This window comes from Coregonus clupeaformis, unplaced genomic scaffold (assembly GCF_020615455.1).
Source record: "Coregonus clupeaformis isolate EN_2021a unplaced genomic scaffold, ASM2061545v1 scaf0001, whole genome shotgun sequence".
Lineage (NCBI taxonomy): Eukaryota > Metazoa > Chordata > Actinopteri > Salmoniformes > Salmonidae > Coregonus > Coregonus clupeaformis.
This window is the reverse complement of record NW_025533456.1, coordinates 1628567-1700655: the sequence shown is the minus strand read 5'-3', so window position 1 is coordinate 1700655 and position 72089 is coordinate 1628567. Positions and strand designations below refer to the sequence as shown.

The 72089-nt window shown below is 42.5% G+C and overlaps 2 protein-coding genes and 1 long non-coding RNA gene across 4 annotated transcripts; all 3 read left to right on the top strand.

The window, feature by feature from the left end:
• Positions 1-208: 208 nt before the first annotated feature.
• Positions 209-20202, top strand: LOC123482970 (T-lymphocyte surface antigen Ly-9-like). Of its 2 annotated transcripts, XM_045212223.1 has the most exons (8): positions 209-359; positions 493-626; positions 17169-17459; positions 17630-17899; positions 19151-19246; positions 19504-19562; positions 19720-19764; positions 19922-20202. In XM_045212223.1, the coding sequence occupies exons 1-8, from the start codon at positions 274-276 to the stop codon at positions 19994-19996; spliced, it is 1056 nt and encodes a 351-aa protein (XP_045068158.1). In that variant the 5' UTR covers positions 209-273; the 3' UTR covers positions 19997-20202. The 2 variants fall into 2 exon arrangements, with proteins under 2 accessions (XP_045068158.1, XP_045068160.1); XM_045212225.1 differs by lacking the exon at positions 19504-19562.
• A 25153-nt stretch (positions 20203-45355) lies between these two features.
• On the top strand, positions 45356-59635 carry LOC123482974. The gene is made up of 3 exons (XR_006658026.1): positions 45356-45509; positions 45644-45777; positions 59429-59635. It is a non-coding gene; the product is annotated as an uncharacterized LOC123482974 (long non-coding RNA).
• A 20-nt stretch (positions 59636-59655) lies between these two features.
• On the top strand, positions 59656-62377 carry LOC123482973 (SLAM family member 8-like). The gene is made up of 6 exons (XM_045212229.1): positions 59656-59717; positions 59887-60156; positions 61408-61503; positions 61760-61818; positions 61976-62020; positions 62178-62377. The coding sequence occupies exons 2-6, from the start codon at positions 59901-59903 to the stop codon at positions 62250-62252; spliced, it is 531 nt and encodes a 176-aa protein (XP_045068164.1). The 5' UTR covers positions 59656-59717; positions 59887-59900; the 3' UTR covers positions 62253-62377.
• The last annotated feature ends 9712 nt before the right edge of the window (positions 62378-72089 follow it).

The following is a 72089-nucleotide window of genomic DNA, read 5'->3' as shown; positions in this document are numbered from 1 at the left end:
CACAAATCTTGCTGCTGTGATGGCGAACTGTGGTATTTCACCCAATGGATTTGGAATTCTTTGTGGGTCTGTGTAAGGGAAATATGTGTCTCTAATATGGTCATACATTTTGCAGAAGGTTAGGAAGTGCAGCTCATTTTGTGGGCAGAGTGCACATGAGAGCCAGGTCTGCCTGCGGCGGTGTCACTCTCTCGCTCGTCTGCTCATAAAGTTCAAAAGCTAGCGGTATCTGTAAAATACCATGACCATTAACAACCAGCAGCTAGGAAACACATGCTCCAAAACTACCACCATCAGACAGTGACAGACCCTGAACACACCCACTCCTCATCATCTAACTCTCAAGACGAGCAAAGGAGGTATTTTCAGAGAGCAACTATAGACTGACTTCTTTTTCAACTAACATATAGGGAGTCTTTTATAGAACAGCAGCCATCAAATGAAGTCTCTGCTCTCTCTCTCTCTCATGGGTTTTGGTGAGTCAACTTCTAGCTACCAGTCAGAGATAGATGAGGGGGACGTACAGCCAGAGGAAACAGACACACAACACCTAACAGAGATGTCTGGTGGTCCCCTCTCCTGCTTCTCCAAACAGGGAATACTCCTACTCTCTATCCTCCACTATGGTTAGTATTGTATGGATTATTTACTTTCTCCTGCTCATGTTTTGTACAGCATGTATTACATGTGCTTGCTTGCAGTTAGCTTTCTTTAACTTACTAGTTGGTTTTTGAATGGTGTGTGTTGAATGTGGAGTGCCTTGTCAGTAATTAGTTGGAGACCTCGAAACATTTACTTTTTTTACTGTGTGATAACACCTCTGCCTATATTCAGATAAACATGTATGGTGTTTTTTAATTAAACACATTCTGTCTGTGCTAGTGTGGTTGGGTCAATACATTTTTATTTGATTTGAAAAGCTATTTCTCACATGCACCGAATAGAAATGGTGTAGACCTTACCATGAAATGCTTACTTAATCAACAATGCAGAGTTTAAAAAAAGTAAGAAAGAAAATATTTGCTAAATAAACAGAAGGAAAAATAGTAACAAAATAACAATAACGAGGCTTTATTCAAGGGTACCGAGTCAATGTGCGGGGGTACGGGTTAGTTGAGGTAATGTAGGTAATATGTACATGTAGGTAGGGGTAAAGTGACTATGCATAGATAATAAACAGAGAGTAGCAGCAGCATATGTGAGGAGTGTGAGGGAATGTGAATGTATGTACAGTGTGTGTGTGTGTGTGTGTTAGTGTAGTATGTATGGGTGTGTGGTTAGAGTCCAGTGAGTGTACATCGAGCCTGTACAAGAGTCAGTGAAAAAAATAAGAATAAAATAAGGGGATCAATGCAAATAGTCTGGGTAGCCATTTGATTAACTGTTCAGCAGTCTTATGACTTGGGGATAGAAGCTGTTAAGGAGCCTTTTGGCCCTAGACTTGGCGCTCCAGTACCACTTGCCGTGCGGTATCAGAGAGAAAAGTCTATGACTTGGGTGGTTGGAGTCTTTGGCAATTTTTAGGGCCTTCCTCTGACACTGCCTGTTATAGAGGTCCTGGATGGCAGGAAGCTTGGCCCCAGTAATGTACTGGGCCGTACGCACTACCCTCTGTAGCACCTTGCGGTCGGAGGCCGAGCAGTTGCCATACCAAGAGGTGATGCAACCAGTCAGGATACTTTCAATGGTGCAGCTGTAAAACGTTGAGGATCTGAGGACCCATGCCAAATCTTTTCAGTCTCGTGAGGGGAATAGGCGTTATCGTGCCCTCTTCATGACTGTCTTGGTGTGTTTGGACCATCATAGTTTCTTAGAGATGTGGACGCCAAGGAACTTGAAGCACTCTACCCTCTCCACTGCAGCTCCGTTGATATGGATGGGGGGGCGTGCTTGGCCCTCCTTTTCCTGTAGTCCACGATCAGCTCCTTTGTATTGTTCACATTGAGGGAGAGGTTGTTGTCCTGGCACCACACTGCCAGGTTGCACCTCCATCACTTGGTCGCGTCATGCCATTGTTATGAGCGTTCTCAAGCCACCCTCTACTGGAGGTGCAATAGTGGTGCCGTAAAATAGTGATAAGCCCAGTCAATCTGGACGGAGGCTAACGACTGTTTAGTCTAAATTACACTAGTCCCTGGAAATACGATTACTTTGTTAAAGTAGTCAAATATTTAGTAGCAAACAACTTTGCCAGCATTATTATGTCCTCAAATTGACTTTAGACAAATTGCAAATTTGTCATTAGCTAAAATATGTTGTCCTCCCCTCAATCTTAGCTAAATAGCTAACGTTATGCTGCATCCAAAGTCAATCTGGCGACATCAAAATGACGACAAATTATTGGCCTCCTTTTGAATGGCATTGTATTTCCAAGCCACTGCAATGCACTTTTGATGAACTCTTCCATCAGCGCTTATTGACGATGCATTGAGTAGAACGCTCGTTCGGGCATTAGTCCAAAATTAATGGTTTAAAACAATATTGTGACGAAACATGCAACCCATGAACAGGCGCTCTCATCGTTTTGCAGTGCTTCTGGAAAGCAGGATATCTTACAATCATGTGCATGTCAGTCATTCAATTTAAGGCCATACTGGATTGACAATAAAAAATAATTTGATAGCCAGTATTAAGCAGGGGTAAACCCATTTGATACAAAAGTTATACAAAAGTCACAAATTACTGATGGTAATAACTTGGAAATAGTAATTACCAACACATTTTGTGGCGGTAATGACAGTGTTGTTAATGACAATTTTTTTTACATGATTTAACTGCCAGGTTTACTTGGTTAATATGATCAGCTATCATTTCATGAATTCCAACCACAACGTAATGAGATGTATTACATTTAAATGGAGGACAATCTAGATGAGTTACAGTAAAGACGCTGTTGAGTAATGTGTACAGTTATTACTATAAAATTATTAAAACGAAACGACATATCGTGACAACACAGAATAAAATTATGATCTTAATTTCACAAATTCAGTGACTTTTCTTGAAGGTGGAGTTTTAATATCATACAAAAATAAACGCAACATGCAACAATTTCAAAGGTAGGGGCGTGAAAACCAGTCAATATCTGGTGTCAACACCATTTGCATCATGCAGCACGACACATCTTCACATAGAGTTGATCAGGCTGTTGATTGTGGCCTGTGGAATGTTGTCCCACTCCTCTTCAATGGCTGTGTGTAGTTGCTGGATATTGGCGGGAACTGGAACACGCTGTCGTAAACGTCGATCTAAAGCATCCCAAACATGCTCAATGGGTGACATGTCTGGTGAGTATGCAGGACATTGAAGAACTGGGACATTTTCAGCTTCCAGGAATTGTGTACAGATCCTTGCGACATGGGACCGTGCATTATCATGCTGAAACAAATCAAATCAAATCAAATTGTATTTGTCACACACACGTGTTTAGCAGATGTTATAGCGGGTATAGCGAAATGCTTGTGCTTCTAGCTCCGACAGTGCAGTAATATCTAACAATTTCACAACATATACCCAATACACACAAAACTAGTAAGGAATGGGATTTAAGAATATATACATAAATGGAAAAGCAATGACAGAGCGGCATGGCCTAAGATACAGTAGAATATTATAGAATAGAATGCAGTATATACATATGAGATGAGTAGTGCAAGATATGTAAACATTATTAAAGTGACTAGTGTTCCATTTCTTAAAGTGGCCAGTGATTTCAATAGGCAGCAGCAGCCTCTAATGTGCTAGTGATGGCTATTTAACAGTCTGATGGCCTTGAGATAGAAGCTGTTTTTCAGTCTCTCGGTCCTAGCTTTGATGCACCTGTACTGACCTCGCCTTCTGGATGATAGCGGGGTGAACAGGCAGTGGCTCGGGTGGTTGATGTCCTTGATGATCTTTTTGGCCTTCCTGTGACATCAGGTGCTGTATGTGTCTTGGAGGGCGGGTAGTTTGCCCCCGGTAATGGGTTCGGCAGACCGCACCACCCTGTGGAGAGCCCTGCGGTTGTGGGCGGTGCAGTTGCCGTACAAGGCGGTGATACAGCCCGACAGGATGCTCTCAATTGTGCATCTGTAAAAGTTTGTGAGGGTTTTAGGTGCTAAGCCGAATTTCTTCAGCCTCCTGAGGTTGAAGAGGATCTGTTGCGCCTTCTTCACCACACTGTCTGCGTGGGTGGACCATTTCAGTTTGTCGGTGATATGTACGCCAAGGAACTTGAAGCTTTCCACCTTCTCCACTGCGGTCCCGTCGATGTGGATAGGGGGGTGCACCCTCTGCTGTTTCCTGAAGTCCACGATCATCTCCTTTATTTTGTTGATGTTGAGTGAGAGGTTATTTTCCTGGCACCACACACCCAGAGCCCTCACCTCCTCCCTGTAGGCGGTCTCGTCATTGTTGGTAATCAAGCCTACTACTGTTGTGTCATCTGCAAACTTGAGGATTGAGTTGGAGGCGTGCCTGGCCATGCAGTCATGGGTGAACAGGGAGTACAGGAGGGAGCTGAGCACGCACCCTTGTGGGGCCCCAGTGTTGAGGATCAGCGAAGTGGAGATGTTGTTTCCTACCTTCACCACCTGGGGGCGGCCCGTCAGGACGTCCAGGACCCAGTTGCACAGGGCGGGGTTCAGACCAAGGGCCTCAAGCTTAATGATAAGCTTGGAGGGTACTATGGTATTGAATGCTGAGCTATAGTCAATGAACAGCATTCTTACATAGGTATTCCTCTTGTCCAGATGGGATAGGGCAGTGTGCAGTGTGATGGCGATTGCATCGTCTGTGGATCTATTGGGGCGGTAAGCAAATTGAAGAGGGTCTAGGGTGACAGGTAAGGTAGAGGTGATATGATCCTTGACTAGTCTCTCAAAGCACTTCATAATGACAGAGGTGAGTGCTACACGGCGATAGTCATTTAGTTCAGTTACCTTTGCTTTCTTGGGTACAGGAACAATGGTGTCCATCTTGAAGCATGTGGGAACAGCAGACTGGGAAAGGCAGAGATTGAATATGTCCATTAACACACCAGCCAGCTGGTCTGCGCATCCTCTGAGGATGCGGCTAGGGATGCCGTCTGGGCCGGCAGCCTTGCGGGGGTTAACATGCTTAAATGTCTTAATCACGTCGGCCATTGAGAAGGAGAGGCCACAGTCCTTGGTAGTGGGCCTCGTCAGTGGCACTGTGTTATCCTCAAAGCGGGCAAAGAAGGTGTTTAGCTTGTCTGGAAGCGAGACGTCGGTGTCGGCGACGTGGCTGGTTTTCCTTTTGTAGTCCGTGATTGTCTGGAGACCCTGCCACATACGTCTCGTGTCTGAGCCGTTGAATTGCGACTCCACTTTGTCGCTATACTGATGTTTTGCCAGTTTAATTGCCTTGCGGAGTGAGTAGCTACACTGTTTGTATTCTGCCATATTCCCAGTCACCTTGCCATGGTTGAATGTGGTGGTTCGCGCTTTCAGATTTGCGCGAATGCTGCCATCTATCCACGGTTTCTGGTTAGGGTAGGTTTTAATAGTCACAGTGGGCACAACGTCACCTATACACTTCCTGATAAACTCAGTCACCGTTTCAGTGTATACGTCTAAATTATTTTCGGAAGCTTGTTCAGCTTGTTCAGTGTAAATTGAAAAGCTGAAAAAATACAAAAAAATGAATGGTTATTTTAGTGTCTATATAATGGACAATTCCGCCATTTTTCAACCTCATATTCATTATCTCCAGCACTATACCAGTGTCTAAAAAAGTGAAAAAGGTGCGTTTCTATGATCTGTGGTTAAAAACATAAGAAGAAAAGTCCTAAAAAAATGATTCTGTGGATAGGATTGAAAGTAAGCATAACAGTGATTTTCAAAACCTGCAACGACTTTCTATTTTCTTGCTCCCCACGTCACTGCGAAGTGTTTTAACGGTTTTAATTTTATGAGGTCATCGAAGAGAAATTTAACTTGATATGTTTTTCTACAAAACGTACAAATGTGGCCGTTTCTACATATGTAGACACTGGTATTGTGCTGGAGATCATGAAAATTAGGAACATTTTCTAAAGAAATCTACCTGAGACACAAAAAAGCCTTTAGTTGCAAATGTACATGAGTCTCTATCAACCTGGACATGATTCAGTTCCATTTACATGTTATTATAAATGTGGGCCTGAAAAAGTTCATTCTTTCTTGCCATGGAAATACAGCGAATCAGATACAAAGCAACTTCACACTTAGAACTTTAAACACTTATTCTCAGCACAGAACTCAGTCAACAGGAAGTGGTTTTCAGTTTGTCAGTCACACACATAGATATTTATAGAGGACTCTAGTTCCCAAAAGCCAGTTTTAGCATGAGAAGAGCCATTGAGGAATTTCACCATTAAGTAGTCAACTGGGTGGGACTTCCTATGAGTTAAGGAAAGATCACATAACTACATCAGGTCATCAGGAGGGATCAGCCAATTAATTATACACATAAGCAAACATTCCATAACTGATTTATACCTGTTCAAACACTCCAGGTGGCACAATACACCCTTTCAGGTTATTTACCAACTAATAGAAGTAGTAGAAGACTACTTCAAAATGGAGATGGACTTAATGGCGCTGCCCGTGCGCTCACAGACGCCATAGTGGGACGGATACAACGTTGAGATCTCTATACATCTCTATGCTCACACCTTAAATTGGAGCTACACCCCCTCACCCTAACCATTTCCTACAATGGATGAAGATGTAACATGTCTTTCAAAATCGAAAGAAAGTCAGCGCTACTCTCTGATCAGATTTCTCCATTCAAATCTTACCTTAATATAAGAATTATTTCACATTACTGACGATGGATCAGCTCCTAGACAGATATTACCACCCTACGGCTGCAAATATTGAGGCGGCTAAGGCTTATTTTAATGCTTACCCAATGAAAATCCACTAGGCCTAAATCACTGATTTGGCACATCCTTGCGCCCATGTTAGCAGGGCCTTGCACAAAGCATATTCTGTCTGCACCGCGCCATCACTTTGGAGGGCAGCCTGCCTGCAGAGTGCTCGTTGCCAGTCGGGTAGCCCTGTTCTTCCTCACAAATAGCATAATAAATTTGACAGAATATATTACATCCTCATCCCATAATATTGAAGGCAGTGCGATATTACAGCTGCCTATCTTTAGACATGTAGCCAGTAGCCAGTCAAATAGGCCTATCTGAAATATGAACATGATCAATCAAATCTGGCAAAGATGAGACAGTAGTCACTGGTGTGGAGAGGAGTAGGCAGGAGGCAGTCACAGGTTTAGAACTACTGAATTTATTTAAGCACCATAGATCAAAGCGAGACGAAACCCAAACGCTGTTGTGCTCAAAATATATCTTCATAAACAAAAAGGCACAGGGCAAACATAAAGTGCAAAATATTAAGTACTCAGGAAATAGTAGGCGCGATTCCTCTCAGGAAAACAAGTAACATATACAATGACCGACAAAAACAGAGGGAGTATGTATACAGTGATAGAGTGGGGATTGGAACCAGGTGTGTGTAATGATGACGAGACAAGTCCGGGGTTGATGAGTGAGGGGCGTTTGCCAGCAGCAGGTTCCGCAGCAGCTAGATGGTCGGCGACGCTGAACGCATGAGCTGGACAGGAGGGGGAGCCAAAGCGAAGACTGGTGTGACAAATGCACCAGGCCTAAATCGCTGATTTGGCACATTTGCAAACCTCCCCCCAAAAAAACAATTCCTGAGTCACAGACTCATTGAGAAAGTATTACAAGAAGAGGGGAATGCAGCGACATCTGATGAGTAAAGTATTTTGCAAAACTATTTTCAACTTGAATAAATGCTGCACTTATTAACAATGACCAACACAATTCCAGTCAAAATAGAAGATTGTAAGAAATACTGTAGCCTACCATTATTATATCGAACCCCTCAACATTTGTTTCCACTATCATGTATCCCAGTGGTTTTGAAACTTTTTTGACCCAAGGACCCCAAACATTTATGGTACAAAACTTGCAACCCTGCGTACGCACATGCACACATGCAAACACGCGCGCACAATCGCTGCGCAAATGTAGTCTGTCATTAAAGTTATAAATGGTGATGCATTTTTTCTAAAGCCAGTAGACTACAGAAAAAAACTGCGTTTTACACTTGCATTTGGAGCTGAAAGTCATTCATGTTAGCAGCCAATATCAACTAGGGATACAGGCTATCATGTCCAGTGGCAATTTTAGCAGGTCAATCTTGGTGGGAAAAAGTCCAAATATTTTTTGGGGATGCATGCCAGCAAAGCCACTACACAACACAACGCTAAACAATACTTTAATTGGACTATAACGTTGACAAACGGTACCCACAAACTGTTATGGCCTACATAAAGCTGTCCCAACAGCAGAGTCCCAACAGCAGTCCCAACACCTTACCACTGCTACACCTGGCTATCAGCAGAGCCTTGTCTGGCAGCGAAACAGCTCATTCAGCCTCATTTACTGCCTTTAAAAAAAAAATAGCTGATATGGCTGACTTGCTTAAACAAATGTGGTTTCTACTGACAATTGAGACGTACAAAATATGGCATAAGGGTGTCAAGGGCTGATGTAAGTGTGGTGTGGAAGTCAGGCGCAGGACACCGAAGCTTAGTCCAACAAAGTTTACTAGTTAACCACTAGGCAAAAATATAACAAACGGCCTCAAAAACACACAGAGGCGAGCGATTACGCAAACTGTGCGTAAACTCCAAAACAACAAACAGAGCAAACACGCAGCACTAACTGACATGCGAAAACAACACATAACCTAACCAATACAAAACAGGCAACTTATAGAACACATAATCAGACACAAACGGACACAGGTGCAATAGACAGACAAAAGCAATCAAACATAGAAACATTCAACGGTGGCAGCTAGTACTCCGGGGACGACGAACGCCGAAGCCTGCCCGAACAAGGAGGAGGAGCAGCCTCGGCAGAATCCGTGACAAAGGGGACAACAAGCCAATAAGAGGCAATCCATAATTTTGATTAAGACATTAATGAGCGAGCTAGGACTGATGTAGTCAATATAACTATTTGTTCAGCACTTTAGAAATGTACAGCGACAGAATTCAGAACATGGGCCGTTCTTACAGTATTCTCCCTGTACACCAAGTCAGAACCATAGGATAAATAAAGGGGACATATAAGCAGACAATGAAAGCTCTTACAATATTCGATGATGACATTTATCTAAAACAGGCTATGGGCTACATGTGCACCACCAAGTCATAGTAGTAGGCTAAATTATGAGGGGAAAGAGACCAAATTATTAGGGTGAGGCACATTTTCGAGCTCTCTCCGTAGATTTTGCGGTGATGTAGTGTCCCCATGAGTGACACTGAGCCAATCACGGCGCAACTAGAGAACATTACCAACCCCTACGCTCTCTCCTTTCCATTGGCTGCCCAACCACCACAGAAAGCACTGAGCTAGGCTGAAACACCTGCATTTTGGAGCTGCTTTACTCAAGACAGCAAAAAAGACACCATGTTTGTATATGGATTTATTAACTCAAATATTTTTTTTTCAAAATACAGTTTGCAAACTGATATGTGATACCTATTAATACCACTGATCATGTCACTTCTCTGGCGTCCAGAGAAAGCAAAATCATACGGGGCCTACTTGTAGCTTAGGTTGCAGGATCAGATGGAAAGCATATTCTGTCTGCACCACGCCATCACTTTGGAGGGCAGCCTGCCTGCAGAGTGCTCGTTGCCAGTCGGGTAAACCTGTTCATCCTCACAAATAGCATAATACATTTGACAGAATATGTTACATCCTCATCCCATAATATTGAAGGCAGTGCGATGTTACATGGCCAGTTGCCAGTCAAATAGGCCTATCTGAAATATGAACATGATCAATCAAATCTAGCAAAGATGAGACAGTAGTAGATTTCTAAACAGTATTTTATATGAATGATAAACGTAGGTCTACTCTGTTTTTTGTAGGCAAACTGGAATAAATTAAGCAAGTTATTTCTGGTCACTAATCTGGATATGCGAGTCCGCCGCTGCTGATGACTGGTCATTGGTCAACAATCAAGACCCACTTTTTGGTTTTGAAGCATAGATGAGATTTGCGGGCAGTTGGTTCAGAAAAACAACAAATAGGTCTAATGTATACCATGGCAAATGGGCATGTGCTCTGCATGAAATATATTCAGACAAATTACAGACAGTAGACGACAAGGAGCAAAATAGAACTAAATTGTTTGAACATGAAATGTAGGTATTTCAATATGATTGAAATAGGCCTATAGCCTACGGTTTATATTTTAATGCAGTCATCTTGGTTTTCATTTGAAGCATGTTTTTATAATGGCTTGTTTGTATCAATTGCAAAGACATTGACAACTTTGTATTTGAAGTCAACTTTGTTTAGAAGTTATCCGCGGTCACAGAGAGACGGATAAAACATGAGATTCTATGTTTAGCGGAGATCTTCTGTGTATAAAGTGACGTCGGGTGTCGAAACAGCATCTAACGACGCACTTAACTGTTCTACAAGTGGTCTGAGGTAGGCGTTAGATTATGAGCGTTTTCAAGTGCAACGTTAATAACGATGGGTTCGGGAAACAGGGCGGAGATGCTCCTACGAAGATTCGAACAATGAATTTAGCCTTAAGATGCTTTTGGGAAACTGGACCCTGGTTACTTAATTACCAGTAGGTCTATATCCAGACATTTGTGGGCACAGAAACAACTAAAATCATTCCAATCGCTATTAGAAGGCAAATGCAGTTTAGCGGAATAACGTTCACTGACTTTAGGACCATGCAGGGGAAGGCTGTTTGTATGGCTGGCTGTCTTTATTGAGAGCAGAGCGCCATATATAATGACGAGATGCTCATGTTGCCCTAACAATGGGAGTCGTCCCAAAGGCGGGAAGGCAGGCGACAAGTTTAGGTCCAAAAGCAGGCAGCTAATTATTGTATGGCATTATACAACGGGTGGGTCTAATCCTGAAAGCTGATTGGTTAAAACCGCATTCCAGCCGGTGTCTATTCCACAAGTTACCACCGGCTAAATCTAAATCTATGACGTTAAAATGCCAATTTACTCTGTTCCATTTGACTGCGCAATCCACTGTCTCATCAGTCCAGCCAGGCACTTTATAAACTTGATCTCCATTATAAAAAGCATCTAGACATTATCTCACATTTCTTTCAGACTAACATTTAGCGGAGATTTGTATAAACCTTGCTGTCTGTCTCCAACATTTGCAACATTGTTTCAATATTCAAATTTTATCTCCAGCTGTCAGGATGAGACAGACAGGCAGCCTTTCTCAGCCAGTCGAAATCATGAATCAGCTGGCATCTTTTTTATGGATAAATACAAAGAAATGTCAATTGAAAAAAGGTAAAACTAAACGAAGTGCAGCTAGTTTGCAGTCTTTCCAGCTTCAGTTTGAAGTGATTGTGTTAGCTGTGTTGTTGGCTAGCTCCTCTGAACAACAGTGTCCTGACGAGTGAGCACATTTTCTATGCCAGGCGAATTCGCGCCTCATTAGCTCATTGTTGTGGATGTATCCAAATAAATGTCACTAGAAAACAGTTTAACAAATGAAAATGCAGCTACTTTGCTGTTATTCTGGCTGCACTTTCTGACATGACTGTAAGTTAGCCGTAGTTGGCTAGCTAGCAAGCAAGGGATAAGAACGTTGCCAGACAGTATGGCAATGGAACATTTAGAACGAACGACTGGTTCAAGTCCATAGATAAAGAACAAAAAGACTGAACGACTGGGTCGCGTCTCTAGCAACCGAACCGATAGAACGAACAATCAGCTGGCTTGGGTAGCAACCCTAGATTTGTGTCGGGACTACATTTTGTGGAAGGATGAAATAGTATGAATAAATTTTTGCATCGGATGCATCTCAATCCACCTCATCCGCCTATGTCACACTTCCACATCTGTGGTGAAAGGTGACAGAGCTAGAGCAGTGTTTGTCAGACCATGAGACATCCCGAAAATCGGTCTTCTCACAAAATCGTCTGAAGAGTTTGAACATCTTTTGCCTACAAAGATGAGACTCTCACGAACACAATGGTGTTTTGCTCCACAAGCATCTTCCGTCGGGAACAGTTTGGGCTACATACTAATATGACCCATCTGTGGAAAGGTGAGACTCTCACAAACATGTACAGTACATGTTGGTTGTTTTAATCTAGACCGCCCACAGGCCTCACAAGACTCGTCAGTAGGTTCCCGGTACCAGTTGAAAAAATTAATGGAAGTATACAGTATATGGAGACTGTTTAGTGCCAAAAATATAAATGTTTCCTGATCTTTCTTATATCTAAGGGCTTAGACTCTTATAACAATAGAGCTGATGGAACAAATCACATTGTTTAGCTTAAAATGTTGATAAACTATTATTTCTTAATATTTTAGCCGCAGCAAAGGACTACGCACGAATGTTCCAAAATGCAATTTGCGGGAAAACACTGTTTTAAAATGTGCACTGCACATGCAAGCGGTTTCATGGACAGAGATGGAAATATCCCTTAGAAAGAGGATTTAAAAAAAACAATAGAACAGGAGAATGCATATGACTATGTCTTTATAAAAATAATTGCCCCTCCGTTTCTATGGTGGGTTTTTGCCTATAGGCTACTTTGAAGCAAGGTAAGACATGCCTCATAATATGATGTAAAACATCCAGAATCTAAACAATTCAGGAACAGGAAAAATATAGTGATACTAATGATAGGCCTAACCATCTTCTGGTAGATTGAAAGGCTTTCCCAAAAAAACGTCTCTATTAAACGTTAACTAGCTAAAAAGTAGCCTATGCCTACCTGTCAGAATGATATCATGATTATTTGCGTCAATCCGTAACTCCATCTCATGTGTTACAGAAACACCGGTAATCAAACAGTAGTGCTAGGTGCCTGCACACTTGAATTAAAGGGTCATCTACATTTCTTCGATTTTTCCCAGACCTCGAAAGTGGTCTCCTGATGTGGTTTAAGCATTGTTATGGACTTAGAAAATACAATTTTGTTGTTTTTCAGTTTAAAAAAAAAGTGTGACTTTGAGAACGAAACCCTGAAAAAAATGTGGGTTAATCTGAAACCTGTGAATTTCTGACTTAGCTTTTCTGTTTCAATAGTAGGCCTACTATTAGCCTACTGCACAGTACAGCTTGGGTTGGCCTGACTGTGAAAGACCAATATGGGATTTATCATTTTAGGAATATCTCTATTTCACATATAATTTTTCACATAATGGCGCCTTTCCTTTGCCGGGCGTGTGGTTTGGAAAAATGTTGGAAAAATTAGAGTATACCCACTTCTCCAGGCACCACTACACCACTGATAGTTACCACAGACAGAAGGCAAAACCCAGACACATCACATGGGCTATGAAGCTGAAGCATCCGTTTAGAACATTTTCTCACCACCAAATATAGTAGTGAGAGGAAGTCCAGTCACAGGTAGTGGGAGAGGATGGAACTAGGTTCAACTAGGCCGACATTCTGCTAATTTTCTCATAGATGAAACATCTGATCTCAATAAATGTTTTCTGTTCCCAAAACTAGAATCAGTTACAAACACAATGCACTAAGTTTTATAGGCTTGACACAAAGTTTATTTTTAAATGGCGTTGTTTAGAAGGATTGCAAGGTCAAATTGAGTTTGTGCAGTGCACAATTACACATGTCAATATCTATGAGTTCATCCGACTCTGGGTAAGTACAAGCGCTGTCTTCATTGCCAAAATCACATAATGTGGTCGTTATCAGCTGTGTACAAGCAACTGTCTCCTGAGCGTCAAGCAGCAGCCAAACGGAGCAGTTGCTATGGCTACTCACAAGCAGAGCGGCTGTATCGCATTAGTGGAAACCAAGACTGTTCTATCAAGGTAACAAACCCGTTTTGACTAGCAGAAGTGACTTTTCGACGTATTACGCAGGTTAGGAGAATTAACGTGGCAGGTTAGGATAATTAGGACAGGACAAGACGGGACTGGAATGAATATTCACTCCTGTGTCAACCTCTACTGTGCACACATGCACTTCACAATGGAGGCGTTCCCTAATGGAAATATGCAAATACATGCTCCTTGCTTGTTCTGCCACTATGCTTCATTTGCAAACGGCACAGATGAACCATCTTGGGTTAGTTATAAATATCTTTGTCATTACAGTTATTGGTTAGCTATCAAATTTGAGCCTTATTGGCAAAACAAGACATGATATAAAGAACAAGATAAAACTAGCTGAAATGAGCAACCTACGATTCACCACATGGCAGCTTCATGTCATTGTTGCTAGCTATCTGGCCATCCAGAATCACAACAACACACAGACTTTCTGCCATGTTGATCGGGTGTGTTCATAAATTCACTCTGGCTATCTACAGAGCGCAGAATAACTGATTAATTTACGAACGCTCAACACCCGTTGAATATGGCCGGTGTCAGTAAACGTTAGCAAAAAAGCGTAATGAAATTGTTGCCAGCAGAACAGTTACAGTCACCAATTCTCTGGATAACATGAAAACAGCCTAATCAGCTCTGCTATGGCGAGTAAAATGGTCAGAGTGAGGTATTCTCTCATTTGTGTCTGGAAGTAGCTAGCAAGCTAGCCAATGTTAGCCAGTTAGCTTGGGTGCTTGACTACCGTTGTGTGGTCAGAACGCGTGCGAACTAACAGACAATCTGACAACAATCTGAATTTTACGAATGCCCAGAGCGCACTCTGAACGCAAACTGGCACTCCAGATTGAATTTACGAACACACCCGAAGTGTGTGCATCATTTTCAACTAACCCGTCTATAGGCAGTGCTTTTACACAATGTAGAAACCTAATATTCCACAAATAACTTTGTTATTTCCAATGACAGGTTTTTGTATCAACATTTTAGCTTTTTATAATAAACAAATGTCTTTACAGGGTTAAATATTATTTATTGTGGGCAGTGTCCGCAATAAGGTCACACAGGGAATCACTTGTGGATTTGAAAGCTCTAATGCTCCACCTCAGCTCCACCTCCGATACAGTGAAAGCAACCACTACGTGGCGTCGGCTAGTGCGGTCCGGATTGAATCTAGACCCTAATGTTTAGTAAACTGAGGAGGCGAGGAAGTGTTGAGGATCATATTGAAGTGTTGTGGGGAAAACTGCTACAGTCACTTAGATGTTTTTTAGTCACTCTTTGACAGAGATCAGGGAACAATGCCAGACTGCATCTCTTACACTTTTAAAATGAACATTCTGTGGTTTCTACTCATCCTCACAGGCAATGTTCCCTCTAAGCTGCAATGTTCCCTCTAAACTGCAATGTCCCTCTAAGCTGCAATGTTCCCTCTAAGCTGCAATGTTCCATCTATGCTGAAATGTTCCCTCTAAACTGCAATGTTCCCTCTAAACTGCAATGTTCCCTCTAAACTGCAATGTTCCCTCTAAACTGCAATGTCCCTCTAAGCTGCAATGTTCCCTCTAAGCTGCAATGTTCCCTCTAAACTGCAATGTCCCTCTAATCTGCAATGTTCCCTCTAAACTGCAATGTTCCCTCTAAACTGCAATGTCCCTCTAAACTGCAATGTTCCCTCTAAACTGCAATGTTCCCTCTAAACTGCAATGTCCCTCTAAACTGCAATGTTCCCTCTAAACTGCAATGTTCCCTCTAAACTGCAATGTCCCTCTAAACTGCAATGTATCCTCTAAGCTGCAATGTTCCCTCTAAGCTGCAATGTTCCCTCTAAGCTGCAATGTTCCCTCTAAACTGCAATGTTCCCTCTAAACTGCAATGTTCCCTCTAAACTGCAATGTTCCCTCTAAACTGCAATGTTCCCTCTAAACTGCAATGTATCCTCTAAGCGGTGTGCGTATGCGGCCGCGCTACTGCCACACAGAGCACAGAATAAATATCAGCCCATGGAGAGAAGCACGAGATTGAACTTCACTCAACTTTCTAGAGTTTCCCCCATGTTGAGTTAACACTATCAACATTTCCCTTTACTGTGGCAATTGTGATCGAATCAACGCAATATCAGCGGCAGGGACTGGGAGACTAGGCAGGATCGATGGAAAGATGAACGGAGCAAAGTACAGAGAGATCCTTGATGAAAACCTGCTCCAGAGTGCTCAGGACCTCAGACTGGGGCAAAGGTTCACTTTCCAACAGGACAATGACCCTAAGCACACAGCCAAGACAACGCAGGAGTGGCTTCGGGACAAGTCTCTGAATGTCCTTGAGTGACCCAGCCAGAGCCCGGACTTGAACCCAATTGAACATCTCTGGAGAGACCTGAAAATAGCTGTGCAGCAACGCTCCCCATCCAACCTGACAGAGCTTGAGAGGATCTGCAGAGAAGAATGGGAGAAACTCCCCAAATACAGGTGTGCCAAGCTTGTAGCATCATACACAAGACGTCTCAAGGCTGTAATCGCTGCCAAAGGTGCTTCAACAAAGTACTGAGTAAAGGGTCTGAATACTTACGTAAATGTCATATTTCAGTTTTTTTTTTTTTATATAAACTTGCAAACATTTCTAAAAACCTGTTTTTGCTTTGTCATTATTGGGTATTGTGTGTAGATTGATGAGGGGGGAAAAAACAATTTAATCCATTTTAGAATAAGTCTGTAATGTAACAAAATGTGGAAAATGTCAAGGGGTCTGAATACTTTCCGAATGCACTATATTTCCATGTTAAAATGTTATGGGATACATTTTCTCCATTGTTTGTGATGGTAGGCCACTCTGGTAGGCCTACATTATGATCAAATAGCTACAGTAGCCTACTTGACCACTGTTTAAACTGTAACTTAAAGTGGGTACAGCCTCATTGTTTATAGTACCCGTGCGCTGGAAGTTACACAGTATTTTCACAATGTTCAATTTTGCGCTCAGCAGACCTGAAATCTGCTCAGTTCTGAATGTTCTTTTAGGGAACATTGTCCACAGTATATATATTTTAAAAAGTCAGATAGTTGGAAAGGCTTCAAGTGGTCTTCAAGGGCCAGATTTAATAAATGGTGCACCCAAAAGGAATTCATTATTGAGGACAGAATAAATAAGTAAAAAAGCAGTCAGGAGAAATAATACATTGGAACACAGTTTCATGTCTTAGCCTGGTTTGTTTTTGGTGTTTTATCCCTCACTGAAAAAACAGGTGCAAATTATTCCTCTCTCTTTAGGGATCTGGGCTGAAGTCACAAAGGAGAAGTATGGATTGAAGGGGGGTTCGGTGTGCCTGCCTGTAGAAGAACCACCGGAGGAGCTTGCAAGCCAAAGTTGGAAGGTCAATAGTACCATAATAGTTGCTGACAAAATGGTCTCTCCTAAATACATGGAGAAAGTGGAATATAATCCAGTGAACCACTCTCTGTGCATTAAGAATCTGAGTGAAAAAGACAGGGGAACTTACATTGCAACCTATGAGAGAAATTGGGAAGAGTCAACTACTACATACATACTAACAGTACAGGGTGAGTTTGGTCCACAATAGACAGCTATCAGATTTTTCTCATTGTTTGATTTAATTGTCTGTGACTGTAGTGTTATTGACAACATCTTACTTTTTACATTTTATATTTTATCATCTGCTAGACCGTGGAGAATGATTATAACTCTCTCTTTCTCTCTCCTGGTTGGTCAGCGCCTATATCCAAGATGGTTATCCAGACGGACATCAAGCTATTGGCCAACCAGTCCTGTTCAGTGTGGCTGCTGTGCAACGTGTCAGTCTGCTCCAACCTCTCCTACACCTGGGAGAGAGGGAATGAGACGTACAGGGACGACCAGCAGATACACTTCTCTCTGTCACCAGCAGACGGAGACATCAGTGTAACCTGCACTGCCTCCAACCTAGTCAGTGAGAAATCTGCCTCCACAACAGTGAAGTGTAGTAATGACACAACCACCCCAGGTAAGTAGATATCATAATAATCCACTCCATACACTTCAGTGTGCTGATATGCTTATGTTGTCAAATATCATATATAATGTAATATTCTCTTAACATTCTGTTAGACATGTTTTAGAGCTTCATTTACAGTCACCTCCAAAAGTATTGGCACCCTTGATCAAGATGAGCAAAAAAGACTGCAAAATAAATACTTCAAATACTGAGCTATAGTGTATGCTCAAAAGAGGGGGACATTATATTCTTTTATTCTAACATAATAGCTCAGAGAAAGAGATTTTGTTCAACAATTAATGATTTAGTTTCTCAAAAAGATACTTTAGGTGTCAAAATTATTGGCACCCCTTTTTCCAATACTCCAGCACCCTCCCTTGCGAGGATGTTATATTGCCTTCCCTCACCACCTGGGTTTGGCCCGTCAGGAAGTCCATGATCCAGTTGCAGAGGGAGGTGTTAAGTCCCAGGGTCCCAAGTTTGGTGACGATTTTGGAGGGGACTATGGTGTTGAACGCTGAGCTGTAGTCAATGAACAGCATTCTCACATAGGTATTAGTTTTATCTAGGTGGGTGAGGGAAGTGTGGAGTGCAATTGAGATTGCATCATCTATAGATCTGTTGGGGCGGTATGCAAATTCGAGTGGGTCTAGGATGTCTGGGATGATGGAGTTGATGTGTGCCATAACCAGCCTTTCAAAGTACTTCATGATTAAAACCTGGTTGCCTCTGCCAGGAAATTTAACACGAAATCAACATTTTGCAATGGCCATCTCAGTCTCTGAACCCCATTGAAAACCTGTGGTTTGAATTGAAGAGGGCAGTCCATAGGCACAGACGAAGGATATCAAGGATCTGGAAATATTCTGTATGGAGGAATGGTCTAAGATCCCTCCCAATGTGTTCTCCAATCTCATAAAACATTTTAGAAAAAGGCTCAGTGTCGTCATCCTCACAAGGGGAGGGTGCTGGAGTATTGAAAACAGGGGTGTCAATCATTTTGAAACCTATCTTTTTGAGAAGAAAATGATTACTTGATTAACAACATCTCTTTCTCTGAGCAAATGTGTTAGTATAAAATAATATAATTTTCCCAATATTTGCAGCATACAATATAGCTCAGTATGTGAGCTATTCATTTTATAGTATTTTTTGCTCATCTTTACCAAGAGTGTAAATCATTTTGGCAGGGACTGTAGTTATACTGTATGATCTAATAGCATAACATTGACATGGGTGATATTATTGACTATCTTACAGGGCGGGTGTGGTATAGCATCTGCATCGGAGTGTCAGTGGTGCTGATCCTCAATGTAGCTGTGGCAGTGTATTACTGCAGGGGCCGCCGTAACACGGGTATGTACAGCATAGGGGCCCTCAACTATATAAAGTCACATTTCAGGTGGCTCTGCAAGTATTCTTAGGATGATTATGATGTTGCATAAGCATAATTAAATACTTATTTTTTTTACGTTGGCCTTGGAATATTATGGAAATTTGAAAAACTGAGAGGAGCCTCATCAGTGTTTCATTTATTAATTACTGGTTATGTTTGTGGATGTCCTGTTTAGTATCTATCTGATTGGTTGATATTTTGTTCTTGTCAAACACAGCATATCAAATTGACAACACAATATATTCGGATGTTATGGGCAACACAACAATTAAAGATGTAAGTATGCATTGCCGTTATTATGTATCTGAATGTGTGTAAACCCATGTATGTGTAGCCTACTGTAATTTCTGATTGCTGTGTATTTTTATGTTTTTGTGCAATGTTCATCCATTGTGTTTATGGGTTTAAGTATCTATTTCTGTTTTTATTCCAGACAAGAGGGACTGTGGATGACCTGGCTGACCCAAGACTGAACAAGGTGAGAGCGAGACATGAATGGTCATACCTGATGTCTTTGAACAAAAAATTTAATAAAACAGTCTATGAGTGAATGGCAGACCATGTAGTCTACTTTGGAAATTGTCTACCTTTCATGATGCTGAAACAGTTTCTTCTTGGTTGTCTGTCACATTTAGCCTCAGACTCTGTATGACACGATCAAAATTGGACGCCCAATAGCGCCCTCTTCTGCCTACCAGGAAGTACTGTGAGCTGAGCAGGTTATGGTCATAGGATTGGCCATATATTTCTGCATCATCTGCACCCTAGGCTACATTCTGTAGATAGATGTTACTGTTCAGTTTTATCAAGACCTGCACATTTCTGAAATGTTTGTGCATATTTTTTTTCTGATTGCATTTTTTACATTTTTAGTCATTTAGCAGACGCTCTTATCCAGAGCGATTTACAGTTCATGCATACATACTTTTTTTTTTTTTTTCATACCCCCTGTGGGAAACGAACCCACAACCCTGGCGTTGCAAACGCCATGCTCTATCAACTGAGCTACATCCCTGCCGGCCATTCACTCCCCTACCCTGGACGACGCTGGGCCAATTGCGCGCCGCCCCATGGGTCTCCCGGTCGCGGCCGGCTACGACAAAGCCTGGAATCGAACCAGGATCTCTAGTGGCACAGCTAGCACTGCGATGCAGTGCCTTAGACCACTGCGCCACTCGGGAGACAATATATATGATTGCAATCTTATCCCTTTGTTGTTCCTCATTACAACACATTTAAAATTGATACAATTTAGATTTTGTCACTAATCTACACCATAATGTAAAAGTGGAATTGAGTTTAGACATTTTCTCAAATTAATAAAAAATGAAAGCTGAAATGTCTTGAGTCAATAATATTCAACCCCTTTATTATGTCTAGCCTTAAGTTCCGGAGAATAAAAAAAGTGCTTAACAAATCACATAAGTTGCATGGACTCATGCTGTGTTCAATAATAGTGGTTAACCATTTTTTTTATGACTACCCCATCTCTGTACCCCACACATACAATTATCAGTAAGGTCCCTCAATCAAGTAGTGAATTTCAAGCCCAGATTATACCACAAACACCAGGGAGGTTTTTCAATGGCTCACAAAGAAGGGCACTGATTGGTAGATGAGTAAAACAAAAAAATTAAAATAAGATGCTGAATATCCCTTTGAGGATGGTAAAGTTATTAATTAGGCTTTGGATGGTGCAAAGATACAGGTGTCCTTCATAACTCAGTTGCCAGAGAGCAAGGAAACTGCTCAGGGATTTCACCATGAGGCCGATGGTGATTTTAAAATGGTTACAGAGTTTAATGGTTGTGATATGAGAGAACTGAGGATGAATCAACAACTTTGTAGTTTCTCCACAATACTAACTGCATCCAGTTTGCGACAAGGAACTTAAGTAATACTGCAAAAAAATGTAGCAAATACATTTTTGTCCTGAATACAAAGCGTTATGTTTGGGGAAAATCCAACACAACACTTCACTGAGTACCACTCTTCATATTTTCAAGCATGGTGGTGGCTGCATCATGTTATGGATATGCTTGTCATCGGCAAGGAGTTTTTTTCGGATAAAAATAAACGGAATACAGCTAAGCACAGGCAAAAGCCTAAAAGAAAACCTGGTTCAGTCTGCTTTCCAACAGACACTGGGAGACAACTTCACCTTTCAGCAGGCCAAATCTACACTGGAGTTGCTTACCAAGACAACATTGAATGTTCCTGAGTGGCCAAGTTACAGTTTTGACTTAAATCGTCTTGAAAGCCTATGGCAAGAACTGAAAATGGCTGTCTAGCAATGATCAACAACCAACTTGACAGAGCTTGAAGAATCTTAAAAAGAATAATGGGCAAATATTATACAATTCAGGTGTGCAAAGATCTTAGAGTCTTACCCAAAAAGACTCACAGCTGTAATCACTGCCAAAGGTGTTTCTAACATGTATTTGTTTTTAATTACGGATACAATTCAATATTAGAAACAACTGCAGCTATCACAAACAGTGTTGTCGATTAGTCTTAAAAACAGGAAAGGACACTAACTCCCCTAACTTTAATATTGTGACGAATACTGAGTATACGAAGAGGCAGGACGCAGACGCAGGAATTAACAAGGTAAAGATTTACTTAATAATGAGAAAGAGAATAACAAAGAGAGCGTAAACGACACGATGCTAACAATCACACACAACAATGAACTAACAGTCCAGGGCTATATAGGGGTGGTGATGAGATGATGAAATCAGATATTTCCCCTGTGAACCAGGGATTGTCTCTACCGCTAACCCGGTATTTTTGAAAGGGGCGTGTTTATCAAAGATAGTAGAAAACATTGAATGATAATAGGAGAATGCCTCTTCAATGTCTGGAATAAGCGCAATCCTATTCCAGTTGCATGCATAAAGTTCATGCAGGAATGACTGCTCACAGAATTGCGTAAAATGTCATTTGACTATGAACCGAGGGGGCACTTTGGGGATTTTGCACAATGATCACTTAAATCATTAGGGAAAATACCAATGGCCGAGTATTTATGCGGATTGTTAGTTAGAATAACATCAAGAAGTGTTGACTTAGAGATGTATTTTGGATTGAGTCTTGTGACTGCATTTATAATTTGAGTAAAATGTAGTGTATTGCACAGTCCTCTTACGGCCTCGGAGTTTGGAGATAACCAGTCCCAGTTTAAATCGCCCATAAGGACCATTTAATTTTTGTTTTGGTTTAGATAAAGACTTTAGTTCAGTAACCACATATCTGTCTTTAATATAGATGGCTAAACCTCCCCCCTTACTTCGTCAGTCACATTGATAAACATTATAACAATCCAAGCCTATAGACTGATTTAGAACAGATTTCTTAAGCCAGGTCTCGGCCAAAACTAAGACATCTGGGTCAACAGTGTGAACCCAGACTTTTATCATGTCTGTTTGTGGCATCAGACTCTTCACATTAATATGCATCCGTCCCAACCCTGATGTAGTTTTAAAATAATTTGGAGTGGGAAGTTCATCCATAGCCCGAGTGGTGCAGCGGTCTAAGGCACTGCATCTCAGTGCTTGAGGCGTCGCTACAGACCCCCTGGTTCGATTCCAGGCTGTATCATAGGGCGGCGCACAATTGGCCCAGCGTCGTCCAGGTTTGGCCGGTGTAGGCCGTCATTGTAAATAAGAATTTGTTCTTAACTGACTTGCCTAGTAAAATAATAAAAAAATAGCCAATGGGCCTGGGTTTGGCTGAATGTTTCCTGACAGCAGAAGAAGAATAAAACACCTTAATTTGTTTCTTCCTAAAATCTCTCTGCACTTAGATTTTTTAAAATAATCCAAACTACAGTCATCTGATACAACAGTTTTTAGCCAGACCAAACCCTGTAGATGAGAAAGTTTTATGAACATGTCACAGTAGGAGTCAAATGGTAACACAATCAGATCCCTCTGAAAGATAAAAGCTGCTATACAATCAGTCAAAGTAGGGTTTAGCGGTATCTCTGGGGTAAGGAGATGAGATTGATTTTGATAACTGAGACTCTGCAATGAGCCATAACCCATGTAGGCAGCAATTAAAACCTGTGTTCCCATTTAATTAGCTAGTAAATAAATAATTAAACCAATTTTGTAGTACTGAATCATAAGTAAGGCTCAGGTTCTGGCAGATGCAAGGTTATGACTGTTCAGAATGATGATATGATACGAGGTTATGATTAATAAGTTGACTGTTTATAGATGTGATAGGTAAAGACCTTTTAGAGTTTAATTCGGGAGATGGTCACGCTTTAAAGAACCGCTCTATGGTGCCCCAGATCCTAATGAGTTAATTGTTACATGATTAATTGAATCGTGTAACAATTAAACATAGTTAGTTAATTAGATAATAACAGACTTCAGATTAATGTTAAAGTCACGTCACGACATATCGCATTCCACAACTGTCCCAGACAATGTTTTGAATATTTATTTCTCGCACAGAATAGAATAGGCTAGTGCTTTTGCTGTTCGTTAAGCCTGCTCATCTTGTTGGCTGACGAAAAGTAAATGTGGACAGTTCTTCCAATATCTTCAATATGCGCCTCGGAATTGGATAAGGACGGGCGCAGTTGCTTCCCGATGTGTCTGTCTTCACTTGTAGTCTGTGAGAAAGACCCGATCACAAGACGGAGAGCCATGTGAGTGAGAGGTGCTTCTTATCACGCAGCGGGGAGAAGGGAATTATAATTATTATATTCAGCCCAAGGGCACAACGGCCACTGGTCGCAAAAGGCATAGATTTTTTCAGGGGGCATTACGGCCACACAAATTGGATACCGCCGGGAAATTTGACGCATTATCAAGTGCTTGTCAAATTGTGAATGAGAGACTGATGAAGTGTGTACAGACTGTGCAAAAATAAAAAGCAAAGCAGAGCTCATGCCTTTCAGTTGCATTTTGCAACCTTAGAATGTATTAAAAATCTAAACATACAGCCCAACATTTGTATCACAACTAAAGTTACATAAATAACTCTAAATTAAGCATATAGGAGAACCTGTTTCTTTGTTAACCGCTCAACACAGAATAGCTGCATGTGCGCACTCCCTCAAATAATTTGGAGGAAAAATGTCCTTTCTATTTTATTCAGCTTTATTCAATTGAATTCTTCATACTATAAAATAATGGCACGTAATTCTATGCAAACCTTGTCTGCTAAATGAACTAGTGTACCCCACAACCATATGGCATGGCCAGATCGACATAATATAGTTTGTACCTGTAAAAACTATTGGTCGCTAAATCCGGATAGATTATTGACCATGTAAAAAGATGTTAGTCACTAAATCCGTCTAGAAGGACCACGTAAAAACAGTTGGCTGGTATGCCCTCACCCATCTGAGCAGTCGGCTGTGAATGCCCTCACCCGCTATATACTTATTACTGATTGGTTTGGTTCTGTCCTCTATAGTGCTTTCCGGTAAGAACATGTTGTTGAGGCCCATCACTGTACTCTTGATAGTCACTACCACACACACACACACAGACACATCTGTTTCCATTTATATGGTTTACATGGCTTTGGTAATCCAAATGACTTGGAATCTTATTGTTGTGGTTCTATAAGACAAAGATATGCACACATGTAAACTGTATTAGTTATGGGTTATAACTATGCAATATACAGTACCTTTCATAAGTTTGGACACACCTACTCTTTCAAATGTTTTTCTTTATTTTTACTATTTTCTACATTGTAGAATAATAGGAAAGACATCAAAACTATGAAATAACACATATGGAATCATGTAGTTACCAAAAAACTGTTAAGCAAATCAAAATATATTTTAGATTTTAGATTCTTCAAAGTAGCCACCCTTTGCCTTGATGACAGCTTTGCACACTCTTGGCATTCTCTCAACTAGCTTCACCTGAAATGCTTTTCCAACAGTCTTGAAGGAGTTCCCACTTATGCTGAGCACTTGTTGGCTACTTTTCACTCTGCAGTCCAACTCGTCCCAAACCATCTCAATTGGGTTGAGGTCGGGTGATTGTGGAGGCCAGGTCATCCGATGCAGCACTCCATCACACTCCTTCTTATTCAAATAGCCCTTGCACAGCCTTGAGGTGTGTTGGGGCATTGTCCTGTAAAAACAAATTATAGTCCCACTAAGCGCAAACCAGATGGGATGGCGAATCGCTGCAGAATGCTGTGGTAGCCATGCTGGTTAAGTGTGCCTTGAATTCTAAATAACTCACAGACAGTGTCACCAGCAAAGCACCCCCACACCTCCTCCTCCATGCTTCACAGTGGAAACTACACATGCGGTGATCATCCGTTCACAAAGCCATTGCGGTTAGAAACAAAAATCTCAAATTTGGACTCGTCAGACCAAAGGACAGATGTTCATTGCTGGCGTTTCTTGGCCCAAGCAAGTCTCTTCTTATTATTGGTGTCCTTTAGTAGTGGTTTCTTTGCAGCAATTCGACCATGAAGGCCTGATTCACGCAGTCTCCTCTGAACTGTGGATGTTGAGCTGTGTCTGTTACTTGAACTTCGTGAAGCATTTATTTGGGCTGCAATCTGAGGTGCAGTTAACTCTAATGAACTTTTTCTCTGCAGCAGAGGTAACTCTGGGTCTTCTTTTCCTGTGGCGGTCCTCATGAGAGCCAGTTTCATCATAGCGCTTGATGGTTTTTGCCAATGCACTTGAAGAAACTTTAAAAGTTCTTGAATTTTTCCGTATTGACTGACCTTCATGTCTTAAAGTAATTGACTGTCGTTTCTCTTTGCTTATTTGAGCTGTTCTTGCCATAATATGGACTTGTTTTTTTACCAAATAGGGCTATCTTCTGTATACCACCCCTACCTTGTAATAACTCAACTGATTGTCTCAAACGCATTAAGAAGGAAAGAAATTCCACAAATTAACTTTTAACAAGGCACACTTGTTAATTGAAATGCGTTCAGGTGACTACCTCATGAAGCTGGTTGAGAGAATGCCTAGAGTATGCAAAGCTGTCATCAAGGCAAAGGGTGGCTACTTTGAAGAATCTACTACATGATTCCATATGTGTTATTTCATAGTTTTGATGTCTTCACTATTATTCTACAATGTAGAAAATAGTAAAAATAAAGAAAAACACTGGTACTGTACATATATGTATCTTAATAAATGGCAAATGGTATTACACTTACAACATGTCTATAGAGGGCTATAAACACAGCATCAATATAAACATTCACCTCTTGGAGAGAAAGATAAACGAATTACTTGGATTAACAAAGGGTTGTGTTGGAAAATGTGATCATGTGAAGAGACTTGAAAATGTTTAATCTTGTCTTAGTGTCATAAATAATCCTTGGTTCCTGTCTGTGCTTGGTAAAGATATGATGGGGGGGGGGGCATGACCCGGTGCCAGGAGACGATGCCAGACACATGCCGGAACCAACCCTATGAACTATGCCTATGTCACGTGTCTGTAACCAGTACAGTGTATTCGGAAAGTATTCAGACCCCTTTTACTTTTTCCACATTTTGTTACATTACAGCCTTATTCTAAAATGGATTAAAGACTCTTCTTAGAGGCTGGCCGCCCGGCCAGACTGAGCAATCGGGGGAGAAGGGCTTTGGTCAGGGAGGTGACCAAGATCCCGATGGTCACTTTGACAGTGCTCCAGATTTCCTCTATGGAGATGGGAGAACCTTCCAGAAGGACAACCATCTCTGCAGCATTTCACCAATCAGGCCTTTATGGTAGAGTGGCCAGACGGAAGCCATTCCTCAGTAAAAGGCACATGACAGCCCGCTTTGAGTTTGCCAAAATGCACCTAAAGGACTCACAGACCATGAGAAACTAGATTCTCTGGTCTGATGAAGCCAAGATTGAACTCTTTGGCCTGAATGCCAAACGTCACATCTGGAGGAAACCTTGCACCATCCCTACGGTGAAGCATGGTGGAGGCAGCATCATGCTGTGGGAATGTCTTTCAGCGGCAGGGACTGAGAGACTAGTCAGGACCGAGGGAAAGATGAACGGAGCAAAGTACAGAGAGATTCATGATGAAAACCTGCTCCAGAGCGCTCAGGACCTCAGACTGGGGCAAAGGTTCACCTTCCAACAGGACAATGACCGTAAGCACACAGCCAAGACATGCAGGAGTTGCTTCGAGACAAGTCTCTGAATGTCCTTGAGAGGCCCAGCAAGAGCCCGGACTTGAACCCGATCGAACATCTCTGCAGAGACCTGAAAATAGCTGTGCAGTGATGCTCCCCATCCAACCTGACAGAGCTTGAGAGGATATGCAGAGAAGAATCTGTGAAACTCCCCAAATACAGGTGTGACAAGCTTGTAGCATCATCCCAAGAAGACTTGAGGCTGTAATCGCTGCCAAAGGTGCTTCAACAAAGTACTGAGGAAAGGGTCTGAATACTTATTTAAATGTGATATTTCCGTTTTTTTTATTTGATAAATTTGCACCAAAAAAACAAATGTTTTTGCTTTGTCATTATGGGTTATTGTGTGTAGATTGATGGGGGGGAAAAAAACAATTTAATCCATTTTAGAATAAGGCTGTAACTTAACAAAATGTGGAAAAAGTCAAGGGGTCTGAATACTCTCCTCTTCAGGACTGCCCCGAAGAGGAGAGTTCACTTCAGACTGGTACTTTTGCATCTAAGTTTGACTTTGACCTCTCCAGCACGCTGATAATAAACAATGATTCATTTAAGATTGACTTTGAGTGTCCCTGTGTAGAATTTCCACGACAGGGTCAAGATTTATGGCACCCTCACTCTTTCTGCCTTGTGTGTGAATCTGCTAGGCTGAGAGCTTATGAGATCTGCCCTGGCGCCACAAGGTATTATATTACTCTGCGCATGAGCAAGCTCCAATACAGTGAGGGAAAAAGTATTTGATCCCCTGCTGATTTTGTACGTTTGCCCACTGACAAAGAAATGATCAGTCTATAATTTTAATGGTAGGTTTATTTGAACAGTGAGAGACAGAATAACAACAAAAAAATCCAGAAAAACGCATGTCAAAAATGTTATAAATTGATTTGCATTTTAATGAGGGAAATAAGTATTTGACCCCATCTCAATCAGAAAGATTTCTGGCTCCCAGGTGTCTTTTATACAGGTAACGAGCTGAGATTATGAGCACACTCTTAAAGGGAGTGCTCCTAATCTCAGCTTGTTACCTGTATAAAAGACACCTGTCCACAGAAGCAATCAATCAATCAGATTCCAAACTCTCCACCATGACCAAGACCAAAGAGCTCTCCAAGGATGTCAGGGACAAGATTGTAAACCTACACAAGGCTGGAATGGGCTACAAGACCATCGCCAAGCAGCTTGGTGAGAAGGTGACAACAGTTGGTGCGATTATTCGCAAATGGAAGAAACACTAAATAACTGTCAATCTCCCTCAGCCTGGGGCTCCATGCAAGATCTCACCTCGTGGAGTTGCAATGATCATGAGAGCGGTGAGGAATCAGCCCCGAACTACACTGGAGGATCTTGTCAATGATCTCAAGGCAGCTGGGACCATAGTCACCAAGAAAACAATTGGTAACTGTCACAAAAGCCGGGCTAGAACTCCGGTCTCAGATGTGTAGAGCTGGGGGTACTACCCCTTAGCCACAGAGGAGATGTTGTAGGACCCAAATGAAACACCCAAGGCAATACTCCAGGCAAGTAGATTTAATGTTCCAAAACAGGAGGCAAAACAAAACAACTCCACGAGGGAGAGAAAACAAACTAAAGATAACTTCGAACAACTTACTAGGACTGACACGGTGGGACAAAGCAGGAGACACATAGTCAGGACGCAATAACCAAGTGAGAAACAAGGGGAAAACACACAGCTAAAATACTAAAGGGAAAACAAGGCACAGGTGACCTGGATCAAACTAATGAGGACACATGAGGAAGAACAAAGGCAGAGGGGAACACAGCTGACCTCTAGAGGCCAGGAGACAAACAGGAGAAGCAGGAAGCTGACAGGACCCCCTCCTCTAGGAACGACTCCTGACGTTCCTTCCAGAACACCCTGGCCTCAGGGTGCGAAAATCTCGGACCAACCCTGGATCCAGGATGTCCCTGGCTGGAACCCAGGAGCGCTCCTCTGGCCCGTAGCCCTCCCAGTCCACCAGATACTGCAGAGAGTTCTGGACCCTCCGGGAGTCCAGTATCCGGCGGACTGTGTAGGCTGGCTGGCCGTCAATAATCCTGGGAGGTGGCGGGGGTCTGCGTGGGGGGGCAAAGGGAGAAGACAAGACAGGTTTAATAAGTGAGACATGGAAAGTGGGGTTAATACGAAGGGGAGCGAGGGAGAACCAAACGATAAGACACAGGGTTAACCTTTCTAGCAATGCGGAAAGGGCCGATGTATCTCTGGGAAAGCTTCTTGGATTCGACCCGGAGGGGCAGGTTCTTAGTGGCCAACCAAACTCTCTGACCAGCTCGGAAACTAGGGGCCGTCCGGCGGTGGCGATTAGCCTGACTTTGGTATCTCTGGGAGGTCCGAAGGAGGGCACGCCTGGCCTTCTTCCAGGTCCGCCTACAGCGTTGGACAAAGCGCTGGGCCGAGGGAACACCAACCTGCGCCTCCTCCTCTGGAAATAATGGAGGGTTGTAACCGAACTGGCATTCGAATGGGGACAATCCGGTGGCTGAGGACTGGAGGGTGTTGTGGGCATATTCAGCCCAAATGATATGGGTGGCCCAAGACGTGGGATTACTGGCCGCCATACACCGCAGGGTGGTCTCCAGATCCTGATTAACCCGTTCCGTTTGGCCATTAGACTCTGGATGGAACCCCGACGATAGGCTGGCTGTGGCCCCAACAAGCCTGCAGAAGGCCCCCCAAAACCGGGACGAGAATTGGGGACCTCGGTCAGAGACCACGTCCAGGGGAATACCAAATATCCGGAAGACATGGTTCATGAGGAGCTCAGCAGTCTCCTTAGCCGAGGGCAGCTTGGGCAGGGGGATAAACCGGGCAGCCTTAGAGAACCGGTCTACCACCACTAGGATGACGGTGTTGCCCTGGGATAGAGGAAGTCCCGTAACAAAGTCCAGAGAAAGTTGTGACCATGGCCTTCGAGGAACAGGTAAGGGATGGAGCAGTCCCTGGGGTCGCTGGCGTGTCGACTTTCCCTGGTTGCACACAGGGCAGGCCTCAACATAGCCCTGCACGTCCTTCTTGATGGACGGCCACCAAAACCGCCGTCGGAGGAACTCCAGTGTGCGAGCACTGCCTGGATGGCATGTCAAGGGCGACTCATGACCCCACTGCAGGGACGCGGGCCCGAACAGAGAGAGGCACGTACAGGCGACCGGCAGGACCACCGCCTGGATCGGGCTCCTGGACAAGAGCTTCTCGTACCCCTCTTTCTAGTTCCCACTGAAGAGGTGCGACGATCCTAGACCTCGGAATAATCGATGCCAAGGGCTTCTCTTGTACCTCGGGAGAGTAGACTCGAGACAGAGCATCCGGCTTGACGTTCTTGGTGCCAGGTCGGTAAGTCAGGAGGAACTGGAATCGATTAAAGAAAAGAGACCATCGTGCTTGCCGAGGGTTCATCCGCTTAGCCTGTTGGAGATATTCCAGGTTCTTGTGGTCTGTGAGAACCTGGAAAGGGTGCTGAGCCCCCTCAAGCCAATGGCGCCACTCCTCCAAGGCCAGTTTTACCGCAAGCAACTCTAGATCCCCCACGTGGTAGTTGCGCTCGGCCTCAGACAGGCGGCGAGACATGAAGGCCCAAGGGTGTAATCTCCCATCCGCACCCCTCGGTGACAGGACGGCTCCTACCCCCACTTCTGAGGCGTCCACCTCCACCACGAAAGGTCTTTCTGGGTCAGGGGTCACCAGAATCGGAGCAGAAGTGAAGCGGCGCTTGAGATCCTCGAAGGCCCCTGCTGCTTCCGGACCCCAGTGAATCTTGGTCCCTCCTCCCTTGGTAAGCGTCGTCAAGGGGGCTACCACCGAGCTGAAATTCTTGATGAACTTCCGATAGAAGTTAGAAAAGCCAATGAACCGTTGAACCTCCTTGACCGTGGCAGGTGTGGGCCAATCGTGGACCGCCTTGACCTTCTTGGGATCCATCTCTAGGTGCCCGGGAGTGACAATAAACCCGAGAAACTGAGTCTGAGAAACATGAAATTCACACTTCTCAGGCTTAACGTAGAGGTGATTGTCAAGGAGCCTCTGGAGAACCCGGCTAACATGCCCCTCATGCTCCTTCAGTGACCTCGAGAAGATGAGGATATCGTCCAGGTACACGAAGACGAACAGATTAAGCATATCCCGGAGAACATCATTAATCAGGGCTTGGAATACTGCGGGGGCATTGGTGAGCCCGAACGGCATCACCCGATATTCATAGTGTCCCGTGGGCGTGTTGAACGCCGTCTTCCATTCGTCTCCTGGCCGGATCCGCACGAGATGGTAAGCATTGCGGAGATCCAGCTTAGTAAAAATGGAAGCCCCTTGAAGCAGCTCAAAAGCAGTGGCCATGAGAGGAAGGGGGTATCGATTCGAACCGTGATCTTGTTGAGTCCCCGGTAATCAATACAAGGCCTAAGACCCCCGTCTTTCTTTTCAACAAAAAAGAGCCCGCCCCAGCCGGGGAAGTAGAGGCATAGATGAGGCCGGCTGCCAAGGACTCCTTAATGTAGGTGTCCATAGCTGCGTGCTCGGGGGAGGACAAGGAAAAGATCCGACCTCTAGGAGGGCAGCACCCAGGAGTAGATCAATGGCACAGTCATACGTGCGATGAGGCGGTAAGGCAGTAGCCCGGGCCTTGCTGAACACTGCCTTGAACCGATGGTAAACACTGGGGACTCGGGAGACGTCAACAGACTCTTGAAACTGGGTACTAGGGGCTGAGGGACTCTGAAGCATGCAGGTGAGTTGGCAAGTGGGACCCCAGCTTAGAATGGTGCCAGTAGGCCAGTCGATCTGGGGATTATGTCTGCATAGCCAAGGGTGACCCAGGATAATAGGATACTCGGGAGAGTCAATGAGATAGAAGGTCTCCTCCTGCTGGTGTTGAGAGATGGTAAGTCGCAGGGACTGAGTCGCCTCAGTAACCTTTCCTGGTTCCAGAGGTCTGCCATCTAAGGCTGTAACTGCCTGGGGTTGAGGAAGTAGTTGGGTAGGGATCTTAAGTTCCTTAGCCAAGGTTACATCCATAAAATCACCTGCGGCACCGGAATCGATCATAGCCTGGACCCGATGCTGGTGGCCCTCCCAGGACAGAGTGGCTGGAATAGCTAGGACCGCGTTAGTAGGAGGAGCTCTAATTTTCCCCATCACAACCCTCCTGTAGCTGGGCGGGGACAGGCGTTTCCCGGAAGCTCGGGGCAAGTGGAGCGGAAGTGGCCGGCAACCCCGCAGTAGAGGCACCGACGCTCCCTCATGCGACGTTCCCTTTCGTTGGGAGAAAGCCTGGAACGGCCTAACTGCATGCTCTCCGGGGAATCCTGGGGCAGTTCAGGCGCCGGGGCAGCTCTGAATGACGGAGTCCAAACAGGAAAAACAGAGCTGCTCAGAGGAACTTGGGACTGAGACACCTGACGGCGAGCCGTTCTCCGCTCTCTTAGACGATTGTCCAGGCGGATGGCCAAGGCTATGAGGGACTCGAGATCTCCAGCTGGTTCTCGGGTGGCTAACTCATCTTGAAGGGGCTCAGATAACCCTCCCTGAAAGCAGACCCTCAGCGCTTCATCATTCCATCCGCTCCTTGCTGCTATGGTCCGGAAATCAATGGCAAAATCTGCCGTGCTACGGGGGCCCTGACGGAGAGACAGTAGGCGCTTGGAAGCCTCCCGCCCACTGACAGGATGATCGAACACCCGCTTGAACTCTTCTACAAATGCAGCGTGGGAGTCACAACAGACCTCCTGGGACTGCCACACCGCAGAAGCCCAGGCGAGCGCCTTTTCTGAAAGAAGGGTAATGATGTAGGCAATCTTGGAACGGTCTGTGGGAAAACTTGAGGGTTGGAGCTCGAAGGTGAGGGAGCATTGGGTGAGGAAACCCTGGCAAGAGCTTGGATCCCCAGAAAAGGGCTTGGGAGGTGGTAGTCGGGGCTCCGCCAACCGAGAAGGCCTGTCGTCACTGGGGGTGACCTGGGGGAAGGGAGAGGACCAGGGAGGCGTTCAAAGAGCTGGCGAAGGGCACTCATCATTTCGGCCAAGAGTTGAGAATGACTAGCCATCAGCTCCTCTTGTCGGCTGAGAACGGCTTCATGGCGCTGGAAAGAAGCCTCATGTCGAGTGATCACCGCCAACAGGTCCTGGGAACTGAGTGTTTCTGGGTCCATGATTGACTTGGTTATTCTGTCACAAAAGCCGGGCTAGAACTCCGGTCTCAGATGTGTAGAGCTGGGGGTACTACCCCTTAGCCACAGAGGAGATGTTGTAGGACCCAAATGAAACACCCAAGGCAATACTCCAGGCAAGTAGATTTAATGTTCCAAAACAGGAGGCAAAACAAAACAACTCCACGAGGGGAGAAAAACAAACTAAAGATAACTTCGAACAACTTACTAGGACTGACACGGTGGGACAAAGCAGGAGACACATAGTCAGGACGCAATAACCAAGTGAGAAACAAGGGGAAAACACACAGCTAAAATACTAAAGGGAAAACAAGGCACAGGTGACCTGGATCAAACTAATGAGGACACATGAGGAAGAACAAAGGCAGAGGGGAACACAGCTGACCTCTAGAGGCCAGGAGACAAACAGGAGAAGCAGGAAGCTGACAGTAACACACTACGCCGTGAAGTACTGAAATCCTGCAGCGCCTGCAAGTTCCCCCTGCTCAGGAAAGCACATATACAGGCCTGTCTGAAGTTTGCCAATGAACATCTGAATGATTCAGAGGAGAACTGGATGAAAGTGTTGTGGTCAGATGAGACCAAAATGGAGCTCTTTGGCATCAACTCAACTCGCCGTGTTTGGAGGAGGAGGAATGCTGCCTATGACCCCAAAAACCCCATCCCCACCGTCAAACATGGAGGTGGAAACATTATGCTTTGGAGGTGTTTTTCTGCTAAGGAGACAGGACAACTTCACCGCATCAAAGGGACGATGGACGGGGCCATGTACCGTCAAATCTTGGGTGAGAACCTCCTTCCCTCAGCCAGTGCATTGAAAATGGGTCGTGGATGGGTATTCCAGCATGACAATGACCCAAAACACATGGCCAAGGCAACAAAGGAGTGGCTCAAGAAGAAGCACATTAAGGTCCTGGAGTGGCCTATCCAGTCTCCAGACCTTAATCTCATAGAAAATCTGTGGAGGGAGCTGAAGGTTCGAGTTGCCAAACGTCAGCCTCGAAACCTTAATGACTTGGAGAAGATCTGCAAAGAGGAGTGGGACAAAATCCCTCCTGAGATGTGTGCAAAGCTGGTGGCCAACTACAAGAAACGTCTGACCTCTGTGATTGCCAACAAGGGTTTTGCCACCAAGTACTAAGTCATGTTTTGCAGAGGGGTCAAATACTTATTTCCCTCATTAAAATGCAAATCAATTTATAACATTTTTTACATTCGTTTTTCTGGATTTTTGTTGTTGTTATTTTGTCTCTCACTGTTCAAATAAACCTACCATTAAAATTATAGACTGATCATGTCTTTGTCAGTGGGCAAACGTACAAAATCAGCAGGGGATCAAATACTTTTTCCCTCACTGTAACTGTCTGGGATGACTCGAGAAGCTTGCCCATGGCAGTGCCATAAAACACCTTAATAAAGGCCACTATAGAAAACACTGTTGTAGCGTGAGCATGCAAAATACTATGTTTACCAATACAACAATTAAACCACTTCCACTAATGTACTTGTGCAACCAATGCAATAATAACCCTTATGGCAGAACGGAAGAATACTACATTCGATAAATAATGCACAAAGCAGCATTAAATAATACTAACAGCCATACAGTAGAACATATGGCTGAAACGTATCAAAGTAACATGAATTAATTAGTGGTAATTACTTATTATTACGCACAACATTCAGACATTCGTGTTACTGTCGACAATAAAAAGTCCCCAGAAACATGCATCTTCTCCCTTCGGACGATGATAACGCTCTGACCTGAGCGGGCTAATGCAGTGTCCAGATTCGCATTTCCAAGCGCTTTGATTGGTTGGGAATGGCAGGGCTATGATGGGTGAGGGATAACATAGGTAGGCTGAGCATCCAAACTAACTGGACTTAAGGGAAACTGAAGGGACTGTGAGGGGAAGTTAGGTAGAGAGGAGAGGAGCAGGACTTGCCATTTTTACAGTACCGTTTAGAGAAACACCTGCGTGTTGAGAGCAAACAGGAAAGTGAGCGAGGTGTGGCTGCTTACAGTATTGATTGAGTCTGTTTTTTCAATATTCCCAGACTCACTAAAAACTCACTAACATGAGGATGTAGCCTATAACTGCAAATACAAACTATACTTACTATGTAGAGTAAATTAACAAATTTATCAGCAAGATAAAAAGGTTCACAACAAATTAAGGTCTGTAGTAAAATCACCTGTGTTAAATTCTGTGTCAAAAGTGATCGACTCCCATAGAGTTGTTTTAGCAAATGGCTGTGCCAAATGACCCCTAGTGTCAGTGCTGATAACTGGTGTTAATTGCTAAGGTATAACATTTTACTCTATTAGTGTCGACTTTTACTCAGTAAGTGTAAACATCATCACAACCCCGCCCATAAATTCAGTTTCTGCATTCAAATTTCCTATTTTCTCCTACGCCATTGTTGGATCAACAAAATCCCAATTTGTTCCACGCAAAGGTGAGTTTTAAACAGTTATTTCACTGATATGATTTAGCTATTTTAATTTAAATGCTTGATAATAGATTGTCAGACTGCAGTGTAACATAAAAAGTCTAACAGTTTTGATTGTGTGTGTGCAGTTAATGTTAGAGTTACTTGCGTTTCACTTTTTGCACGTCTTTGCTAGATAGCCAGCATGCTAGCTAACTAGCTCGCCCCTGTCCTGTGCAGTTAGTCTGCTCCACGTGGTGGTTCCATGGGCGGGTGTCTCATTTCAGCACCTAGCTTTTTTATCCTCATGCTAGTTTGTTCTCTATATTTCAGCTGTTTACTATATATTGAGGACTAATCTGATTAAGGTGAGTTGTTTATTTAGCCAAATTATAACTGCATTTTTGACTTGTGGGTAATGCTTTTAGAAAATGTTGTGGCCATGGCATCAGCAGCTAGCTAGTCTAGCTAACTGCGTTTCCTACTCGCTTTATCACCAGTTCATTTTGGCGGTCTTGTAAGATTGCTCCTAGAACATGACAACATAATATAGTGACTAGCTGGAATTATGAGTGTATTTTACTGGACTAATTAGGCCGTGTCCATATTTCGGGACAGTGAATGTGAGTTGAATAGTCTGTTTGCTGTAGTTTGGGACCTGCTTCAAGTAATATCAGACAAGTTGTGGTCATGATCCAATATTTTCATAATATACTTTGAAATTAACATTGCTAAGTAAAGGAGTATTGGTGAAAACGTTTGTAGTCATCCTTATAATGTGTCATGATTGAAATACAAATGTATTGCTTTTTCATCCATTTTGGCCTTATCTCGTACCGTTAACTGCTTTCAGACCTAGTCATGCTCATCAGGGTGAAATTCAATGGTGAACAAAAATATGTCAAGATCATTGACCTGACACTTGAAAACCTTTTGATTGGAGGTAAACTTTTAATTTGTGATTGGAAATAAATGTATTGTTTTCATACATTTACAAGTCAGTCTGATTACTCTTACCATTGCGATTGCAATTATAATTGTAGGTTGTTGTTTTAATGTCTTTCCTGAAATTTGAGATCCCACTTACTAGTTTATCAGAGGCAAAACTGTATGATGGGTCTGGAACTGAAGTTGATGGGGATGTGTTTGAGGAGGTGGTGAAATGGCCAGATCTTGGTGTTTTCAAGCTCAACCTGAAAAATGATGCTAAAGGTATGTGTTGGATTTCAAGTCTTGGTTACTTGTGGCATTACTTTCAATATAACGATACATTTGACATGCCTGTATTGTCATCTTTGTGTATTTCAGAATCTTGCCTGATGAGTCCTGTCTCTGCCAGTTCTGTAATGGGTGGTTCACACCATGATACAATCATTTTGAGTGAGGATGGAAGCCCCTCACGAAAGCGTCAAAGATCTGATGACTAAGCACGTTTGTAATTCATTTTTCAATTCACTTGCCATCAAATGGATTTTTTACTGCTGTTTTTTACAGCTAATAGAGAGCATACTGAAGAAAAAGCCTGGTGGAGGGGTTGTCATCAACGAATACTCCAAAACTAAAAGCCTGACTGACTGCACCAGATGATGACAGAGACTCACAGGTAAGTTTAAAGGAAAGATTCATAATGAAAATTGTTGAGCATTTGTGGTGTCCGAGACAACGATGCTGATATGCTGTGTAGACAAGGAATCCGCTGACACTGTACTTTGATTATAAAGGTTTATTACATCAAAGATTACAGCATCAATTTACAGACTTCTGCAGAGTCTGGAGAACAACAAACCCAATCTCAAATATGATTATTCTTCCGTCCTTTGTTCAAACATGGTATTTATATCCTATGTAACATAAGATGGGTGGTTTTAGATAGACCAATCCCTGGCCTTTACACATCCGAATCTCCTCTGTCTTAGGGGACCCCTATAGTAATACTTTCCAGATGTTTCAGCAAACAGAGCCAAGTTCTGGAATGTTCAGATACTACATATTTCCCCCCTTCGAGACTAATTAAGTCTCGAAAACAAAAAGAATAGGATTATGACAAATCTTGTGTAACTTTAACAATAAAACAAAATGTAGGTAGTGTGAACACATTTTTATGAAGTGTAAACAAATCGTTATGGAGTGTAAGAGCGAAAAACCTGTCTGGCAGCTTTCTTTCCAAATATCCATCAATCAATCAAGACAGTAACATTCTCTCACGGCCCCTCTGCCCCAGGTGACCACCTAAGTACTCCAGATCACTTTATAAATCTTTATCAATGCATTTTAAGCTATGATGCAATTGAATACACATGAAAGCCTCAGAAAACAAAGTACAATCAAACCTGTCCACATTCAGGCTGGTCGACCCATCGGACCCTCCTGTGGATTCTCTCTGTCCCTGCCTAGACCCAATATCCCTAAGCATCCACGAAAAAAACAAAAACATCTGAGGTTCCCACATGTACCCAACAACAGAAAACATTATTCTTCAAAAAATTAGTACAGAAAGAATATGAGAAAAATTATGTATTACACATGCAAATATGTATATAAATCATTGCAGACACTGAAATGTAGTCCACTACACTGCATCTCCTCAGCAGTGTCGACTTTCAATGCAACGTCGATGATGGAATCTGAACATTTCCACACCGTCCTTGTTCAACTTCCTCCAGTCCCTTCATATTGTCCATGTTTGAGTATTTTAATCCCCTCTACACATTCCCCCATATGCTTCTGGTAGAAAAGAAAACACCAACCAGTATCTTTTGCAAAGCAACACATGCAACTTAAAACATCAATATCAAAAACAATACAAAAATGATATATAATATGAATCACATTCCATTTCCCCCCTTTGATTCATAAGAAAATACTAAATATCACAACAAAATGCAAAGAAATGCGAAAATTATCACACAATCAGATATTTAAAATGGATATCTATCCATCAACACTCCATCCAGTACCACTCGTTCATCTCCGTCTAGATCAGTCACGGTTAAGAATGGCATCTGAGTGTTGTCTCCAGGCATCACAACTCCAACCCATCTCAATATCATAGCCTTCGCAAAAGTCAATAACAAAGTACAAAAGCAAAACATCACACACAGCGCTACAAGAGCTGCTACTAAAATCTGAACTATCACTGCTCCCACTGGGCCTAACTGATCTTGCAACCAAGCCTTCGCTGACCATTCAGCTCCTTCAGATCGACCAAACGCATCCCTTATACTCTTCAATGCATCTATAACATAGTGATATTATCGGAACTATCAGGGATCAAAGTATAACAATCGTCCCCGTCAAGTTCATAGCCACACATAAGCCACCCTGTTTGGCTAAAATATAGTCAAGAGCCATGTCATGTTTCAACAGCGTCAGTCTGTGACTTCTTTGAGTATTTGACAGAAGGTTAAACCCTCTTATCGTTTCGTTTGCAAAAGCCTGAAAAGTATAGGTAATATTATCAATGTGATCTGCCAAAAATGTTATACCATACAATGGAAAAAGTCAAAGTCCCGACTTCTCTCCTAGACTTACAGTGGGGGTAAAAAGTATTTAGTCAGCCACCAATTGTGCAAGTTCTCCCACTTAAAAAGATGAGAGAGGCCTGTAATTTTCATCATAGGTACACGTCAACTATGACAGACAAAATGAGAAAAAATATCCAAAAAATCACATTGTAGGATTTTAATGAATTAATTTGCAAATTATGGTGGAAAATAAGTATTTGGTCAATAACAAAAGTTTCTCAATACTTTGTTATATACCCTTTGTTGGCAATGACACAGGTCAAACGTTTTCTGTAAGTCTTCACAAGGTTTTCACACACTGTTGCTGGTATTTTGGCCCATTCCTCCATGCAGATCTCCTCTAGAGCAGTGATGTTTTGGGGCTGTCTCTGGGCAACACGGACTTTCAACTCCCTCCAAAGATTTTCTATGGGGTTGAGATCTGGAGACTGGCTAGGCCTCTCCAGGACCTTGAAATGCTTCTTACGAAGCCACTCCTTCATTGCCCGGTGGTGTGTTTGGGATCATTGTCATGCTGAAAGACCCAGCCACGTTTCATCTTCAATGCCCTTGCTGATGGAAGGAGGTTTTCACTCAAAATCTCACGATACATGGCCCCATTCATTCTTTCCTTTACACGGATCAGTCGTCCTGGTCCATTTGCAGAAAAAACAGTCCCAAAGCATGATGTTTCCACCCCCATGCTTCACAGTAGGTATGGTGTTCTTTGGATACAACTCAGCATTCTTTGTCCTCCAAACACGATGAGTTGAGTTTTTACCAACAAGTTCTATTTTGGTTTCATCTGACCATATGACATTCTCCCAATCCTCTTCTGGATCATCCAAATGCACTCCAGCAAACTTCAGATGGGCCTGGACATGTACTGGCTTAAGCAGGGGGACATGTCTGGCACTGCAGGATTTGAGTCCCTGGCGGCGTAGAGTGTTACTGATGGTAGGCTTTGTTACTTTGGTCCCAGCTCTCTGCAGGTCATTCACTAGGTCCCCCCGTGTGGTTCTGGGATTTTTGCTCACCGTTCTTGTGATCATTTTGACCCCACGGGGTGAGATCTTGCGTGGAGCCCCAGATCGAGGGAGATTATCAGTTGTCTTGTATGTCTTCCATTTCCTAATAATTTCTCCCACAGTTGATTTCTTCAAACCAAGCTGCTTACCAATTGCAGATTCAGTCTTCCCAGCCTGGTGCAGGTCTACAATTTTGTTTCTGGTGTCCTTTGATAGCTCTTTGGTCTTGGCCATAGTGGAGTTTGGAGTGTGACTGTTTGAGGTTGTGGACAGGTGTCTTTTATACTGATAACAAGTTCAAACAGGTGCCATTAATACAGGTAATGAGTGGAGGACAGAGGAGCCTCTTAAAGAAGAAGTTACAGGTCTGTGAGAGCCAGAAATCTTGCTTGTTTGTAGGTGACCAAATACAATTTCCACCATAATTTGCAAATAAATTCATAAAAAATCCTACAATGTGATTTTCTGGAGAAAAACATTCTCAATTTGTCTGTCATAGTTGACGTGTACCTATGATGAAGATTACAGGCCTCTCTCATCTTTTTAAGTGGGAGAACTTGCACAATTGGTGGCTGACTAAATACTTTTTTTCCCTACTGTATCCTCCAATGGTAGGCATCCAGATTATGAAATTGCGCCATGTCCCTTTTCACCCTATTTCCAGAACTAGAATCAGATTGAGCTGTGTCCGGTGCTTCCCCTTTCTGAATGGTAAAAACCTGATATGGAAGCTTCAACGTTGACATGTAACAACATCCTGTCCATCCATAGGGTAAGAATATAAAGGCTTTATCACCACAAACCCACCAAATATCTCGAAAATACCCTATAGTCATATTGCCAGGCAAAAGCTGATCTTTTACCATCAAAGTCCTGCTCTTCTTACTAAATGGAACAGAAAAAGTTACTTTATATGTCTCATCACTAACCTTACGTTCATGCTTACCCAAAGTCATCATATAATCATCACACTCTGATATTCCCATAAACATACCCGGTCCATCATATGTTTTATTTGAACAAAAACAGCTTTTAGCCCTCCTGGGTTTCACCTCCAGTGCTTCAGGAATCGCTGTTAACTTATTTTCCTTCCGATCTAACAAATTCACATAGGGTAATTCATTTAACCAAGAACAATTAAACCTAGGCCTAAACAAATGTTTAGACAAAGACATCATTATATCTGTTAATGATTGTTGCTGATATAACAGCCATGATAAAACATAAGATTGACACGTAGTGGATAGAGGTTGAGCCACCGTCTCTAAAATTGAACCCCATGTGCCTGGTGCTGGAATTCTCAACAGACATGGACCCTCCAGTTTCCTAACCGATCTCACAGAATGAGTTAACTGCTGGAACCATAGATTCCTACCTGCCCATCCATCTGTAATTTGCAAAACGGAAGAATCAAATCCATATGCCTTCCATGTAGTTTCTCTCTTCCGTAACGAGCGGTATTGATCTGATATATCTTCTGGAGTTCCATCAAAATTAAAGAACTTGTCGTGTATGAAGATTATGACTAGTCTTGAGGGACAAAGAAGAACTGTTTATCTTAGTTTGAATGTAGCAGTTGGAGGGTGACGCCCCAGGGGAGACCGGTGATTGGACGAAAAAGGGAGCAACCCATTTATTGCCATTGTTTATAAGTATGGGTTAGACAAAGGAGAAGTCAGAAGCATTCAGATTAATTTGGGACGGGGCTTCTCCAGACACCGCGGGTCTGTAACTTATGCTGTAACCTCATGATATTAATAAAAGCCTCTAAACACGGTGCAGCCTAAGCGGACTCCTTGATTGACAGCAATACCCACCAGCATTCGACGCGATACCACAAACTCATCCTGTACATCCGGGATAGTATTCTGCACGATGTCAGATGAATCTTCATCATTCTCTGCTACCATCTGCTCTCCTATTTCAACACTATCCTTACTACCATTTACACCAATCTCCATCTGTATCATAGACTTCTGAGTTACATTTGCTACATCCTTTAATTTCAGAAAAGTTGTTGTTGGTGTCTGTTTCATAATTACAAAATGTGTTATCGCTATCCCAACATTCATCTCTTTCAGAGTTTCTGTTAAAATAGTGACTTTAGTTGATGTATTAACACTCTTAATTGTTTCCAAGGGCATAGTGACAAATGTCCTCTGTGTATTATTTACTCTTGGAGTGACTACTGTAATATACTGCTCCTGAACTCCTTTGGTGACTGTGGGAAACTTCAACAGACATTAAATCTTTCATCATAAGCATCACCTTACGAGTTACATAACCTTCTATCCAGTAATTCTTAACCAGAAGAAATTTGAACGCTGGCTCTAAATAAGTACACATATATTCTCCCTGATCTTCCCATGTAACATTACGCAAAAGAAGTGAGCAATCACTCATAACCCTCTTCCACTTCATATCGTTGTACAAAATATAATTCCTTTGACTAGGGGACACAGCTTCTACTTCTGGTCCTGATAACAACACTTCTTCTCCATAATTATCTCTCCACGTGGGAGGAATTTCACCACCCCCACTCCGTCTCTCACATCTACAAGGAAGATGAGCTGTACCACCCATCCTAACCCTAATCAGTCTTTTCTAAAATTGGTGTTGGAGCGATCGTCCGAGGCGTCATTGTAGTCAAATGTGATACATTTATAGCTTTAGTAACTGTCAACAATAAAATAGTAGAATTGCTTCTCACTGTTGTTGTGTTAGGCTGAAGTGTTGATGTCATTGTTGTTGATTCTTCTATCTTCCCTACAGCTTGGAGCTCTTTACTTTTATTTCCATCTTTCACCACTAGTGTCACTACTGTAACTCTGAGTCCCGACTCTAATCCCTCACTTTCAAACTGTGGATTATAAATATTACATTTGTAATCACCTTGATCCTCCTGCTGGGAATTGTACACATAGAGACTGCAATCACCTTCAATCTTCAGTCTTCTTTTATCATTCAGCAACGCATACTTTTTCAATGCAACTGCTCCTAACACATCTAAACTCCTACCATGGCTATCTTCCCACTGAACTCTAAATTTCCCTTCACCACTGTTCTCTCTCGTACACTGACATGGGAGCTGAGCTGACTTTCCTAGAGTTACTTCAACTCTAGTTGTCGTAACGTTTTGGTCTGACTTTTTTCCTAACTGGTCTGGGGCTACTTCGTCTAACCGAATCACCCGCTTCTCCTGTAACAGAGTTGCCCTGGGTGATCTCTGCGGTTTCACATTCCACTGAAATATGCCCTGTTGTTTCTGGGACGTATTGAAAATCAATGTCCCCAAATCTCCTTTCCTGTCCATCCATTGCAGAGTCGTCTCTGGCATCATCAGAAGTGTACACACGATCATCAACGTTGTCCACAGCATGGACAATCTCTTCTTCTGTCTGTTCTTCCCTATCTTCATCCTGCTCTCTTGAGCCTTCAACATCTTAGCTCTATGCGCGTGCCACCTCTTCTCTAGGCGCTTTAACACAATGTGACAAATGATACCACGTTGGAGACCCTTTAACCTGGACAGCCGTTCCAGTGCTACGAACAACTTCAAATGGTCCCTCACAGCGTTCGTTATACCACTTCCTTCTAAATACCTTCACAAACACCTTGTCCCCAGGTTGCACTGTACTCCGTTTTTGCTCATCGAGCTTCTCCTGCACCTCTTCTTTTCTTTGCCTGTCAGAAACATATGTGGACAACTTTTTATGAAAATTGGCCATATATGTGACATACGCTCTCATTTCATCTTCCAAAAGAGCCAAACTTGGACCCTTTCCGCTTGTTCACAAACAAGGCATAGGCATCCTTCTTCCTGTAACCAGTTCATGGGGAGTCATACGTAGATCACGCAACTCACTTGAGCGACACACCATTAATGCTAAAGGGAGCACCACTATCCAGTTTAGACCTGTATGCTGGCAAATCTTGACAATGCGATTTTTCAAAACACCATTCATTTTTTCACAAATCCCTTGACTTTGTGGGTGATAAACTGCTCCTGAGAAAACAGAATCAGCTCGATTGGAGACCACCAGTCACAGAAAGTTACATCACAACATGTTAATCGAAACATAGAAGGAGAACCTTTGTAAGTAACCTAGGAACCACTTCCTCCTGAATACACACAAGTGGGCAGGTTTTTCATGTACCTCAGCAACACTGACCTACGAGCATGCAGGAGAAGTCATGCAAACCCTTCTGCAGAACTGCACACACACACACTATCATATTGTATTATCACATTATGACGCCAACATGAAGAACTGCACATACACACTATTATCACATCCTCTATCCAATTCAATTCAATTCAAATAGCTTTATTGGCATGGGAAACATATGTTTACATTGCCAAAGCAAGTGAAATAGATCATAAACAAACGTTAAATCAACAATTAGAAATAAACAGCAAACATTACTCACAAAAGTTCAAAGGAAGAGACATTTCAAATTATTATGGCTATAGACAGTATTGTAACAATGTCCAAATAGTTAACGTACAAAAGGGAAAATAAATATGGGTTGAATTTACAATGCTGTTTGTTCTTCACTGGTTGCCCTTTTCTTTTGGCAACAGGTCACAAATCTTGCTGCTGTGATGGCGAACTGTGGTATTTCACCCAATGGATTTGGAATTCTTTGTGGGTCTGTGTAAGGGAAATATGTGTCTCTAATATGGTCATACATTTTGCAGAAGGTTAGGAAGTGCAGCTCATTTTGTGGGCAGAGTGCACATGAGAGCCAGGTCTGCCTGCGGCGGTGTCACTCTCTCGCTCGTCTGCTCATAAAGTTCAAAAGCTAGCGGTATCTGTAAAATACCATGACCATTAACAACCAGCAGCTAGGAAACACATGCTCCAAAACTACCACCATCAGACAGTGACAGACCCTGAACACACCCACTCCTCATCATCTAACTCTCAAGACGAGCAAAGGAGGTATTTTCAGAGAGCAACTATAGACTGACTTCTTTTTCAACTAACATATAGGGAGTCTTTTTATAGAACAGCAGCCATCAAATGAAGTCTCTGCTCTCTCTCTCTCTCATGGGTTTTGGTGAGTCAACTTCTAGCTACCAGTCAGAGATAGATGAGGGGGACGTACAGCCAGAGGAAACAGACACACAACACCTAACAGAGATGTCTGGTGGTCCCCTCTCCTGCTTCTCCAAACAGGGAATACTCCTACTCTCTATCCTCCACTATGGTTAGTATTGTATGGATTATTTACTTTCTCCTGCTCATGTTTTGTACAGCATGTATTACATGTGCTTGCTTGCAGTTAGCTTTCTTTAACTTACTAGTTGGTTTTTGAATGGTGTGTGTTGAATGTGGAGTGCCTTGTCAGTAATTAGTTGGAGACCTCGAAACATTTACTTTTTTACTGTGTGATAACACCTCTGCCTATATTCAGATAAACATGTATGGTGTTTTTTAATTAAACACATTCTGTCTGTGCTAGTGTGGTTGGGTCAATACATTTTTATTTGATTTGAAAAGCTATTTCTCACATGCACCGAATAGAAATGGTGTAGACCTTACCATGAAATGCTTACTTAATCAACAATGCAGAGTTTAAAAAAAAGTAAGAAAGAAAATATTTGCTAAATAAACAGAAGGAAAAATAGTAACAAAATAACAATAACGAGGCTTTATTCAAGGGTACCGAGTCAATGTGCGGGGGTACGGGTTAGTTGAGGTAATGTAGGTAATATGTACATGTAGGTAGGGGTAAAGTGACTATGCATAGATAATAAACAGAGAGTAGCAGCAGCATATGTGAGGAGTGTGAGGGAATGTGAATGTATGTACAGTGTGTGTGTGTGTGTGTGTGTTAGTGTAGTATGTATGGGTGTGTGGTTAGAGTCCAGTGAGTGTACATCGAGCCTGTACAAGAGTCAGTGAAAAAAATAAGAATAAAATAAGGGGATCAATGCAAATAGTCTGGGTAGCCATTTGATTAACTGTTCAGCAGTCTTATGACTTGGGGATAGAAGCTGTTAAGGAGCCTTTTGGCCCTAGACTTGGCGCTCCAGTACCACTTGCCGTGCGGTATCAGAGAGAGAAAAGTCTATGACTTGGGTGGTTGGAGTCTTTGGCAATTTTTAGGGCCTTCCTCTGACACTGCCTGTTATAGAGGTCCTGGATGGCAGGAAGCTTGGCCCCAGTAATGTACTGGGCCGTACGCACTACCCTCTGTAGCACCTTGCGGTCGGAGGCCGAGCAGTTGCCATACCAAGAGGTGATGCAACCAGTCAGGATACTTTCAATGGTGCAGCTGTAAAACGTTGAGGATCTGAGGACCCATGCCAAATCTTTTCAGTCTCGTGAGGGGAATAGGCGTTATCGTGCCCTCTTCATGACTGTCTTGGTGTGTTTGGACCATCATAGTTTCTTAGAGATGTGGACGCCAAGGAACTTGAAGCACTCTACCCCTCTCCACTGCAGCTCCGTTGATATGGATGGGGGCGTGCTTGGCCCTCCTTTTCCTGTAGTCCACGATCAGCTCCTTTGTATTGTTCACATTGAGGGAGAGGTTGTTGTCCTGGCACCACACTGCCAGGTTGCACCTCCATCACTTGGTCGCGTCATGCCATTGTTATGAGCGTTCTCAAGCCACCCTCTACTGGAGGTGCAATAGTGGTGCCGTAAAATAGTGATAAGCCCAGTCAATCTGGACGGAGGCTAACGACTGTTTAGTCTAAATTACACTAGTCCCTGGAAATACGATTACTTTGTTAAAGTAGTCAAATATTTAGTAGCAAACAACTTTGCCAGCATTATTATGTCCTCAAATTGACTTTAGACAAATTGCAAATTTGTCATTAGCTAAAATATGTTGTCCTCCCCTCAATCTTAGCTAAATAGCTAACGTTATGCTGCATCCAAAGTCAATCTGGCGACATCAAAATGACGACAAATTATTGGCCTCCTTTTGAATGGCATTGTATTTCCAAGCCACTGCAATGCACTTTTGATGAACTCTTCCATCAGCGCTTATTGACGATGCATTGAGTAGAACGCTCGTTCGGGCATTAGTCCAAAATTAATGGTTTAAAACAATATTGTGACGAAACATGCAACCCATGAACAGGCGCTCTCATCGTTTTGCAGTGCTTCTGGAAAGCAGGATATCTTACAATCATGTGCATGTCAGTCATTCAATTTAAGGCCATACTGGATTGACAATAAAAAATAATTTGATAGCCAGTATTAAGCAGGGGTAAACCCATTTGATACAAAAGTTATACAAAAGTCACAAATTACTGATGGTAATAACTTGGAAATAGTAATTACCAACACATTTTGTGGCGGTAATGACAGTGTTGTTAATGACAATTTTTTTACATGATTTAACTGCCAGGTTTACTTGGTTAATATGATCAGCTATCATTTCATGAATTCCAACCACAACGTAATGAGATGTATTACATTTAAATGGAGGACAATCTAGATGAGTTACAGTAAAGACGCTGTTGAGTAATGTGTACAGTTATTACTATAAAATTATTAAAACGAAACGACATATCGTGACAACACAGAATAAAATTATGATCTTAATTTCACAAATTCAGTGACTTTTCTTGAAGGTGGAGTTTTAATATCATACAAAAATAAACGCAACATGCAACAATTTCAAAGGTAGGGGCGTGAAAACCAGTCAATATCTGGTGTCAACACCATTTGCATCATGCAGCACGACACATCTTCACATAGAGTTGATCAGGCTGTTGATTGTGGCCTGTGGAATGTTGTCCCACTCCTCTTCAATGGCTGTGTGTAGTTGCTGGATATTGGCGGGAACTGGAACACGCTGTCGTAAACGTCGATCTAAAGCATCCCAAACATGCTCAATGGGTGACATGTCTGGTGAGTATGCAGGACATTGAAGAACTGGGACATTTTCAGCTTCCAGGAATTGTGTACAGATCCTTGCGACATGGGACCGTGCATTATCATGCTGAAACAAATCAAATCAAATCAAATTGTATTTGTCACACACACGTGTTTAGCAGATGTTATAGCGGGTATAGCGAAATGCTTGTGCTTCTAGCTCCGACAGTGCAGTAATATCTAACAATTTCACAACATATACCCAATACACACAAAACTAGTAAGGAATGGGATTTAAGAATATATACATAAATGGAAAAGCAATGACAGAGCGGCATGGCCTAAGATACAGTAGAATATTATAGAATAGAATGCAGTATATACATATGAGATGAGTAGTGCAAGATATGTAAACATTATTAAAGTGACTAGTGTTCCATTTCTTAAAGTGGCCAGTGATTTCAATAGGCAGCAGCAGCCTCTAATGTGCTAGTGATGGCTATTTAACAGTCTGATGGCCTTGAGATAGAAGCTGTTTTTCAGTCTCTCGGTCCTAGCTTTGATGCACCTGTACTGACCTCGCCTTCTGGATGATAGCGGGGTGAACAGGCAGTGGCTCGGGTGGTTGATGTCCTTGATGATCTTTTTGGCCTTCCTGTGACATCAGGTGCTGTATGTGTCTTGGAGGGCGGGTAGTTTGCCCCGGTAATGGGTTCGGCAGACCGCACCACCCTGTGGAGAGCCCTGCGGTTGTGGGCGGTGCAGTTGCCGTACAAGGCGGTGATACAGCCCGACAGGATGCTCTCAATTGTGCATCTGTAAAAGTTTGTGAGGGTTTTAGGTGCTAAGCCGAATTTCTTCAGCCTCCTGAGGTTGAAGAGGATCTGTTGCGCCTTCTTCACCACACTGTCTGCGTGGGTGGACCATTTCAGTTTGTCGGTGATATGTACGCCAAGGAACTTGAAGCTTTCCACCTTCTCCACTGCGGTCCCGTCGATGTGGATAGGGGGTGCACCCTCTGCTGTTTCCTGAAGTCCACGATCATCTCCTTTATTTTGTTGATGTTGAGTGAGAGGTTATTTTCCTGGCACCACACACCCAGAGCCCTCACCTCCCTCCCCTGTGGCGGTCTCGTCATTGTTGGTAATCAAGCCTACTACTGTTGTGTCATCTGCAAACTTGAGGATTGAGTTGGAGGCGTGCCTGGCCATGCAGTCATGGGTGAACAGGGAGTACAGGAGGGAGCTGAGCACGCACCCTTGTGGGGCCCCAGTGTTGAGGATCAGCGAAGTGGAGATGTTGTTTCCTACCTTCACCACCTGGGGCGGCCCGTCAGGACGTCCAGGACCCAGTTGCACAGGGGCGGGGTTCAGACCAAGGGCCTCAAGCTTAATGATAAGCTTGGAGGGTACTATGGTATTGAATGCTGAGCTATAGTCAATGAACAGCATTCTTACATAGGTATTCCTCTTGTCCAGATGGGATAGGGCAGTGTGCAGTGTGATGGCGATTGCATCGTCTGTGGATCTATTGAGGGCGGTAAGCAAATTGAAGAGGGTCTAGGGTGACAGGTAAGGTAGAGGTGATATGATCCTTGACTAGTCTCTCAAAGCACTTCATAATGACAGAGGTGAGTGCTACACGGCGATAGTCATTTAGTTCAGTTACCTTTGCTTTCTTGGGTACAGGAACAATGGTGTCCATCTTGAAGCATGTGGGAACAGCAGACTGGGAAAGGCAGAGATTGAATATGTCCATTAACACACCAGCCAGCTGGTCTGCGCATCCTCTGAGGATGCGGCTAGGGATGCCGTCTGGGCCGGCAGCCTTGCGGGGGTTAACATGCTTAAATGTCTTAATCACGTCGGCCATTGAGAAGGAGAGGCCACAGTCCTTGGTAGTGGGCCTCGTCAGTGGCACTGTGTTATCCTCAAAGCGGGCAAAGAAGGTGTTTAGCTTGTCTGGAAGCGAGACGTCGGTGTCGGCGACGTGGCTGGTTTTCCTTTTTGTAGTCCGTGATTGTCTGGAGACCCTGCCACATACGTCTCGTGTCTGAGCCGTTGAATTGCGACTCCACTTTGTCGCTATACTGATGTTTTGCCAGTTTAATTGCCTTGCGGAGTGAGTAGCTACACTGTTTGTATTCTGCCATATTCCCAGTCACCTTGCCATGGTTGAATGTGGTGGTTCGCGCTTTCAGATTTGCGCGAATGCTGCCATCTATCCACGGTTTCTGGTTAGGGTAGGTTTTAATAGTCACAGTGGGCACAACGTCACCTATACACTTCCTGATAAACTCAGTCACCGTTTCAGTGTATACGTCTAAATTATTTTCGGAAGCTTGCTTGTTCAGCTTGTTCAGTGTAAATTGAAAAGCTGAAAAAATACAAAAAATGAATGGTTATTTTAGTGTCTATATAATGGACAATTCCGCCATTTTTCAACCTCATATTCATTATCTCCAGCACTATACCAGTGTCTAAAAAAGTGAAAAAGGTCGTTTCTATGATCTGTGGTTAAAAACATAAGAAGAAAAGTCCTAAAAAAATGATTCTGTGGATAGGATTGAAAGTAAGCATAACAGTGATTTTCAAAACCTGCAACGACTTTCTATTTTCTTGCTCCCCCACGTCACTGCGAAGTGTTTTAACGGTTTTAATTTTATGAGGTCATCGAAGAGAAATTTAACTTGATATGTTTTTCTACAAAACGTACAAATGTGGCCGTTTCTACATATGTAGACACTGGTATTGTGCTGGAGATCATGAAAATTAGGAACATTTTCTAAAGAAATCTACCTGAGACACAAAAAAAGCCTTTAGTTGCAAATGTACATGAGTCTCTATCAACCTGGACATGATTCAGTTCCATTTACATGTTATTATAAATGTGGGCCTGAAAAAGTTCATTCTTTCTTGCCATGGAAATACAGCGAATCAGATACAAAGCAACTTCACACTTAGAACTTTAAACACTTATTCTCAGCACAGAACTCAGTCAACAGGAAGTGGTTTTCAGTTTGTCAGTCACACACATAGATATTTATAGAGGACTCTAGTTCCCAAAAGCCAGTTTTAGCATGAGAAGAGCCATTGAGGAATTTCACCATTAAGTAGTCAACTGGGTGGGACTTCCTATGAGTTAAGGAAAGATCACATAACTACATCAGGTCATCAGGAGGGATCAGCCAATTAATTATACACATAAGCAAACATTCCATAACTGATTTATACCTGTTCAAACACTCCAGGTGGCACAATACACCCTTTCAGGTTATTTACCAACTAATAGAAGTAGTAGAAGACTACTTCAAAATGGAGATGGACTTAATGGCGCTGCCCGTGCGCTCACAGACGCCATAGTGGGACGGATACAACGTTGAGATCTCTATACATCTCTATGCTCACACCTTAAATTGGAGCTACACCCCCTCACCCTAACCATTTCCTACAATGGATGAAGATGTAACATGTCTTTCAAAATCGAAAGAAAGTCAGCGCTACTCTCTGATCAGATTTCTCCATTCAAATCTTACCTTAATATAAGAATTATTTCACATTACTGACGATGGATCAGCTCCTAGACAGATATTACCACCCTACGGCTGCAAATATTGAGGCGGCTAAGGCTTATTTTAATGCTTACCCAATGAAAATCCACTAGGCCTAAATCACTGATTTGGCACATCCTTGCGCCCATGTTAGCAGGGCCTTGCACAAAGCATATTCTGTCTGCACCGCGCCATCACTTTGGAGGGCAGCCTGCCTGCAGAGTGCTCGTTGCCAGTCGGGTAGCCCTGTTCTTCCTCACAAATAGCATAATAAATTTGACAGAATATATTACATCCTCATCCCATAATATTGAAGGCAGTGCGATATTACAGCTGCCTATCTTTAGACATGTAGCCAGTAGCCAGTCAAATAGGCCTATCTGAAATATGAACATGATCAATCAAATCTGGCAAAGATGAGACAGTAGTCACTGGTGTGGAGAGGAGTAGGCAGGAGGCAGTCACAGGTTTAGAACTACTGAATTTATTTAAGCACCATAGATCAAAGCGAGACGAAACCCAAACGCTGTTGTGCTCAAAATATATCTTCATAAACAAAAAGGCACAGGGCAAACATAAAGTGCAAAATATTAAGTACTCAGGAAATAGTAGGCGCGATTCCTCTCAGGAAAACAAGTAACATATACAATGACCGACAAAAACAGAGGGAGTATGTATACAGTGATAGAGTGGGGATTGGAACCAGGTGTGTAATGATGACGAGACAAGTCCGGGGTTGATGAGTGAGGGGCGTTTGCCAGCAGCAGGTTCCGCAGCAGCTAGATGGTCGGCGACGCTGAACGATGAGCTGGACAGGAGGGGGAGCCAAAGCGAAGACTGGTGTGACAAATGCACCAGGCCTAAATCGCTGATTTGGCACATTTGCAAACCTCCCCCCCAAAAAAACAATTCCTGAGTCACAGACTCATTGAGAAAGTATTACAAGAAGAGGGGAATGCAGCGACATCTGATGAGTAAAGTATTTTGCAAAACTATTTTCAACTTGAATAAATGCTGCACTTATTGTGAATGGCCAACACAATTCCAGTCAAAATAGAAGATTGTAAAAAACTACCATTAATATATCAACATTTATTTCATTATCATTATCCCAGTGGTTTTAAACTTTTTTGACCCAAGGACCCCCAAACATATTTATGGTACAAAACTTGCAACCCTGCGTACGCACATGCACACATGCAAACATGCATACAATCGCTACGCAAATGTAGTCTGTCATTAAAATTTATAAATGGTGATGCATTTTTTCCTAAACCCAGTAAGACTCTCAGAAAAAAACTGCGTTTCACATATGCATTTGGAGCTGAAAGTGTTCATGTTTGTAGCCAATATCAGCTAGGGATACAGGCTATCATGTCCAGTGGCAATTTTGGCGAGGTCAATCTTGGTGGGAAATCCATATTTTTGGGGATGCATGCCCGCAAAGCCACTACACAACACAACGCTAAACAATACTTTAATTGGACTATAAACGTTGACAAGCAGGTACCCACAAACTGTTATAGCCTACATAAAGCTGTCCCAACATGAAGTCCCAACAGCAGTCCCAACTATACCACTGCTACACCTGGCTATCAGCAGAGCAAACATCTGTGGCAGAAACAGCTCATTCAGCCTCATTTACTGCCTTTAAAAAAAAAATAGGCCTGATATAGCTGACTTGCTTAAAACAAATGTGGTTTCTACTGACAATTCAGGGCAGTAAAATATGGCATAAAGTTGTCAAGGGCTGATGTAAGTGTGGTGGAAGTCAGGCGCAGGACACCGAAAGTCCAACAAAGTTTATTAGTTAACCACTAGGCAAAATACAGCAAACAGCCTCAAAAATCACACAGAGGCGGCGATTCGTAAACTGTGCTAAACTCCCCCCCAACAAACGAGCAAACCACCAGACTACATGTGAAAGCAACACTTAATTACAAAACAGGCAACTTATAGAACACTAGGCTAAACGGACACAGATTTGCAATGACGAATAAAAGCAATCAACACATTCAGCGGTGGCAGCTAGTACTCGGGGGCCAGCCAACCCAAGCCTGCCCAACAAGGAGGGGAGAGCAGCCTACGGCAGGAGAAATCCGTACAAAGGGACACACCAATAGACAATCCATAATTTTGATTAAACTTATGCGGCTAGGACTGATTATCCATATAAATTTGTTCCAGCCTTTTGAAATGTACAGCTGACAGAATTCAGAGTGTGTGGGCCCGTTCTTACAAAATATTCTCCCTGTACACCATCAAACCATGGGGATGTGATAAAGGGGACATATAAGCAGACAGTTTAGTTTCTTACAATGCGATGATGACATTTATCTAAAACAGGCTATGGGCTACATGTTTTCTCAAGTCATAGTAGTAGGCTAAATTATGAGGGAAGAACCAAATTATTAGGGTAGAGGCACGTTTGAGCTCTCTCAAGTAGATTTACTGCGGTGATGTAGTGTCCCCATTATTGGTGGCACTCAACCAATCACGGCGCAGCTAAACACTATGCTACGCCTCTCATCCCATTGGCTGCCCAGCACCACAGAACATAGGCTAAATAAAACACCTGCATTTTGGAGCTGCTTTACTCAAGACAGCAAAAAACACACCATGTTTGTATGTGGATTTATTAACTCAAATATTTTTTCAAAAATACGTTTGCAACTATAAACTATTATTTCTTAATATTTTAGCCGCAGCAAACTAGAATGTTCCCAAATGCAATTTGCGGGAAAACACTGTTTTAAAATGTGCACTGCACATGCAAGCGGTTTCATGACAGAGATGGAAATATCCTTAGAAAACTAGGATAATGCCTTTGGCTGCTAGAGAATGAAAGAAAGTTGAAAGAAAAACAATAGAACAGGAGAATGCATATGACTATGTCTTTATAAAAATAATTGCCCCTCCGTTTCTATGGTGGGTTTTTGCCTATAGGCTACTTTGAAGCAAGGTAAGACATGCCTCATAATATGATGTAAAACATCCAGAATCTAAACAATTCAGGAACAGGAAAGGCCTAACCATCTTCTGGTAGATTGAAAGGCTTTCCCAAAAAAACGTCTCTATTAAACGTTAACTAGCTAAAAAGTAGCCTATGCCTACCTGTCAGAATGATATCATGATTATTTGCGTCAATCCGTAACTCCATCTCATGTGTTACAGAAACACCGGTAATCAAACAGTAGTGCTAGGTGCCTGCACACTTGAATTAAAGGGTCATCTACATTTCTTCGATTTTTCCCAGACCTCGAAAGTGGTCTCCTGATGTGGTTTAAGCATTGTTATGGACTTAGAAAATACAATTTTGTTGTTTTTCAGTTTAAAAAAAAAGTGTGACTTTGAGAACGAAACCCTGAAAAAAATGTGGGTTAATCTGAAACCTGTGAATTTCTGACTTAGCTTTTCTGTTTCAATAGTAGGCCTACTATTAGCCTACTGCACAGTACAGCTTGGGTTGGCCTGACTGTGAAAGACCAATATGGGATTTATCATTTTAGGAATATCTCTATTTCACATATAATTTTTCACATAATGGCGCCCTTTCCTTTGCCGGGCGTGTGGTTTGGAAAAATGTTGGAAAAATTAGAGTATACCCACTTCTCCAGGCACCACTACACCACTGATAGTTACCACAGACAGAAGGCAAACCCAGACACATCACATGGGCTATGAAGCTGAAGCATCCGTTTAGAACATTTTTCTCACCACCAAATATAGTAGTGAGAGGAAGTCCAGTCACAGGTAGTGGGAGAGGATGGAACTAGGTTCAACTAGGCCGACATTCTGCTAATTTTCTCATAGATGAAACATCTGATCTCAATAAATGTTTTCTGTTCCCAAAACTAGAATCAGTTACAAACACAATGCACTAAGTTTTATAGGCTTGACACAAAGTTTATTTTTAAATGGCGTTGTTTAGAAGGATTGCAAGGTCAAATTGAGTTTGTGCAGTGCACAATTACACATGTCAATATCTATGAGTTCATCCGACTCTGGGTAAGTACAAGCGCTGTCTTCATTGCCAAAATCACATAATGTGGTCGTTATCAGCTGTGTACAAGCAACTGTCTCCTGAGCGTCAAGCAGCAGCCAAACGGAGCAGTTGCTATGGCTACTCACAAGCAGAGCGGCTGTATCGCATTAGTGGAAACCAAGACTGTTCTATCAAGGTAACAAACCCGTTTTGACTAGCAGAAGTGACTTTTCGACGTATTACGCAGGTTAGGAGAATTAACGTGGCAGGTTAGGATAATTAGGACAGGACAAGACGGGACTGGAATGAATATTCACTCCTGTGTCAACCTCTACTGTGCACACATGCACTTCACAATGGAGGCGTTCCCTAATGGAAATATGCAAATACATGCTCCTTGCTTGTTCTGCCACTATGCTTCATTTGCAAACGGCACAGATGAACCATCTTGGGTTAGTTATAAATATCTTTGTCATTACAGTTATTGGTTAGCTATCAAATTTGAGCCTTATTGGCAAAACAAGACATGATATAAAGAACAAGATAAAACTAGCTGAAATGAGCAACCTACGATTCACCACATGGCAGCTTCATGTCATTGTTGCTAGCTATCTGGCCATCCAGAATCACAACAACACACAGACTTTCTGCCATGTTGATCGGGTGTGTTCATAAATTCACTCTGGCTATCTACAGAGCGCAGAATAACTGATTAATTTACGAACGCTCAACACCCGTTGAATATGGCCGGTGTCAGTAAACGTTAGCAAAAAAGCGTAATGAAATTGTTGCCAGCAGAACAGTTACAGTCACCAATTCTCTGGATAACATGAAAACAGCCTAATCAGCTCTGCTATGGCGAGTAAAATGGTCAGAGTGAGGTATTCTCTCATTTGTGTCTGGAAGTAGCTAGCAAGCTAGCCAATGTTAGCCAGTTAGCTTGGGTGCTTGACTACCGTTGTGTGGTCAGAACGCGTGCGAACTAACAGACAATCTGACAACAATCTGAATTTTACGAATGCCCAGAGCGCACTCTGAACGCAAACTGGCACTCCAGATTGAATTTACGAACACACCCGAAGTGTGTGCATCATTTTCAACTAACCCGTCTATAGGCAGTGCTTTTACACAATGTAGAAACCTAATATTCCACAAATAACTTTGTTATTTCCAATGACAGGTTTTTGTATCAACATTTTAGCTTTTTATAATAAACAAATGTCTTTACAGGGTTAAATATTATTTATTGTGGGCAGTGTCCGCAATAAGGTCACACAGGGAATCACTTGTGGATTTGAAAGCTCTAATGCTCCACCTCAGCTCCACCTCCGATACAGTGAAAGCAACCACTACGTGGCGTCGGCTAGTGCGGTCCGGATTGAATCTAGACCCTAATGTTTAGTAAACTGAGGAGGCGAGGAAGTGTTGAGGATCATATTGAAGTGTTGTGGGGAAAACTGCTACAGTCACTTAGATGTTTTTAGTCACTCTTTGACAGAGATCAGGGAACAATGCCAGACTGCATCTCTTACACTTTTAAAATGAACATTCTGTGGTTTCTACTCATCCTCACAGGCAATGTTCCCTCTAAGCTGCAATGTTCCCTCTAAACTGCAATGTCCCTCTAAGCTGCAATGTCCCTCTAAGCTGCAATGTTCCTCTATGCTGAAATGTTCCTGCAATGTTCCCTCTAAACTGCAATGTTTCTAACTGAATGTTCTCTAAACTGCAATGTCCCTCTAAACTGCAATGTTCCCTCTAAGCTGCAATGTTCCTCTAAACTGCAATGTCCCTCTAAGCTGCAATGTTCCCTCTAAACTGCAATGTTCTTCCCCTAAACTGCAATGTCCCTCTAAACTGCAATGTTCCCTCTAAACTGCAATGTTCCCTCTAAACTGCAATGTCCCTCTAAACTGCAATGTTCCCTCTAAACTGCAATGTTCCCTCTAAACTGCAATGTTCCCTCTAAACTGCAATGTTCCTAAACTGCAATGTTCCCTCTAAACTGCAATGTCCTCTAAACTGCAATGTCCCTCTAAGCTGCAATGTTCCTCTAAGCTGCAATGTTCCCTCTAAACTGCAATGTTCCCTCTAAACTGCAATGTTCCCTCTAACTGCAATGTTCCCTCTAAACTGTTTCTAACTGCAATGTTCCCCTAAATGCAATGTATCCTCTAAGCGGCTGCGGCGCTACTGCCACACAGAGCACAGAATAAATATCAGCCCATGGAGAGAAGCACGAGATTGAACTTCACTCAACTTTCTAGAGTTTCCCCCATGTTGAGTTAACACTATCAACATTTCCCTTTACTGTGGCAATTGTGATCGAATCAACGCAATATCAGCGGCAGGGACTGGGAGACTAGGCAGGATCGATGGAAAGATGAACGGAGCAAAGTACAGAGAGATCCTTGATGAAAACCTGCTCCAGAGTGCTCAGGACCTCAGACTGGGGCAAAGGTTCACTTTCCAACAGGACAATGACCCTAAGCACACAGCCAAGACAACGCAGGAGTGGCTTCGGGACAAGTCTCTGAATGTCCTTGAGTGACCCAGCCAGAGCCCGGACTTGAACCCAATTGAACATCTCTGGAGAGACCTGAAAATAGCTGTGCAGCAACGCTCCCCATCCAACCTGACAGAGCTTGAGAGGATCTGCAGAGAAGAATGGGAGAAACTCCCCAAATACAGGTGTGCCAAGCTTGTAGCATCATACACAAGACGTCTCAAGGCTGTAATCGCTGCCAAAGGTGCTTCAACAAAGTACTGAGTAAAGGGTCTGAATACTTACGTAAATGTCATATTTCAGTTTTTTTTTTTTATATAAACTTGCAAACATTTCTAAAAACCTGTTTTTGCTTTGTCATTATTGGGTATTGTGTGTAGATTGATGAGGGGGGAAAAAACAATTTAATCCATTTTAGAATAAGTCTGTAATGTAACAAAATGTGGAAAATGTCAAGGGGTCTGAATACTTTCCGAATGCACTATATTTCCATGTTAAAATGTTATGGGATACATTTTCTCCATTGTTTGTGATGGTAGGCCACTCTGGTAGGCCTACATTATGATCAAATAGCTACAGTAGCCTACTTGACCACTGTTTAAACTGTAACTTAAAGTGGGTACAGCCTCATTGTTTATAGTACCCGTGCGCTGGAAGTTACACAGTATTTTCACAATGTTCAATTTTGCGCTCAGCAGACCTGAAATCTGCTCAGTTCTGAATGTTCTTTTAGGGAACATTGTCCACAGTATATATATTTTAAAAAGTCAGATAGTTGGAAAGGCTTCAAGTGGTCTTCAAGGGCCAGATTTAATAAATGGTGCACCCAAAAGGAATTCATTATTGAGGACAGAATAAATAAGTAAAAAAAGCAGTCAGGAGAAATAATACATTGGAACACAGTTTCATGTCTTAGCCTGGTTTGTTTTTGGTGTTTTATCCCTCACTGAAAAAACAGGTGCAAATTATTCCTCTCTCTTTAGGGATCTGGGCTGAAGTCACAAAGGAGAAGTATGGATTGAAGGGGGGTTCGGTGTGCCTGCCTGTAGAAGAACCACCGGAGGAGCTTGCAAGCCAAAGTTGGAAGGTCAATAGTACCATAATAGTTGCTGACAAAATGGTCTCTCCTAAATACATGGAGAAAGTGGAATATAATCCAGTGAACCACTCTCTGTGCATTAAGAATCTGAGTGAAAAGACAGGGAACTTACATTGCAACCTATGAGAGAAATTGGGAAGAGTCAACTACTACATACATACTAACAGTACAGGGTGAGTTTGGTCCACAATAGACAGCTATCAGATTTTTCTCATTGTTTGATTTAATTGTCTGTGACTGTAGTGTTATTGACAACATCTTACTTTTACATTTTATATTTTATCATCTGCTAGACCGTGGAGAATGATTATAACTCTCTCTTTCTCTCTCCTGGTTGGTCAGCGCCTATATCCAAGATGGTTATCCAGACGGACATCAAGCTATTGGCCAACCAGTCCTGTTCAGTGTGGCTGCTGTGCAACGTGTCAGTCTGCTCCAACCTCTCCTACACCTGGGAGAGAGGGAATGAGACGTACAGGGACGACCAGCAGATACACTTCTCTCTGTCACCAGCAGACGGAGACATCAGTGTAACCTGCACTGCCTCCAACCTAGTCAGTGAGAAATCTGCCTCCACAACAGTGAAGTGTAGTAATGACACAACCACCCCAGGTAAGTAGATATCATAATAATCCACTCCATACACTTCAGTGTGCTGATATGCTTATGTTGTCAAATATCATATATAATGTAATATTCTCTTAACATTCTGTTAGACATGTTTTAGAGCTTCATTTACAGTCACCTCCAAAAGTATTGGCACCCTTGATCAAGATGAGCAAAAAAGACTGCAAAATAAATACTTCAAATACTGAGCTATAGTGTATGCTCAAAAGAGGGGGACATTATATTCTTTTATTCTAACATAATAGCTCAGAGAAAGAGATTTTGTTCAACAATTAATGATTTAGTTTCTCAAAAAGATACTTTAGGTGTCAAAATTATTGGCACCCCTTTTTCCAATACTCCAGCACCCTCCCTTGCGAGGATGTTATATTGCCTTCCCTCACCACCTGGGTTTGGCCCGTCAGGAAGTCCATGATCCAGTTGCAGAGGGAGGTGTTAAGTCCCAGGGTCCCAAGTTTGGTGACGATTTTGGAGGGGACTATGGTGTTGAACGCTGAGCTGTAGTCAATGAACAGCATTCTCACATAGGTATTAGTTTTATCTAGGTGGGTGAGGGAAGTGTGGAGTGCAATTGAGATTGCATCATCTATAGATCTGTTGGGGCGGTATGCAAATTCGAGTGGGTCTAGGATGTCTGGGATGATGGAGTTGATGTGTGCCATAACCAGCCTTTCAAAGTACTTCATGATTAAAACCTGGTTGCCTCTGCCAGGAAATTTAACACGAAATCAACATTTTGCAATGGCCATCTCAGTCTCTGAACCCCCATTGAAAACCTGTGGTTTGAATTGAAGAGGGCAGTCCATAGGCACAGACGAAGGATATCAAGGATCTGGAAATATTCTGTATGGAGGAATGGTCTAAGATCCCTCCCAATGTGTTCTCCAATCTCATAAAACATTTTAGAAAAAGGCTCAGTGTCGTCATCCTCACAAGGGAGGGTGCTGGAGTATTGAAAACAGGGGTGTCAATCATTTTGAAACCTATCTTTTTGAGAAGAAAATGATTACTTGATTAACAACATCTCTTTCTCTGAGCAAATGTGTTAGTATAAAATAATATAATTTTCCCAATATTTGCAGCATACAATATAGCTCAGTATGTGAGCTATTCATTTTATAGTATTTTTTGCTCATCTTTACCAAGAGTGTAAATCATTTTGGCAGGGACTGTAGTTATACTGTATGATCTAATAGCATAACATTGACATGGGTGATATTATTGACTATCTTACAGGGCGGGTGTGGTATAGCATCTGCATCGGAGTGTCAGTGGTGCTGATCCTCAATGTAGCTGTGGCAGTGTATTACTGCAGGGGCCGCCGTAACACGGGTATGTACAGCATAGGGGCCCTCAACTATATAAAGTCACATTTCAGGTGGCTCTGCAAGTATTCTTAGGATGATTATGATGTTGCATAAGCATAATTAAATACTTATTTTTTTACGTTGGCCTTGGAATATTATGGAAATTTGAAAAACTGAGAGGAGCCTCATCAGTGTTTCATTTATTAATTACTGGTTATGTTTGTGGATGTCCTGTTTAGTATCTATCTGATTGGTTGATATTTTGTTCTTGTCAAACACAGCATATCAAATTGACAACACAATATATTCGGATGTTATGGGCAACACAACAATTAAAGATGTAAGTATGCATTGCCGTTATTATGTATCTGAATGTGTGTAAACCCATGTATGTGTAGCCTACTGTAATTTCTGATTGCTGTGTATTTTTATGTTTTTGTGCAATGTTCATCCATTGTGTTTATGGGTTTAAGTATCTATTTCTGTTTTTATTCCAGACAAGAGGGACTGTGGATGACCTGGCTGACCCAAGACTGAACAAGGTGAGAGCGAGACATGAATGGTCATACCTGATGTCTTTGAACAAAAAATTTAATAAAACAGTCTATGAGTGAATGGCAGACCATGTAGTCTACTTTGGAAATTGTCTACCTTTCATAATGCTGAAACAGTTTCTTCTTGGTTGTCTGTCACATTTAGCCTCAGACTCTGTATGACACGATCAAAGTTGGACGCCCAATAGCGCCCTCTTCTGCCTACGAGGAAGTACTGTGAGCTGAGCAGGTTATGGTCATAGGATTGGCCATATATTTCTGCATCATCTGCACCCTAGGCTACATTCTGTAGATAGATGTTACTGTTCAGTTTTATCAAGACCTGCACATTTCTGAAATGTTTGTGCATATTTTTTTCTGATTGCATTTTTACATTTTTAGTCATTTAGCAGACGCTCTTATCCAGAGCGATTTACAGTTCATGCATACATACTTTTTTTTTTTTTTCATACCCCCTGTGGGAAACGAACCCACAACCCTGGCGTTGCAAACGCCATGCTCTATCAACTGAGCTACATCCCTGCCGGCCATTCACTCCCCTACCCTGGACGACGCTGGGCCAATTGCGCGCCGCCCCATGGGTCTCCCGGTCGCGGCCGGCTACGACAAAGCCTGGAATCAAACCAGGATCTCTACTGGCACAGCTAGCACTGCGATGCAGTGCCTTAGACCACTGCGCCACTCGGGAGACAATATATATGATTGCAATCTTATCCCTTTGTTGTTCCTCATATATATACAGTGTCTTCAGAAACTATTCACACCCCTTTACTTTTCCACATTTTGCTATGTTACAACACATTTAAAATTGATACAATTTAGATTTTGTCACTAATCTACACCATAATGTAAAAGTGGAATTGAGTTTAGACATTTTCTCAAATTAATAAAAAATGAAAGCTGAAATGTCTTGAGTCAATAATATTCAACCCCTTTATTATGTCTAGCCTTAAGTTCCGGAGAATAAAAAAAGTGCTTAACAAATCACATAAGTTGCATGGACTCATGCTGTGTTCAATAATAGTGGTTAACCATTTTTTTTATGACTACCCCATCTCTGTACCCCACACATACAATTATCAGTAAGGTCCCTCAATCAAGTAGTGAATTTCAAGCCCAGATTATACCACAAACACCAGGGAGGTTTTTCAATGGCTCACAAAGAAGGGCACTGATTGGTAGATGAGTAAAACAAAAAATTAAAATAAGATGCTGAATATCCCTTTGAGGATGGTAAAGTTATTAATTAGGCTTTGGATGGTGCAAAGATACAGGTGTCCTTCATAACTCAGTTGCCAGAGAGCAAGGAAACTGCTCAGGGATTTCACCATGAGGCCGATGGTGATTTTAAAATGGTTACAGAGTTTAATGGTTGTGATATGAGAGAACTGAGGATGAATCAACAACTTTGTAGTTTCTCCACAATACTAACTGCATCCAGTTTGCGACAAGGAACTTAAGTAATACTGCAAAAAAATGTAGCAAATACATTTTTGTCCTGAATACAAAGCGTTATGTTTGGGGAAAATCCAACACAACACTTCACTGAGTACCACTCTTCATATTTTCAAGCATGGTGGTGGCTGCATCATGTTATGGATATGCTTGTCATCGGCAAGGAGTTTTTTTTCGGATAAAAATAAACGGAATACAGCTAAGCACAGGCAAAAGCCTAAAAGAAAACCTGGTTCAGTCTGCTTTCCAACAGACACTGGGAGACAACTTCACCTTTCAGCAGGCCAAATCTACACTGGAGTTGCTTACCAAGACAACATTGAATGTTCCTGAGTGGCCAAGTTACAGTTTTGACTTAAATCGTCTTGAAAGCCTATGGCAAGAACTGAAAATGGCTGTCTAGCAATGATCAACAACCAACTTGACAGAGCTTGAAGAATCTTAAAAGAATAATGGGCAAATATTATACAATTCAGGTGTGCAAAGATCTTAGAGTCTTACCCAAAAAGACTCACAGCTGTAATCACTGCCAAAGGTGTTTCTAACATGTATTTGTTTTTAATTACGGATACAATTCAATATTAGAAACAACTGCAGCTATCACAAACAGTGTTGTCGATTAGTCTTAAAAACAGGAAAGGACACTAACTCCCCTAACTTTAATATTGTGACGAATACTGAGTATACGAAGAGGCAGGACGCAGACGCAGGAATTAACAAGGTAAAGATTTACTTAATAATGAGAAAGAGAATAACAAAGAGAGCGTAAACGACACGATGCTAACAATCACACACAACAATGAACTAACAGTCCAGGGCTATATAGGGGTGGTGATGAGATGATGAAATCAGATATTTCCCCTGTGAACCAGGGATTGTCTCTACCGCTAACCCGGTATTTTTTGAAAGGGGCGTGTTTATCAAAGATAGTAGAAAACATTGAATGATAATAGGAGAATGCCTCTTCAATGTCTGGAATAAGCGCAATCCTATTCCAGTTGCATGCATAAAGTTCATGCAGGAATGACTGCTCACAGAATTGCGTAAAATGTCATTTGACTATGAACCGAGGGGGCACTTTGGGGATTTTGCACAATGATCACTTAAATCATTAGGGAAAATACCAATGGCCGAGTATTTATGCGGATTGTTAGTTAGAATAACATCAAGAAGTGTTGACTTAGAGATGTATTTTGGATTGAGTCTTGTGACTGCATTTATAATTTGAGTAAAATGTAGTGTATTGCACAGTCCTCTTACGGCCTCGGAGTTTGGAGATAACCAGTCCCAGTTTAAATCGCCCATAAGGACCATTTAATTTTTGTTTTGGTTTAGATAAAGACTTTAGTTCAGTAACCACATATCTGTCTTTAATATAGATGGCTAAACCTCCCCCCTTACTTCGTCAGTCACATTGATAAACATTATAACAATCCAAGCCTATAGACTGATTTAGAACAGATTTCTTAAGCCAGGTCTCGGCCAAAACTAAGACATCTGGGTCAACAGTGTGAACCCAGACTTTTATCATGTCTGTTTGTGGCATCAGACTCTTCACATTAATATGCATCCGTCCCAACCCTGATGTAGTTTTAAAATAATTTGGAGTGGGAAGTTCATCCATAGCCCGAGTGGTGCAGCGGTCTAAGGCACTGCATCTCAGTGCTTGAGGCGTCGCTACAGACCCCCTGGTTCGATTCCAGGCTGTATCATAGGGCGGCGCACAATTGGCCCAGCGTCGTCCAGGTTTGGCCGGTGTAGGCCGTCATTGTAAATAAGAATTTGTTCTTAACTGACTTGCCTAGTAAAATAATAAAAAAATAGCCAATGGGCCTGGGTTTGGCTGAATGTTTCCTGACAGCAGAAGAAGAATAAAACACCTTAATTTGTTTCTTCCTAAAATCTCTCTGCACTTAGATTTTTTAAAATAATCCAAACTACAGTCATCTGATACAACAGTTTTTAGCCAGACCAAACCCTGTAGATGAGAAAGTTTTATGAACATGTCACAGTAGGAGTCAAATGGTAACACAATCAGATCCCTCTGAAAGATAAAAGCTGCTATACAATCAGTCAAAGTAGGGTTTAGCGGTATCTCTGGGGTAAGGAGATGAGATTGATTTTGATAACTGAGACTCTGCAATGAGCCATAACCCATGTAGGCAGCAATTAAAACCTGTGTTCCCATTTAATTAGCTAGTAAATAAATAATTAAACCAATTTTGTAGTACTGAATCATAAGTAAGGCTCAGGTTCTGGCAGATGCAAGGTTATGACTGTTCAGAATGATGATATGATACGAGGTTATGATTAATAAGTTGACTGTTTATAGATGTGATAGGTAAAGACCTTTTAGAGTTTAATTCGGGAGATGGTCACGCTTTAAAGAACCGCTCTATGGTGCCCCAGATCCTAATGAGTTAATTGTTACATGATTAATTGAATCGTGTAACAATTAAACATAGTTAGTTAATTAGATAATAACAGACTTCAGATTAATGTTAAAGTCACGTCACGACATATCGCATTCCACAACTGTCCCAGACAATGTTTTGAATATTTATTTCTCGCACAGAATAGAATAGGCTAGTGCTTTTGCTGTTCGTTAAGCCTGCTCATCTTGTTGGCTGACGAAAAGTAAATGTGGACAGTTCTTCCAATATCTTCAATATGCGCCTCGGAATTGGATAAGGACGGGCGCAGTTGCTTCCCCGATGTGTCTGTCTTCACTTGTAGTCTGTGAGAAAGACCCGATCACAAGACGGAGAGCCATGTGAGTGAGAGGTGCTTCTTATCACGCAGCGGGGAGAAGGGAATTATAATTATTATATTCAGCCCAAGGGCACAACGGCCACTGGTCGCAAAAGGCATAGATTTTTTCAGGGGGCATTACGGCCACACAAATTGGATACCGCCGGGAAATTTGACGCATTATCAAGTGCTTGTCAAATTGTGAATGAGAGACTGATGAAGTGTGTACAGACTGTGCAAAAATAAAAAGCAAAGCAGAGCTCATGCCTTTCAGTTGCATTTTGCAACCTTAGAATGTATTAAAAATCTAAACATACAGCCCAACATTTGTATCACAACTAAAGTTACATAAATAACTCTAAATTAAGCATATAGGAGAACCTGTTTCTTTGTTAACCGCTCAACACAGAATAGCTGCATGTGCGCACTCCCTCAAATAATTTGGAGGAAAAATGTCCTTTCTATTTTATTCAGCTTTATTCAATTGAATTCTTCATACTATAAAATAATGGCACGTAATTCTATGCAAACCTTGTCTGCTAAATGAACTAGTGTACCCCACAACCATATGGCATGGCCAGATCGACATAATATAGTTTGTACCTGTAAAAACTATTGGTCGCTAAATCCGGATAGATTATTGACCATGTAAAAAGATGTTAGTCACTAAATCCGTCTAGAAGGACCACGTAAAAACAGTTGGCTGGTATGCCCTCACCCATCTGAGCAGTCGGCTGTGAATGCCCTCACCCGCTATATACTTATTACTGATTGGTTTGGTTCTGTCCTCTATAGTGCTTTCCGGTAAGAACATGTTGTTGAGGCCCATCACTGTACTCTTGATAGTCACTACCACACACACACACACAGACACATCTGTTTCCATTTATATGGTTTACATGGCTTTGGTAATCCAAATGACTTGGAATCTTATTGTTGTGGTTCTATAAGACAAAGATATGCACACATGTAAACTGTATTAGTTATGGGTTATAACTATGCAATATACAGTACCTTTCATAAGTTTGGACACACCTACTCTTTCAAATGTTTTTCTTTATTTTTACTATTTTCTACATTGTAGAATAATAGGAAAGACATCAAAACTATGAAATAACACATATGGAATCATGTAGTTACCAAAAAACTGTTAAGCAAATCAAAATATATTTTAGATTTTAGATTCTTCAAAGTAGCCACCCTTTGCCTTGATGACAGCTTTGCACACTCTTGGCATTCTCTCAACTAGCTTCACCTGAAATGCTTTTCCAACAGTCTTGAAGGAGTTCCCACTTATGCTGAGCACTTGTTGGCTACTTTTCACTCTGCAGTCCAACTCGTCCCAAACCATCTCAATTGGGTTGAGGTCGGGTGATTGTGGAGGCCAGGTCATCCGATGCAGCACTCCATCACACTCCTTCTTATTCAAATAGCCCTTGCACAGCCTTGAGGTGTGTTGGGGCATTGTCCTGTAAAAACAAATTATAGTCCCACTAAGCGCAAACCAGATGGGATGGCGAATCGCTGCAGAATGCTGTGGTAGCCATGCTGGTTAAGTGTGCCTTGAATTCTAAATAACTCACAGACAGTGTCACCAGCAAAGCACCCCCCACACCTCCTCCTCCATGCTTCACAGTGGAAACTACACATGCGGTGATCATCCGTTCACAAAGCCATTGCGGTTAGAAACAAAAATCTCAAATTTGGACTCGTCAGACCAAAGGACAGATGTTCATTGCTGGCGTTTCTTGGCCCAAGCAAGTCTCTTCTTATTATTGGTGTCCTTTAGTAGTGGTTTCTTTGCAGCAATTCGACCATGAAGGCCTGATTCACGCAGTCTCCTCTGAACTGTGGATGTTGAGCTGTGTCTGTTACTTGAACTTCGTGAAGCATTTATTTGGGCTGCAATCTGAGGTGCAGTTAACTCTAATGAACTTTTTTCTCTGCAGCAGAGGTAACTCTGGGTCTTCTTTTCCTGTGGCGGTCCTCATGAGAGCCAGTTTCATCATAGCGCTTGATGGTTTTTGCCAATGCACTTGAAGAAACTTTAAAAGTTCTTGAATTTTTCCGTATTGACTGACCTTCATGTCTTAAAGTAATTGACTGTCGTTTCTCTTTGCTTATTTGAGCTGTTCTTGCCATAATATGGACTTGTTTTTTTACCAAATAGGGCTATCTTCTGTATACCACCCCTACCTTGTAATAACTCAACTGATTGTCTCAAACGCATTAAGAAGGAAAGAAATTCCACAAATTAACTTTTAACAAGGCACACTTGTTAATTGAAATGCGTTCCAGGTGACTACCTCATGAAGCTGGTTGAGAGAATGCCTAGAGTATGCAAAGCTGTCATCAAGGCAAAGGGTGGCTACTTTGAAGAATCTACTACATGATTCCATATGTGTTATTTCATAGTTTTGATGTCTTCACTATTATTCTACAATGTAGAAAATAGTAAAAATAAAGAAAAACACTGGTACTGTACATATATGTATCTTAATAAATGGCAAATGGTATTACACTTACAACATGTCTATAGAGGGCTATAAACACAGCATCAATATAAACATTCACCTCTTGGAGAGAAAGATAAACGAATTACTTGGATTAACAAAGGGTTGTGTTGGAAAATGTGATCATGTGAAGAGACTTGAAAATGTTTAATCTTGTCTTAGTGTCATAAATAATCCTTGGTTCCTGTCTGTGCTTGGTAAAGATATGATGGGGGGGGGGGCATGACCCGGTGCCAGGAGACGATGCCAGACACATGCCGGAACCAACCCTATGAACTATGCCTATGTCACGTGTCTGTAACCAGTACAGTGTATTCGGAAAGTATTCAGACCCCTTTTACTTTTTCCACATTTTGTTACATTACAGCCTTATTCTAAAATGGATTAAAGACTCTTCTTAGAGCTGGCCGCCCGGCCAGACTGAGCAATCGGGGGAGAAGGGCTTTGGTCAGGGAGGTGACCAAGATCCCGATGGTCACTTTGACAGTGCTCCAGATTTCCTCTATGGAGATGGGAGAACCTTCCAGAAGGACAACCATCTCTGCAGCATTTCACCAATCAGGCCTTTATGGTAGAGTGGCCAGACGGAAGCCATTCCTCAGTAAAAGGCACATGACAGCCCGCTTTGAGTTTGCCAAAATGCACCTAAAGGGACTCACAGACCATGAGAAACTAGATTCTCTGGTCTGATGAAGCCAAGATTGAACTCTTTGGCCTGAATGCCAAACGTCACATCTGGAGGAAACCTTGCACCATCCCTACGGTGAAGCATGGTGGAGGCAGCATCATGCTGTGGGAATGTCTTTCAGCGGCAGGGACTGAGAGACTAGTCAGGACCGAGGGAAAGATGAACGGAGCAAAGTACAGAGAGATTCATGATGAAAACCTGCTCCAGAGCGCTCAGGACCTCAGACTGGGGCAAAGGTTCACCTTCCAACAGGACAATGACCGTAAGCACACAGCCAAGACATGCAGGAGTTGCTTCGAGACAAGTCTCTGAATGTCCTTGAGAGGCCCAGCAAGAGCCCGGACTTGAACCCGATCGAACATCTCTGCAGAGACCTGAAAATAGCTGTGCAGTGATGCTCCCCATCCAACCTGACAGAGCTTGAGAGGATATGCAGAGAAGAATCTGTGAAACTCCCCAAATACAGGTGTGACAAGCTTGTAGCATCATCCCAAGAAGACTTGAGGCTGTAATCGCTGCCAAAGGTGCTTCAACAAAGTACTGAGGAAAGGGTCTGAATACTTATTTAAATGTGATATTTCCGTTTTTTTTATTTGATAAATTTGCACCAAAAAAACAAATGTTTTTGCTTTGTCATTATGGGTTATTGTGTGTAGATTGATGGGGGGGAAAAAAACAATTTAATCCATTTTAGAATAAGGCTGTAACTTAACAAAATGTGGAAAAAGTCAAGGGGTCTGAATACTCTCCTCTTCAGGACTGCCCCGAAGAGGAGAGTTCACTTCAGACTGGTACTTTTTGCATCTAAGTTTGACTTTGACCTCTCCAGCACGCTGATAATAAACAATGATTCATTTAAGATTGACTTTGAGTGTCCCTGTGTAGAATTTCCACGACAGGGTCAAGATTTATGGCACCCTCACTCTTTCTGCCTTGTGTGTGAATCTGCTAGGCTGAGAGCTTATGAGATCTGCCCTGGCGCCACAAGGTATTATATTACTCTGCGCATGAGCAAGCTCCAATACAGTGAGGGAAAAAAGTATTTGATCCCCTGCTGATTTTGTACGTTTGCCCACTGACAAAGAAATGATCAGTCTATAATTTTAATGGTAGGTTTATTTGAACAGTGAGAGACAGAATAACAACAAAAAAATCCAGAAAAACGCATGTCAAAAATGTTATAAATTGATTTGCATTTTAATGAGGGAAATAAGTATTTGACCCCATCTCAATCAGAAAGATTTCTGGCTCCCAGGTGTCTTTTATACAGGTAACGAGCTGAGATTATGAGCACACTCTTAAAGGGAGTGCTCCTAATCTCAGCTTGTTACCTGTATAAAAGACACCTGTCCACAGAAGCAATCAATCAATCAGATTCCAAACTCTCCACCATGACCAAGACCAAAGAGCTCTCCAAGGATGTCAGGGACAAGATTGTAAACCTACACAAGGCTGGAATGGGCTACAAGACCATCGCCAAGCAGCTTGGTGAGAAGGTGACAACAGTTGGTGCGATTATTCGCAAATGGAAGAAACACTAAATAACTGTCAATCTCCCTCAGCCTGGGGCTCCATGCAAGATCTCACCTCGTGGAGTTGCAATGATCATGAGAGCGGTGAGGAATCAGCCCCGAACTACACTGGAGGATCTTGTCAATGATCTCAAGGCAGCTGGGACCATAGTCACCAAGAAAACAATTGGTAACTGTCACAAAAGCCGGGCTAGAACTCCGGTCTCAGATGTGTAGAGCTGGGGGTACTACCCCTTAGCCACAGAGGAGATGTTGTAGGACCCAAATGAAACACCCAAGGCAATACTCCAGGCAAGTAGATTTAATGTTCCAAAACAGGAGGCAAAACAAAACAACTCCACGAGGGGAGAAAAACAAACTAAAGATAACTTCGAACAACTTACTAGGACTGACACGGTGGGACAAAGCAGGAGACACATAGTCAGGACGCAATAACCAAGTGAGAAACAAGGGGAAAACACACAGCTAAAATACTAAAGGGAAAACAAGGCACAGGTGACCTGGATCAAACTAATGAGGACACATGAGGAAGAACAAAGGCAGAGGGGAACACAGCTGACCTCTAGAGGCCAGGAGACAAACAGGAGAAGCAGGAAGCTGACAGGACCCCCTCCTCTAGGAACGACTCCTGACGTTCCTTCCAGAACACCCTGGCCTCAGGGTGCGAAAATCTCGGACCAACCCTGGATCCAGGATGTCCCTGGCTGGAACCCAGGAGCGCTCCTCTGGCCCGTAGCCCTCCCAGTCCACCAGATACTGCAGAGAGTTCTGGACCCTCCGGGAGTCCAGTATCCGGCGGACTGTGTAGGCTGGCTGGCCGTCAATAATCCTGGGAGGTGGCGGGGGTCTGCGTGGGGGGCAAAGGGAGAAGACAAGACAGGTTTAATAAGTGAGACATGGAAAGTGGGGTTAATACGAAGGGAGCGAGGGAGAACCAAACGATAAGACACAGGGTTAACCTTTCTAGCAATGCGGAAAGGGCCGATGTATCTCTGGGAAAGCTTCTTGGATTCGACCCGGAGGGGCAGGTTCTTAGTGGCCAACCAAACTCTCTGACCAGCTCGGAAACTAGGGGCCGTCCGGCGGTGGCGATTAGCCTGACTTTGGTATCTCTGGGA

What these genes read in the sequence shown, in the direction of transcription:
- LOC123482970 (XM_045212223.1), top strand. Translation starts at nt 274, where the DNA reads ATGCTCCAAAACTACCACCATCAGACAGTGACAGACCCTGAACACACC. An exon ending in TAATGACACAACCACCCCAG is followed by an intron (nt 17,900 to 19,150) that starts GTAAGTAGATAT and finishes ACTATCTTACAG; the next exon opens with GGCGGGTGTGGTATAGCATC. An exon ending in CAGGGGCCGCCGTAACACGG is followed by an intron (nt 19,247 to 19,503) that starts GTATGTACAGCA and finishes TGTCAAACACAG; the next exon opens with CATATCAAATTGACAACACA.
- LOC123482973 (XM_045212229.1), top strand. Translation starts at nt 59,901, where the DNA reads ATGGTTATCCAGACGGACATCAAGCTATTGGCCAACCAGTCCTGTTCA. An exon ending in TAATGACACAACCACCCCAG is followed by an intron (nt 60,157 to 61,407) that starts GTAAGTAGATAT and finishes ACTATCTTACAG; the next exon opens with GGCGGGTGTGGTATAGCATC. An exon ending in CTGACCCAAGACTGAACAAG is followed by an intron (nt 62,021 to 62,177) that starts GTGAGAGCGAGA and finishes TGTCACATTTAG; the next exon opens with CCTCAGACTCTGTATGACAC.